General features: G+C 40.1%; 1 protein-coding gene across 2 annotated transcripts; it reads left to right on the top strand.

Moving 5' to 3' along the window:
- The first annotated feature begins 42,380 nt into the window (after positions 1–42,380).
- LOC140764189 (uncharacterized) lies at positions 42,381–48,794 on the top strand. 2 transcript variants are annotated; one of them, XM_073102615.1, is made up of 8 exons: positions 42,381–42,785; positions 43,327–43,371; positions 43,492–43,642; positions 43,863–43,926; positions 44,036–44,084; positions 45,789–45,886; positions 47,158–47,296; positions 47,393–48,488. In XM_073102615.1, exons 1-8 carry the CDS (start codon positions 42,429–42,431, stop codon positions 47,540–47,542), a joined length of 1,053 nt encoding a protein of 350 aa, XP_072958716.1. In that variant the 5' UTR covers positions 42,381–42,428; the 3' UTR covers positions 47,543–48,488. The 2 variants fall into 2 exon arrangements, with proteins under 2 accessions (XP_072958716.1, XP_072958715.1); XM_073102614.1 differs by lacking the exon at positions 47,393–48,488 and adding an exon at positions 48,530–48,794 and having other exon boundaries at positions 42,383–42,785.
- The last annotated feature ends 23,295 nt before the right edge of the window (positions 48,795–72,089 follow it).

Raw genomic sequence — 72,089 nt, 5'->3', positions numbered from 1 at the left:
ATTAATTTTAGGCATTCTAAGGACTATTTTACTCCTATTTTAGAGAAAAAAAAGAGAGCAAAAAGTCACGTATAAGAAAAGTACACAACATTTTCCTTTAATACTATCAACGGATGAGATATTGTAAATAAATGAAGGGGGTCAAATATGAAAGTGTCACACAAAATAAACAAGAGGATCTATATGAAAATAAATATAGTTCACGAGATTGGGATTATGTGCAATTAACTCAAAATTAATTTAGCAACAATTAATCTTTTAGTTCAACCATAAAATTTACTAGCCGCAATCAAAGGATGTCAAGGTACTTCGGTTGCGGAAGGTAACAGCTAAATGTCAATATAAAGAAACTATGGGCCATAGCCCATAGTTGATGCAATAAATCCAATCCTACCAAGTCTTATATCTAAATGTGGGGCAGAACTTTTTTGTGCATCATGTGGAAAGAAGTGTCCTCCATTCATTAACTTGGCTCTTCAAGTAATTACCAACTTGAAACAATTCTTGTTTAGGGACTATCACTACTAGTTTTGATTATAATGTTAATCCATTAATTTGATGCAAAAAATGTAGGTGATGATAACACACTACATTGGCAGGTCTCCTACTTGGGAGGTTTGCTTCCTTCGATCAATCTGAAAGCGATTGCCAATGAATTTTTACTTTTTTTCCATGACTCAAATGGTTGGATAAGGATTGATAAGGTCATTCTTTTCTCTTCCTTTTTATTTCCGTTCATCGGTCATTTTTTTCACTTAGTGGTCATTAGTTTAAGTCATTCTCAGGACCCAATTGGTAACACATGACCACCGCCCACAATAAAAATATTGGATCAGATTAAGGTAATTAATTATCATTTCCCCTTTTCTGATAAAATGAAGCATTAATTTGCTTATCGAAAACGAAGAATTTTTTTTTTCACAGAGATAATGATTACTTCTATCTTAACATAACTACATGGTTGTCAGGGAACAGAAAAGGTTTTGGCTAGGATAGAAGCAAACATAGTTAGGAGTTAGGATTAAGAAACTGGGGCTCTTTTTAACTGATGAGTGTACACTATGTTTTGTACCTAGCTGTTTCACAACTCTCTTTGATCAGCTTTAAAACACAAAAAAAAGAAAGGGAAACTAATTAAGGACCCTACTTTGATGAATGTTTTAATAGTTAATAACAAGACAATAATATCATATGCATCTTAATGGAGATCTTATCTCAATTTGAGGATTGCTACAGAGTTTAGTATACACAGCATGAGTTGACAATCATATCTATTAAAAAGAAATTGACTGTTCATTAAAACTAGGCTATTTCTTTTCAACACTGCCTTTCAAGTGTTGGCTATCAGCAACAGTGGCAATCATAGATGCATTTAAGGCTAGTTGGGAACCTCTTATTGGCTGCAACCATTTGAGATTATTTTTACTTGGCAACTAATTGAAACCCGACACATACACTCGACTGTTATAAAACTCTTGCAGTGTCAAAAACTTCAGAGATTCTGGTCTGGTAGAGTAGGTAGAGCATATGGCAATTTTTTTTTTTATTTCAATCCAAGAAGTCCTATATCCTCAGCGAGCATTCAAACTCATCAGGATCTACTGTAGTTGAGCATAGCTATTATTTTCATATTCTTTTCTAAGGAGCTAAGCCATCAACTAACCTCTGGACCAAGAGACCTAGCTAATTAAGGAGATATTATACTTGTCCAGAACCATATGATCTTAGGAATCTTTCACCTACCATATTGAACAGATGTTAGAACTTGGGCTCAATTCATATTAATACTTAGCCAAATGGGTCTTTAGTTAGTGGAGTTTCTAATTAGTTTGGATAAGGAAGGAAGGCCCATCTAGATGGTCCACTAAAAGTTGGTCTAAAGGCAAATCAAACATTGGTGAATTGCTGAAAGTAAGATAATTATCTATTAATAGGGAGCTAATTCTTTGATTAGTGAACAGCTAAAATCTTATAAATTTTCTCAATGATGAAAAATCCAAGGCCGCGGACTTACACTTTATCCCCTGAAGACTTAACTAATGACAACAAGGAGATCAATCCAAATTATATCTACCTTGGAGTAAACTTGATAAGCTTTCTAAGGAAGCTCTAGGCCTTGTCATTAGCCTATATACCTCAGCTCAAGTATGGAATGCTCTAAGAAGATGAGTTCCATCTTACATGTTCAGCAACTTACTTACATGAAAAAAGACATGTCAATGCCTTTGATTAATTGTTTTAGGCACTTCAAGGGCATATGCGATAACCTTGTTGCTATTAGAAAACCTCTAAGTGACAAAACTAAGATTTCTTTCTTCTGACAAATCTTGGAGTACTAAAACATGAGCTATATACTACGCCCATATTCAAACCATCAATACCGTCATATGCTAAAATTGCTCCTTTGCTTCAAAGTTATGAAATAAAATCAATAATTATGCCTATGATCCTTTTAGCAGTGGTAATTTTGTATATTTTCCGAAAGAAATAAAAAATCCAACAATGCAAACGGAAGGAAAAGTCACTCCAATTATGGTGGATAGGAGTTTTCACAAAAAAGAATAGAATTTTTAGTACCAACTAATGAACAAGAGTTGATTTGAATGCAGATCATATAGCAAATCATAAGTCAACTCCAAATAATAGCAAATTGAAAAGCCTACAAGGATGAAAAGTGTCAGATCTATTGAAGAATGGACACATTGCATTGTAATATTGGAACCGATTCAATCATTCCTATCAACCTTGTAATTTTATTTTATTGGCAATTAAGTGAACAAAATCCTATTTTATTTGTATCAATAGATTTTTGTAAAGAACATGGTACAACAGAATTATTTAAAAGTCATAGTCATAGTGTTCCCAGCTTCCGACGTTCAAACGGCCTTTGAAGGCGTTCGAATGCAATATCCTGAGAGGAGCAGTTCAACAAACGTTTGAACGGAACCAGAAGCGTTTGAACATATTTTCCCAAGAACAGTGGCATTCAACTAGCATTGGAATGGCCCTAGAAGCATTCGAACGATTTTTTCTGAGAGCAATGGCATTTAACAAGCGTTCGAATAGCGTGAGAAGCGTTCGAATAGCGTGAGAAGCGTTCGAACGCGTGTTCCCAAGAGAAGTGGGATTTAATTGGCATTCAAACACGCCTTGTGGGCATTCGAGCAGCCTTGGCATTCAAACACGCCTTGTGGGCGTTCGAACGACCTTAGCTGTTTGGACTACTTAAGCTATGTGCGATTGAATGGCTCTTCTTGTGTTCAAATGCACTTACGAGGTTGATCTATTCTAGGCCGACTTAAACTAGGTTTCTCATCTATCCTTGAAAACCTATATAAGTCTTTAAGAGCCTAGATGTTGAGAAGTTTTTGGAAAACGAGAATTGAAGCTTTGGAAAAGATTTGACTGGAAGTTCTTCATTTGTCAAGAAGCTACAGGTTTTGAGCATTCAAAGAATGTTCTTGATCATTGCAGCGTTATGCAATTTGTCTTGAGGGTTATTGGGACAAGATTCGGTTTAATCTCAAGGGTCAAAGAGATTGGAACCATCAACCACTAGAAGCAACTTATTGCGGGGTCTAGCGAACAAAATATCTTTAGCTATAGCTATGGGTTTTAGCGGATAATCTATAAACAATTCTTATACTTGCTTTTGATTAGTGGTGATTTGATCCTAGCATAAAGGATCCATGGTTTTTATCCTAGTTTGGGGTTTTCCACGTAAAATCGTGTATGTTTGCATTGCTTACTTTTTAGCTATTTTTATTCATCATCAAGTTTACTAGTTAAAGGTTTTATAGTTGAAATTAGGGTTTGCCCTAAACCTTTTTTCTTAATTGGTATCAGAGAGGGTCTTTCTTAGTTTAGAAAGAGATCTTTTGGATTATGGATTTTCCTAGGAAAGGGCAATCAACTGTTAGATCTCTTTTGCTTGATGGATCTAATTATCCATATTGGAAAGCTAGAATGCAAGCTTTTTTAAAGTCTATAGATGAACGAGTCTGGATTTCGGTTGTTCATGGTTAGACATCTCCAACTATGATCATTGATCAAAAAGAAGTTATCAAACTTGTAGACAAGTGAGATAAAATAGATTATGAATTGTGTGGTTGGAAAAGTCATTAATGCAATTTTTTAGTGGCGTTTTCAGATGAATTTCACTGAATTTGTAGTTGTGAAGTTGCTAAGGAAGCTTAGGATATTCTTGAGACTTCACATGAAAATACTCCTATTTGCAAATTATTCAAGCTTTAGAGACTTACGACTAGATTTGAAATTTTACGCATAGATGACAATGAGTCTTTTGATGAATTTTATGCCAAACTTAGTAATATCGTCAACTCTAGCTTTAATCTTAGAGAAAAGATTCTTGAAAATAGGATTGTTAGAGAGATTTTTAGATCTTTACTTGGGAGATTTTAATCCAAAGTTACAGCTATTGAAGAGAGTAAAGATGTTCATGATACTAGAGTTGAACAACTAGTTGGGAACCTTCAGACTTTTGAAACTACTCTTCATCAACCTAGAAAATCTAAAGGGGTTGCTTTGAATTTTGTGCAAAAGATTGAGGATGATAGCAATAATGATAGTGATTTTGATCTAGAGATGTTGGCTCTCTTTGTTAAGAAGTTTAAAAAATTCTTTAAAAAATCAAAGGATGTTTCTACTAAGTTTAAAAAGTCAAAATCTCATAACAAGTCTAAATGGTCTAGTGCTCCTACTTAATCTGTGAGCTTGAAACAAAAGGGCAAGCTCTCTAGTGGTGATATTCAATGTTTTGAATGTAAGGGTTTTGGACATATTGCACTAGAATGTCCAAATCGGTTGAAAAGAAAAGGAAAAGTTATTAAAGTTATTTGTGATGATTCACATGAGTCTGATGGTAGTGATTCTGAACCTGAACGAGAACAATTTCATCTAACAATTCTTGTTAGAATGTGAGCACAGGTGAAGAGGAAGATGGCAATGATGACATGGACATATAGAGGGCGTATGACGACTTATATCAAGAGATATACAAAATGAAGAAAATTTTTATCAAGACTTTTGACAAACTAAAGCACTTAGAATCTAAAAAAGATAAACTATAAGTTCAACTGAATGAAGCTTTAGAAAAATTGATAAAGTAAGAAAGACTTACTAAATAGAAAGACTTACGAAATAAGTTACTTTTTTGAAAGGAAAAACTAAGCTGGACGAGATTTTAAATGCTTAAATTACTAAAAAAAAGAAAAGTATGGTATCGGATATATTGAAAATACTAGCAAAGCTAATACTGTTTTTATTTTTGCAAGTACTCAAGAATGTCCAATAAGAAATTATATACCTATAACTTCAAGTGTACCATCATATCCTAAGGTTACGAAAGCTACACACCCTTCTTAAATATGAAAAAGGTACTTTCAAATTACAAAAATAAGGGTCAGGTAAGAAAATCTAATTTTGTACCTATTTGTCATTAATGCGGTGTTTTAGGACATATTAGATCAAATTGTTATGCTTTGAAGAATGTAATGTTTTCTAAAGTTGGTGTGAAAACTAGACAAATGTGGATTAAGAAAAATGATCTTAAGTGTTATGTTGTTCATACTGCTATCAAAACCTTGAATTCTGATATATGGTATTTAGATAGCGGTTGCTCTAAATATATGTCTGGTGATAAATTGTTACTTCAATCTCTCAAAATTTTTGAAGGTGGTAGTGTAACTTTTGGTAATAGTAGCACTACTAAGGTCATAGGACGAGGTGTTGTAATCACTCCTAGTTTACCAAAGTTAGAAAAATGTTCTTTTTGTTGAAGGTTTAAAGGCAAATCTTTTAATCATTAGTCAAATGTGTGACGATCATCATGAAATGCGTTTTTAAAAAAATCAGTGTTTGATTGTCAATCAAAACTGAAAAATTGTGATTCATAGAGTTAGGACTATGGATAATTGCTGTGGTGTTTGTTTAAATACTCTTGTGAAATGTAATTCTGCATCTTTGGATGATTCTGAATTATGGCATCAAAGGTTAGGTCATGTGAATTTTAATGATTTATCTAAGTTGACTAAGTTCGATTCTATTAGAGGTATATTGAAACTGAATGTGAAAAAGAAAGGAGTATGTGGACCTTGTCAATTAAGAAAACATATCAAGTCCTCACATAAAGAGATTTACTCTTTCACTACCAAAACACCTCTAGAGTTATTACATATGGATCTTATGGGCCCAAATAAAATTGAAAGTATAGGTGGGAAGAATTTTTTTTTTTCAATAGATGATTATTCTAAATTGACTTGGGTCGCTTTCTTAAGAGAAAAATCTGATACTTTTGATGTTTATAAATCTTAGTGCTTGCGACTTTAAAATGAATAAGATTGTTAGAGTTCGTTATCATGGAAGAGAATTTGAGAATGAATAATATACCATATTTTGTCATTCCAATGGTATTAAACATGAATTTTTTGCTCCAAAAACTCCTTAGCAAAATGGTATTATAGAAAGAAAAAATTGAGTTGTGCAAGATATGGCTCGTGTTATGATGCATGCAAAAAATATTTCTCAAAGATTTTGGGCTGACGTTGTGAATATTACTGTGTATGTGATTAATTGAGTTTATTTTAGGCATGGAACAAAACAAATTGCTTATGAAATTTGTAATAAAAAAAACCTAATGTGAAATATTTTAGAGTTTTTGGCAGTAAGTGTTATATTCTTCGAGATCATGAACACTTAACCAAGTTTGATTCAAGAAGTAGTGAGGAGATATTTTTAGGTTATTCTATTAATAGTAGAGCTTATAGAGTGTTCATTTTAGATACATCTATGGAGTCATTTAATGTTATTGTTGATGATACAAATATGGACTTGCCTAATTCCTTTTCTAATTTTGATTTTGTATGTACCGATGTGGCTGAGGTGGAGCTAAGGGATATAAGTAAAGAAGACGCCGAACCACCCAAAATTGAAGTACATCAAGATCAAATTCAATTGAAGCTATTCGCCCATGTGAAGCTCAATCATCCACCGACACAAGTAATTGGAGATGTTCGAGAACCTATGAAAACCAGGAATAAAATGTGCAATGAGGTAACTTTTTTGTATTATATTTCAACATTTGAACCAAAGACTGTTAAGGAAACTTTGCTAGATGATTCTTGGATTAATGCTATGCATGAAGAACTTGAACAATTTGTGCATAATGATGTTTGGATGCTAGTTCCTAGACCTAATGATGTGAACATAATAGGTACCAAGTGGATTTTAAAAAATAAGATTGATGAAATTGATATAATCATTAGGAACAAGGCTAGATTAGTTGCTTAGGGATATACTCAAGTAGAAGGTATAAACTTTGATGAAACTTTTGCACCAGTAGCAAGACTAGAATTTATACAAATTTATTTGCTCTTGCTTGCTATATGAAATTTAAACTGTTTCAAATTGATATCAAAAGTACCTTTTTGAATAGTACTCTAAATGAAGAAGTCTTTGTAGAACAACCTAAGGGATTTGAGGAAAAATTGAAGAAAACCTAGAGCTTGGTATAAAAAGCTAACAAAATATTAATTGATTTTGGCTTCACTTGAGGGGGAGTTGATAAAACTTTGTTTACTAAGAGGGATTTAAAAAATATTGTTGTTGCACAGATCTATGTTGATGATATTGTTTTTGGTGCTACAAGTATTGATATTGCTTAAGAGTTTGCCGCTCTAATGCAAAAGAAATTTGAAATGAGTATGATGAGAGAATTGAAGTTCTTTCTAAGACTTCAGGTTGTCCAAACTGATGATGGAATCTTTATCTCCTAATTATAATATACTCAAAATTTTGTAAAAAAATTTGAGTTGACTTCTTCAAAACATGCGAGAACACCTAGTAGAAAACTTTGCCAAGACTATTTTGGTCAAAATGTGGATCAAACCTTGTATAGAAGTATGATAGGGAGTCTCCTATACTTAACTGCTAGTAGACCAAATATATCCTTTAGTGTTGGAATTTGTGCAAGGTATTAGTCTTGTCCTAAAGAATCTTATTTGATTGCAGTTAAATGTATTATCAAATATGTGAATTGAACAATAGATTTTGGAATTTGGTACACTTCAGATTATTAGCTCTTCTATTATTGGTTATTTAGATGCAGATTAGGCCAGTTCTTCAAGTGAGTGTTTTTATATTGGAAATAATTTGGTTGCTTGTCGCAATAAAAAACATAATGCTATTTCATTATTTATTGCAAAGATTGAGTACATAGCCGCCAATAGTTGTTGTACGCAGTTTTTATGAATGAAGCAAATGGTCAAATATTACGAGATTGACCGAGAAATCATGACCTTGTTTTGTGACAACATGAGTGCAATTAATATCTCTAAGAATCCTGTCCAGCACTCTAGAACAAAATATATCGACATTAGGCATCATTTTATTCGTGAATTGGCAGAGGAGAAAATTATTACTTTTAGAATACATACAACAAAGTTATAGCTCAGTGATATTTTCATTGAACCTTTAGATGTCCAAAGATTTGAATATCTTAGGAAATCTCTAAGTGTTTGCATATTTCAGTGATTTCTGTTTGCATATTTAATTATTTTTATTTTAAAAAATTTGTATTTTTTTGATGGAACTTCCTTCATGTGGATTGCATTTTGTGTTAATTTGCGACCTTGAACAATTATTGGATTAATGTTGGGCAAGATTTCTCTTATACACTCTTCTTATCCATGATCATCTTTGCAAAACTTACTGGATACTTAGATCTACTCATATTTGTTCATTTATTTAAACATAATTGACATAAGTTATCTTGGCCAGTCATGTATTATGTACTCTCTTAATCCTCGTGTTTAGTTAAAAAAAAAATATTGTCCAGTTTGACAGTGTAGATTAATAGAAAATGCTACTTGGTGAAGAGTGTGAAAGCCATCTTGTTTATTATATGTCCAGTTTGACATTCTATTTCGAAAATAATGATGCCCTTGAGGGGGAGAGTCCCTATTTTTTCTCTATTTTTGTACAAGGGCCACCTCTCGTGCAGAGTAAAAGTTACTATTGATTACAACAAATAAATAAATAAAAAATAAAACTAATCTTACAGCTTGAGGGGTATATTTTATTTTGCCTTACCTTGATTTGACTTATGCTTGTGTTTAGATCTTTGTTTCAAATATGAATTAGGGTTGAAATCTACTTTTAAGCACAAATTATTTCTTTTAGATTAGTTTTTACTTTTGCCTTACATTAACCTTTTAAATGTTCTTTGTTTCAAATTCCTCAAAATGCAATTTAGATTGATCTATATTTAAGAAAAAAATATAAGTGAGCTTGAGTGGACGCCAACCTGTGAGGCGTTCGAACACCCTAGGGTTAAAATTAAACCCTAGGGTTATCTTTTTACTTTATCTTTTCACTTCATCTTTCCCAAAGGTTTTTCCTTTTCCTTTTTTTTCTTTCCTTAATCATTTTCTTGCCGATTTCGAAGATTTGTTTTGCGAATCCTTGGTGATTTACTACTTGAAATTCTTGAGAAGGTAACATCTCCCCTCTTTCTCTTTAAATTACATTTTATTTTGGAGGTTTTCTTCATGATTTTGATCTTACTCTTCTATACAATGATTCTTTTAAAAAATTTAATATTAAAGCATGCTTATCACATTAATTTATAACATGTTAGGTTTGTGAGTCATTGTTTTGTTGATCACGCAGGTTAGATCTTCCTCGTTTTTTTTTTGGTTTTTTTTAATTTTTTGGTACATCATTCATTGAATTTTTTTTCTTTTTTTTTTGCAGGATCATACTTAACTATTTGTATTCTTTAGTATCTTACTTTCTACCATTCATTCAATTTTTTTAGAAACATACCTAGAACAAAGATGTTAACTTCAAAACATTATGGTAAGAGTGCTCGGAATAGGTTTTCATCCAAAAGACCGAGGCTTTTCTCTCTTGAAAAGGTAGAAAGATTTCAAAAATAATTTGCAAATTGCATGGTTCTTGCTAAATGACCTGTCCAAATTTCTGAATTTTTTGAGCTGGGGCTGAATATAATTTTTAGGGGGAGAAATTGGATGAACATTTTGAAAGTTTCTAAAACTGCTTATGTTGAGATTGTTCGAAAATTTTACTCAAATGCTGTGGTGTCAGGACAAATTAAGATAGTTGTTTGTGGGATAGAGTTTGTACTTTATTCAAAAACCATTGCAAATTTTTTCTCTCACCCTATACTTTCGGGCGGGTTTTCATACGAAAATAACTCGAAACCAGACATCTAGCATGTGGTTAAGGAAATTATGGGACCAAATGCGGATTGGGATAGAAATATGATAACCCAGGCATCACTGAATGAGAACTACAGAATTCTGAATTTAATCTGTGATTTTAACATTACTCCTAAGGCTCAGAAGACTCAATTTGACAAGCAACATGCATATTTGATACATGTCATTGGTATAGGCATACCTATTGATTTGTCTCATGTGATGTATCGTTGTATTGAGGCTGCATCTGAGTCCTTGGCTCCTATGGAGGGTTTGCCTTTTGGCATTTTCATTACAGATTTGTGTATCCGGCATGGCTTGCCTTTTGATCCCTCCAAAGCTGTGGTCCATCCTTTGGGTCCATTGGACTTGCTATATTCAACAAGATCACAGTCCAGTCTACATGTCTTTCTCATGGTTTTGTGACTACTGAGGACCTCCCCACTAAGCATGAATCTGTAGAAAACCGACAGTGGTGGAACCCGAGAGGTATGCGGCACCGGTGCGCTTCGTCGATAAGGATGAGGTTGATCCCTATGGAGTTGGTGATGGACGTGCTTGAGTATTTAGAGAAGGTGATCAACATGCACAAAGGTTTAGACCTGAACCAAGGATCTTTTGCGAACCGGACAACGCTATTCAGGGGAGAACTGCATGCTTGGACTTTCCAAAATTCTGAGGTAGTGATCCAACGGATTGGGTGTTTCAAGTTAAACAATATTTTAATTATCAAGGTACAGTGGAAGATGCAAAAGTCCAGATAGCAAGCTTCCACCTCCAAGGAACGACATTGCATTGCTATGGATTGATTATTCATGGTGGTGGATTTACCGGATGGGCTGATTTTTATAGGAAGATTACACGCAGATTTGGGACAACGGCATATGGAGATTTGCTGCCATATTAAGCAAGATGGTTCAAAGGACTACCGTATTAGAGTATTAAGCTAAGTTTGAAAGAGTTAGTAGTCATTGTGAGCCACCGTGACCCGAACGTACATTAATGAGTACATTTATTTCAGGGCTGCGAGAGAAGATACAAGTAGATGTTCATGCTCTATGTCCTACTACTTTTGAGGAGGCCTTTGAGAAGGCCGTGAGGATGGAACAAAAGCATAGGGCTCTAAAGATGGTAGTGAAAACCAATTGGGGCAACTGAGATGGGCGATTTGCACCTAGAACGCCGGCTAGAAATTCTACGGTTTTAAAAACAGCGGCTGCGACTACTAGACAACGATCACCTTTGAGACCTTCTTCTGACATTAGAGGAGACACTAGACCCCCCCGTTTAAACTCTCACACCTGCCCAAGTGGAGGAGTGAAGAGCGAAAGGCCTTTGCTTTCTATGTGATGAGCATTTCACCCTTGGTCATCGATGTTCTAAACCGATTAGGAGTGTGATGCTTATCGATGGTCCTAAGGAGGATGATGAGGTAGTTGATGATGGAGAGTGTCCAAAGGAGACCCATGAGGAGACTGTTGAGAAGGGCATAGAGGAAGATATCCAAGCTGAAATATTGATGCATACTCAAATACTTTTGTACCAAGGACGTTATGAGTAGACGGACTCGTTAGAAAGCATTGTGTACACATCCTCATCGATTCGGGGAGTACACACAACTTTTTAGGTGAGCGGTTAGTGAGGAGATTGGGTTTGGATGCCAAACCGACCATGGGATTTGACATTGCTATTGGAGACGGCATGAAGCTTAGGCTAGAGAGCTTGTGTCGCCGGGTCGGTATACGGATACAAGGACCGGTATCCCATTCCGATTATTGAGGAGTTGCTGGACGAGCTTGTAGGGGCGACTATATTTAGTAAGCTTGACTTGAGGGCCGGGTATCATCAAATTAGAGTTCACCTGGCAGATGTGCATAAAACTGCATTTCAGACTCTGAACAAACATTACGAGTTCCGAGTGATGCCTTTTGGTCTCACTAATGCTCCAACCACCTTTCAAGGCCTCATAAATGATATATTTCAACCTCTCTTGCAATGATATATCTTGGTATTTTTTGACAATATTTTGGTGTATAGCAGGACTGAATTGGAGCATTGGCGGCATTTGGAGGACGTGCTAAATTTGTTGGAGCAAAACCAATTAAAGATCAAGAAGTCCAAGTGCCTATGGGGAGTACCAAAGGTGGAGTACTAAAGGTGGAGTATTTAGGCCACATCATTTTAGCGGATGGTGTAGCGACGGATCCTAAAAAGGTTGCATGTATGATCGCTTGGCATGTTCCTACTACTATCACCGGATTGAGAGGATTTTTAGGGCTGACTGGTTATTATCATCGATTCATCGCTGGATATGGCAAGATCACTGCTCCTCTCACTTCTTTGTTGAAGAAGGACCCTTTTAGATGGACGGATGAAGCTACTTTAGCCTTTGAAAAATTAAAAACAGCAATAACGATGGCACCCGTTCTAGCGCTATCAAACTTCACCAAAGAATTTATTGTGGAATGTGATGTATCGGGTGTTAGCATAGGAGCTATACTAATGCAAGAAGGACGTCCCATTGCTTATCTTAGTAAGGCTTTATCACAAAAATCTCAGCAATTATCGACTTATGAGAGAGAGAGAGAGATGTTGGCAATTCTGCATGTGGTGACAAAATGGAGGCCTTATTTGATCGGTAGGCGATTCATTATCTGAACCGATCAAAGGAGCCTTCCCTACTTTGTGGGACAGTGCATACACACTCTGGCACAATAGTGATGGGTCACAAAATTGCTAGGGTATGATTATTAAATTCAATACAAGAAGGGAACGAAAAATAGAGTGGCAGATGCACTATCGCGCCAACCCGATACTACCGAGCTTGCAGCCTATTCATCTCCTACCTTTCCCTTCCTTGACGAACTGAGGTATGCATGTACATCTGACCCATATATTTTGAGATTGTTGTAGGAGGTGATGGATGATTTGGAGTGCCATCCCGAGTTGGAGAATCGAGGCAGTTTGCTGCTGGCCCGCGGATGCATTCGAGTGCTCACAAATGACGGATTGCGGCAGAAATTGTTGGAGCACTTTCACCAAACTCTAGAGGTTGGTCATGAGGGTGTATTGAGGACTTATAGGAGGATATCTCAGAGTTGCACGTGACTAGGATTGAGACGGGATGTGAGGAGTTTTGTTTGTGCTTGCGAAATCTGTCAAAGGGCTAAAGCAACCACTTTGAAACCAGCCGGATTATTACAGCCTTTACCTATACCGGACCGTGTTTGGGAGGACATTTCTATGGACTTTATAGAGGGTCTTCCTCTGGTACGTGGTTATTCTGTTATCTTTGTGGTGGTTGACAGATTGAGCAAGTATACATACTTTTAGGCATTGTCATATCTGTTTTCAGCTAAGACGGTGGCTAAAATTTTTGTTAGAGATATTGCTCGATTATATGGCATACCACGCACGATTGTCTCGGATCGTGATCGTGTATTTATGAGTGACTTTTGGACTGAGTTTTTCAAATCGCATGGGACTCGATTAAACTTCAGTTCGATCTACCATCCATAGATGGACGGCCAAACCGAGGTGGTTAATCGAGACATTGAGCAGTATTTGAGGTGCTTTATTAGAGAGATGTCAAGACGATGGTTAGAGTTCTTACCGTGGGCTGAGTGGTCTTATAATACCGCCTACCATAGCAACATTGGCATGACTCCATTTTAGGTGGTGTATAGACGCACGGCTCCGATCTTACGTGCTTATGATCTAGTGGCATCGACAGATAGGACGGAGGTGGACTTAGCATTGATAGATAGAGATGCCACATTAAGGAGGTTGCGTGCTCATCTTAAACTTGCTCAAAACCGCATGAAGCAAATTTATGATCGTAGCCATAGGGAGCAGGAGTTCGACATCGACAGCTGGGTGTTTGTGAGGGTGCAATCGTGTCGACAGGTGACCTTACTTCCATATTGCTACTTTAGTCTGTTTCGCGTGTTGGAGCGTATTAGTCCAATTGCATATCATTTAGAGCTGTCGGAGAGATCGAGAGTGCACCCTGTCTTTCATGTTTTATTGTTGAGATCGCATTGGAGATCATGAGATTGTTAGATCGGTTCTACTAGAGACATTGGAGGAGATAGAGATCATAGAGCCAATTCGAGTACTTGCTAGACGCCGACGCTGACATGGTACCAGATTGGAGATGGAGATTCTAGTTGAGTGGCTTGGCAAGCCATCTGATGAGGTGACATGGGAGTTGGAGACTAATATCTTGGAGTGTTTCCCCGACTTTTCACCTTGAGGGCAAGGTGGGGGAAGCGTGGTGAGCTGATACACTTAGTTAGGATATTTTCTTATTGCATTAATGAAAATAAAATTCTTGTAGATCGCATATGAACGTAGGTGGAGTCACGTTCGAATGCCCTTATGAATGCCTGCATCAGATTTGCAAATACAGAGAACGCATATAGTGCGTTCGAACACAGTCGAGCAAGTTTGAACGCCCGTGTTCGAACGACTGTGTCGCGTTCGCAAATCTAGAGAAGGGGATTTTTTGAGTGCATTTGAATGCGATTGGGCGCGTTCGAACGCGATCGACGGGAATCCTCTAGAATTAGGGTTTCATATTGTTTTAGGACTTATTAGCTAGCCTCTGTAAATATGTGAATGATAGCCAACTTCAATATGCTGTTGGATTCTTAATTTTTTTTGCCTCCTATCTTCTCTCTAGACTCCTCCCTCTTCACCATCCTTCCTCTTCTACCATTGGCAAGGTTTCTCCTTGCTTCTAATCTCCCTCGTCTGTCGAGTCAACTCTCTTCTTTGGTATCTTGACCATTTCGTTCCTTTCATCTACTTCCCTTAATCACTTCCACAATCCAACTTCATCTCCATACCCATCTATGACCCTAACATCCACTCCACCTGTCACCACCGCCATCACCCACGTTATTCCGTATTTTAGTCTCTACTACATTTTGAATTTGTGAAGGATGTAAATGCAAAAGTTGTAGATCAGGAAGTTACGGATCCAACCCAATTGGTTTTGTAATTTTTTGACTACCGGTGAATATCTGAAGATCTTGAGGAAATCTTAGCGTAGCCTATCTTTGGTTCCAGATCCAGAGCATATTATTTGGTATCAGAGCATATTAGTTAATTACTATTTTATCCACACATTGTTTCACGTGGTATCTAGTGTTTTGATATGATAGGTGCAGCTTTATTGCAAATTGTTTAATTTTGAATCTTTTATATCATGCTCTATAGGCTATTGTATTTCAGACATTTGTTTTAAGATTATAGTTTTTTGTTACTAAATTACCAAAGAGGGAGATTATAACTTTATTTTATTGGCAATTAAGTGAACAAAATCCTATTTTATTTGTATCAATATATTTTTGTAAAGAGCATGATACAATAGAATTGTTTAAAAGTTACAGTCATAGTGTTCTAGCGTTCTAGTGTTCGAATGGCCTTTGGAGGCATTCTAATGCAATATCTCGAGAGGAGCAGTTCAACAGGCATTTGAACGGAACCAAAAGTGTTTGAACATGTTTTCTTGAGAGCAGTGGCATTCAACTAGCGTTTGAACGGCCTCAGAAGTGTTCAAATGATTTTTCTAGAGAGCAATGGCATTCAACTGGCATTCGAACGTCACTAGAAGCATTTGAATGGTTTTTCTCGAAAGCAGTGGCATTCAATTAGCATTCGAACGGGCCCTAAAAGTGTTCAAACAATTTTTCCCGAGAGCAGTGGAATTTAACAGGCGTTCGAATGGGGCAAGAAGCATTCTAACATGTGTGTTCCCAAGAGAAGTGGGATTTAATTAGTGTTCGAACGCATCTTGCGGGCATTTGAATGGCCTTGGCTATTTGGACTACTTATGCTATGTGCGTTCGAACACACTTACAAAGTTAATCTATTTTGGGCCGACTTAAATTAAGTTTCTTATCTATCCTTGAAAACCTATATAAGTCTTAAGAGCCTAGAAGTTAAAAAGTTTTCAGTAGGTAAGAGATCTTTAGATATAGTTGTGGGTTTCAACGGGTAATCTATAAGCAGTTCTTGTATTTGCTTTTGATTAGTGGTTGATTTGATCCTAGTATAAATAATTCGTGGTTTTTACCACAGTTTGGTGTTTTCCACATAAATCGTGCATGTTTGTGTTGCTTACGTTTTAGCTTTTTTTTATTCATCATCAAGTTTACTAGTTAAATGTTTTATAGTTGAGATTAGGGTTTGCCCTAAACCTTTTTTTTTTAACCTAATGACATTCCTCAAGCACTTGCAGTAATGATCATATAGTTCTTTAGGGGACATTGAATGGTTTGCAGATACTAGAAGTGTCTGCCTATATGAGAGGAAATTAAGGTATGTTAGATCATTTGAAAATTTATTATGGTTGAGATGGGGCGTAATGGTTGGAAATAGTGGTCAATCCTAAAAATTTCACATGTTTGAGATTCAAAATTCGAAACAAATAAAGAACAGATAATTCTACTTAAATCTCTTGAACTATTACTATTTTTTATATATACTTCTTGAACTTTTTTTATTATCCATATATATATCTTAAACTAAAAAAAATATCCACATATATGCTTTGAACTGAAAAAAATTATTATACGAACCCGTAAATTAAAAAGCTTTTTAGTTTATGGGGTGTGTGTAGTGAAAGAAAAGTTTTGGAATTGTACGTGAAAATGATGATGGTTCAAATAATTTAGGTAGAACTACCCCATAAAAAAAATACAATTAAAAAAATAATCTTGTTATATAGACGAATTTATTATTTGTAAGTAGTGAAGATTATCCAAGTAATATTGAGCTTTTTGGTGTTGATTTTTCCAGCATAATAAACTAAATAATAATGACAGGAAAAGGCATAAGATGTGCACGAGAAGGCTTTAGTATTCTATTCGATATTCATATCAACGTCTGAAAATGAGCAAAATTCCTTTTAGTTTATTCAAAATAAAATATCTGATGCTTTTGAGAAGATATAATTATTGTGATTTACGGAGATCATCGCTCATCTCTTCAATCAATAAAATCAGATTTGATGCATGTTTTCTGGATGACTATACCAGGTTTATACTAATATTTCTCTTAAAAGAGAAATCAGAGTTTAACCATTATTTTCTTCTTTTCTTATCGAGAAATAATATAGTAAAAGGCAGTTTAATGAGAGGATAAAGGTTTTCTAATGAGATGGTGACGAGGAGTTTGACAAAATTCAGCTAAAAATCTAATTTAAAGTAAATGGAATTAAACATCATATCTCTTGTCCAAAAACTCCTAAACAAAATAGAATTGTAGACATCGAGTGATAAGAGTATTAGGCTTGACTATGATGTTTCACAGTGACATACCAAAGAAACGATATTAGACAATGATGAAAACTCATTAGCAAAAAGTTCTGGACCAGAATATTTGCTTATGGATTTGGGTCATTCCAGAACCTCAGGCATATAATCATCAGCAGATCAACACTGATTTGAATTTCAAGAAGGCTCTTCTTGTGATCAACAGTCACATAAGAATTTTTCATCTCTATAGAATGTGCAAAGTTAATTCCAATCTCATTATATATGATGTCCAAAATAGTTCATCAATGCTTCATAATTATGTTTCTCCAACTTTGTCTACTTCAATATCATCACACCCTATGGTAGCATGAGCACGAGTTGGAACCTATAAGCCTAATCCCCGGTACCCTAATCTTCATGAAATTACTAAGATTCCTAACAAGCTAAATCAATGTACAAAACTATATGTGAAGAACTTGAGCATGCTAATAGTACTTGGACTCTTGTGCCAATACAATCTGATGTGCATGTCACAAGTAACAAATGAGTATTCAAGACTAAGCTATATCTCTTGAGTGACTTAATCTGCGATTAGTTGCAAAGGGTTATGATCAAGTGGGTAGCCAACATTATCTTAAAACTTTTCTTCAATTGTTGCTCAATCTTTTAATGTTTAGCACGCATATTTTTTAATGACCTCAAATCTACTAGATTAGTTTGAGAAAGTCAGTACGGAATAAGTAATGTAGGATTAATATTTAGCAGAGGGCAATACTCACAATAGATAAGCACAATTTCAGAGATGAAGATTGAGTAAAAGTGGCTACACTAATATTTGAGGATAGAAGAGAGGGGCCTCGTGTATAAAGAATGTGAGTTTGCTAGGCTTATAGGATATTTTGGAGATTTGGGAAGCTGTATTCAGTTATTTTAGGCTATCCTCAATAGTAGTAGTAGTAGTAGCTTTAGTTCTGATAATGTTACAAAACTTCATGAGAAGTGTATCATTCAGTCCTAGCAAGTAGGTGATCAATGAGGTCCTAGCACGTAGGTGATCAATGAGATCTTGCCCTAGTGAGTCACCCAGTCGGCCACCCTATTACACTCATGAGGTACATAAACTATTCTAAACTCCTTAAATTATTTTGGCTAAACTAATGCATTCATGAATCAGCTACCATATTCCTAAGGTGACGTGGGCTTAAACTCTTTTACCATCTAACAACCTCTTGGCAGTTTGATTACACTATTAGCCTTCTATTCTTTGCAACAATCTACAAGCCCAACTTTAGTGCCCAAATCTCTATTATGCATCAAGTCGCTGGACAAGGCTCTCACGCCACTTATAGTAGGGTTCCCTACTTGCTCCTCCCTTTGTCACAGACTTAATATTTTTGAGTGTTTTGGCATGTTTGTGTGGTGTTTCAACTTCTTCGCAAGATAAAGTAAGCATCGAAGTAAAGTCAGTATAGAAGTAAGAAAGGGAGAAATCTTTCACTAACACTTAGAGAGAAGCAATCTTAATGAAGTCTCACTTTTTTTTTATTAACTCAAACTTTAGATAAAATATAAGTAGTAGGTTAACACCCTTTATATAGGTAAGAAATCTTAGTTACTAAGTTATCCTAACAAATATCTATCATAGATATTTAGAAGGGAAGGAATAAGATCGGCAAAGTGTCATCCTTTGCTCTTATCCATCCAGCAGTGGATAAGTTTGAGGCTTGTCCAGCAATAGATAAGATCAAGTTGCCGATTACTTTAGTGTTCCTCAGGTTTAGCTTAGTCATTTGTATTGTTGATTTAATTAGTACTGTGGTTTTGACTAAAACTTCGATGAAGCATCATATTCTCCCCCACCTAATGCGCAGTCGTCCCAGCTGCATAATAGTTCTGAAAATCTGCGATGAGGCTTTTGTATTCCCATAACAAGTCTATCTTTTCCAACTTGCTTCACCACATGGCAATCTTTTCTAATGCACTAAGTATTCAATGGTTGGTGGGACTCCTCGATATCACATTGTTCGAGAGTCAAGGATGGCTTCAACTTCTTTGTCAAGAGTAGATGTCATCGTTGTTGGGGCACACCGCGACACTTTATGGCTTCGGTCTTCTAAGTCTTCATGGTAAGGGTTGAGGCAACCGATATGGAAGATCGGGTGGATTTTGAGATCTAGAGTTAACTCTAGTTTGTAAGCCACTTTGCACACTTTTTTGACAACTGCAAATGGCCCTTCATATCGATGAACGAGCCCCTTGTGGATCTTGCAGAAGGCCTTGATCTTATGCGATTAAAGTTTGACAAGAACTTGATTTTGGTGTCTCCCACTCAAGGATTGCTTGTATCTTTGCCTTGTCCATCCTAAAGCTGCCATCGCTGATCCAATACCCCAAGAAGTTAATTTCTCCTTAAGCAAAAGAACACTTCTCTCTCTTCACGTATAGCTGGTTCTTCTTTAAGATGCCGAAGATTGATCATAGGTGCTCAAAGTGCTCTTCGAGAGTGTGGTTGTAAATGACAATATCGTTGAGGTAGATGATGACAAAGACGTCAAGGAAGAGGTGAAAAGCCTTGTTCATCAAGGTGCAAAAGGTGGCTGGAGCATTCTATTAGTCCAAAAGGCATAATAAGAAATTCATAAGCACCATACCAAGTTACGCACATTGTCTTGGCCTCGTCGCCTTTCATAATGCACACTTGGTAGTAGCTCGATCTCAAGTCCAACTTGGTGAAGAATTTCACAACGCCAAGTTGATCGGACAAGTCTGCAATCAGTGATATTGGGTACTTGTTCTTGATCGTCACCTTGTTGAGAGCCCGATAGTCGATGCATAGTTGTAAGGTTCTGTCACTCTTCTTTTGGAACAAGACTGCTGCTCCATATGGTACCTTAGAAGGTCGGATGAAGCCTCGTCTAGCAGCTCCTTCAATTGTCTTCGTAGCTCTTTGAGTTCTGGTGGTGCCATTCGGTAAGGCGCCTTTGCTGGTGGCTTAGCATCGGGCTCCATCTTGATGGCATGGTCCACCTCTTGACTAGGCGGCAAGCCATTAGGCAATTTGGCAGGCATGACATCATTGAACTCTTCAAGGACACATGTAATTTTTGCAAGAATAGGAGCAGCAACAAATGTCTCTACGCCGTAGATCCTTAGGGTAGCAAGATACATAGTTTCGCCCCACTTTGCCCCTTTGTTCAATTGTATGGACGAGAGGGTCTTTGAACGGAGGGAGGGGCCTTCGCTGGTCCGCGCCATGCAATGCATTCCTTCTTCTAGGATGCTAAGTGCTCCTAGGTGTGGCAATGGCATTGCCTTGGCAGCGAAGAGAAACTCCATGCCAAGGATGAGTTGAAAGTCATCAATGCTCGCAACTGTGATATTAGTTTGTCCCTTCCACATGCCAAGGCTGATTTCAATGCCTATGGCTATGCCTAGGACTGAGTGAGCAATGGAATTGACGGCCTTCATGCGGCTACCATCTCTCTCAAGTTTGAGGCCAAGCCATTTGGCCTCCGCATTTGACATAAAGTTGTGGGTTGCGACGGTCTCGATCATTGCACGAGTGGCAGCCCTGTTTACCTTCACTTTGACATAAATGAGGTCCTTCTTGCCCAAAACTATACCGCAACTGTATTCACCTTTCACCACATTGACAAGTTGAAGTGCACTGATTGTTGGTCCGTTGTTGTCCTCTTTGTCAGCAAGCTGGATAGTGGTGAGATGATCAGGCCTTCTCGCATCCTCTGTATGGTTCTTTGGCATTGATCTAGTTTCTTTCGCCTTGGGCAGTCATGTGGATAAGATTGAGTTTTAGGATAAGATTGAGTTTTAGGATAAGATTGAGTTTTAGGATAAGATTGAGTTTTAGGATAAGATTGTGTTTTAGGATAAGATTGAGTTTTAGGATAAGATTGTGTTTTAGGATAAGATTGAGTTGTTGGTTAGCCCAATAATTCTCCCCGCAGACATAGCAAGAGACTTGCTTGGCTTAGGGCTGAGATGATCAGGCCTTCTCGCATCCTCTGTATGGTTCTTTGGCATTGATCTTGTAGTGATCTCCCTCACCTTTGCCATTGCCAAACTTTGATGGTTTTGGCTTGGCAAAGTGGCTACTGATCCACTCGTACTCAGGTAGCTTCTCGGTAGTGGAGATTGCGGTGTTGAGGTCATTGACACTTTAAGCCAGTAGTTCTTTGTGTGCCCATGGTTGCAACCTATCGAGGAAGTAGAATAGGTGGTCTTCCTTCGTCATGTTTGAGATTGACAACTCAATAGGGTGAACTATTTGACATAGTCTTTGAGCGTGCCACTATGCTTCAATCTTCGCAACTCCTTTCGTGCCAAGAACTTGACATTTTCAGGAAAGAATTGCAGCATGATTTCTCACTTCAATTCATCCCAAGTGTTGATATGGCAAAAACCCTTCTCGATCTCTACCGCCCGTTGATGCCACCATAACATAGCATCGTCGATGAAATACATGGTCGCTATTTGGACCTTCTCGTCTTTGCCCTCAAATCGCATGGCTTTGAAGTATCACTCCATGCTCCATAGAAAGTTCTCAACTTCCTTGGCATCTCATACATCCCTAAAATAATGAGGTTCGAGGACGCATGGCCTTGGCAAGTCCCTTGCGGGAGCACCTCCACGTGCAACCGCCTTTTCGAGGATGGTGACCTTGGTTTTGAGATAGTCGATCTCCTCAACCTTGGCCCTTAGCTCCTCCAAGTCTTGCTCAGCAACCCCTTCATTGTTTCACCGAGCAAGCTCCACTCTAAACTCACGAAACTGAGATTTGAACGCGCCCATCATAGCTTGGACGCTTTCCTCAACGGCTCGCATATTTTCTTCGAAGCCGATATTGAGATTCTCAAATAACTCCAGTCGATCATCAAGGTGTCGAAAGTGGCCCTCAAGCAAGGACAAGCGATCCTCCATAGGCACAAACTTCTTGAGGGGCTCCTTGCTCTTGTCTCACTTGAGGTGCTTCTTTGTCTCAAGCACGACGTCGATGATTACTACTTCCGAAGACAACATTGCAATCACAAATGGAAGATGGCTCTGATACCACTTGTCACAGACCTAATGTTTTTGAGTGTTTTGGCAAGTCTATGTTGTGCTTCAACTTGTTCATAAGATGAAGTAAGTCTCGAAGTAAAGTCAGTATAGAAGTAAGAAAAGAAGAAAGCTTTCACTAACACTTATGGAGAAGCAATCTTGATGAAGTCTCACTTTTTTTCATTTACTTAAACTTTAGATAAAACACAAGTAGTGGGATTAAGCCCTTTATATAGATAAGAAAACTTAGCTACTAAGTTACCATAACAAATATCTATCCTAGATATTTAGAAGGGAAGGGAGAAGATCAACGATGTGTCATCCTTTACCTTTATACATCCAATAGTGGATAAGCTTGAAGCTTGTCCAATAGTGAATAAAATCAAGTTGTTGAATTACTATAGTGTCCCTCGGGTCCAACTTAGCCATCTAGATGCCTTTGGCACTACGATTTTGACCAAAACTTCGATGAGGCGTCACACCCCGCTCCTCCTTAGTATGCACCCAATAATCAAGCACTGTCAATTGATACGATTCGAACTTCACCGATGCCGTCTCGAGCATGGATACACCTTAAGAATGTGTATTGTGCGTTGTGAATGCCTACATCGCGTTCACAATCTAGAGAAGTAAAAAATAAGCGCGTTCGATCACACGTTCAAACATCTGCATCGCGTTTGCAAATCCAGAGAAGAGCGAACTCGGTGCGTTCAAATGCGGTCGGGTGCGTTTGAATGCGATCGACAAAAATTGTATTGTTTAAGGTTAATTTTGAGTTGTTGGTTAGCCTCTAAAAGGATGTAGATGGCAATTAGAGGTCATTATTGATTATTGAATAATTGAGTTTTGCCTTGCCTCCTTCGTCTTCTTCGCTCCCGTTCCCTCAATCCCCTACGACGCCGCCTCTAACCTCCCTCTACCGGCCAATCACCCTAGACCCTTAGGAGCGACCATCTCCTCCCCCTTCTTCCAATCTATCCAACACTTGCCCTAACCTTTCCATCAACCATAACCTTTTCATCACCACTTTTCACCGGTGCCACCCCACAAACGTCGGTTCGCCTCCAACCACCATCACCTAGGATTATGTGCCTCTATCCACGGATCCTAAATAGACCACCCTGACCTTTGTCCACTAATCGAACGATATCTAGAGATCTCCATATCCGATTCGCCTGAAACTAGATTTGTTGGAAAGCTCTTTGTTGGAAAGCTCTTTTCTGACATCTTTCAGGATCTTATTTCCAAGTTCTGTGTCAGATCTAGTCCAGATCAGAGAATTGGAAGAGATCGAACCTTAGCCTAAGGAGAGATTGTATCAGACAACCAAAAAGAGGATATAGAATGAATTGAGTTTTTGCCCTATTCTTCTTCTTCTCCTCTCTCATTTCCTCATCCCCCGGTTCCACCACCTCTAAGCTCCCTCGACTAGCCACTAACCCTAGTCCCTTAGAGCGGCCCACTCCTCCCCCTTCTTCAAATCTCTCTACTCTCGCCCTAACTCTTTCCATCATCCGTAATCCTTCCACTACCACCTTACTCACCAGTACCACCCCATTACCGCCGGCCTACCACCTCCATAATCCACCTAGGAACTTGTGCCTCTCCATCCACGGATCCAAAGAATAGACTCCCTAATGTTTGCCCATTTATCTAAAGATATCTATGGATTCCATCGTCTAATTCTCCTAAAATTAGATTTGTTGGAAAGCTCCTTTCCAGGACATCGACCTATCAAAGTTTCATATTAACCTGACGGATATATCTTTAAGAATCCTTTTCTAAAGTTCCACACAAAATCCTGTCCAGATCCTAAAATGGGATAGACCAAACCTTAATCCAAAGGGAGATCGTATCAAGAGTGGTATCAGAGCCACCATTTCTCGGACACGCATTTCTTATGATGACAACCAGAGCCATGGCTGTACGGCGAAATGAGGACGATGAGATTTCCTTAATGGAGGAAGGGGAAACTATTGCGGAAACTTCCATCCGCAGATCCGCCTAACCTAATCTGAATACGGAAGAGCCTAGCATTCAAGCCATGATTGGATCTCTTTCTGAATAGATTGCCATCAATAATTATATGGTGATGGAGATGATGCGAGAAATATGGGTGACAAGAGAAGCTATGGCGATCGGAAATGCACTGACGACTCCCCGGCGTGAGTCTACCACCATGAACTTGCTGTCATTGGTTCAGAACCTTCACCAACAAGAACCCCTGCTGCCACAACCCTATGGGTAGATACCAGCAAAGATGAGTTTACCAGGCCAAGTTGCGGGTGAGCCCGTTCATCGGGCAAACCTAAATAGAGATCATCTTGGAGGTCTAGACCCTTGGGCAGAGCAAGACAAACTGGAACCGCGTCAGGTTAACATAAATCGAAGAAGGGATCATCAACCATTTATAATGCATCCTCTTCAGGTTAGACAAGGGCTTGGATATGATCTAGACCAAGACAACGGTATCCGTGGGCGAACTCTATGTCTCGACTTTTCAAAGTTCAAAGGTGGTGACCCGGTCGATTGGTTGTATAGGGCGAAATAATTTTTCTCGTACCAAGGTACGATGAAAGAGTATAAGGTGACACTTGCGAGCTTCCACCTTGAAGATGCCCCACTTCATTGGTTTTGGCCACCCAATGTGCGTTATACGATTGAAAGTTGGGTTGATTTCTGCATCGACATCATGCGGCGATTTGGAGCATTGGGATATGAAGACTTCGATGCTCTCTTCTCAAAGATTGTATGAAGGACCACGGTTGGAGCATACCAAGAAGAATTTGAGAGAATAAATAGTCGTTGCTAACCTCCTTGGACCGATCAACAACTTCACAACACTTTCATCTCGGGGCTGCGAGGAGACATACAAGACAATGTGAGGGCTTTAAGGCCTAGAACATTAAAGGAGGCCTTCAAGAATGTGATACTAATGGAAGATAAGTATCGAGCAATAAGGATGCACATCAAATAGATCTGGACAAGCCAAGATAGCCTCAACCTGGTTCGGCCTACCATAGCGGTAGGAAATGCAGCCGGCGTACAAGAGCTGCTGTTGCAATAGTGCCTCATCGGGCACCCCTGAGGCCCTCCCGTGATGTAAAGTATGCACCTAGAGGTGCGGGTCGAGCACTCACACTTGCTCAAGTGGAGGAGCGAAGAGCCAAAGGCCTTTGATTTTGTTGTGACGAGAAGTTCGTACCTTGACATCGCTACACTAAATCGATGGGATCAGTGATGCTAATAGATGGATTGGAGGAAACTGAGGATGAGGTTGCAGCTAAAGATGAGGGTGTAGCTGAATAGCAAGAAGAAGTAGCAGAGGAGCAACCCGTGGAAGACATTATGGTCAAAATCTCCCTCCACACTTATTCCGGGATAGCCACACCAAAGACCTTGTGAGTGAACGGTGTAGTCAAGAAAACCACAGTGACAATCTTGATTGACATCGGGTGCACTCACAACTTTATTGACAAGAGGTTTCTTAGAAAGATTGGGCTCGAGTCAGAACCCGCGGACGGATTTGATGTGATGATCGAAGATGGCACCATATTGCGGGCTAATTTTATTTATGAAGGTGTAGAGTTGAAGGCGCAAGGCCAAACTTTCACATTACATCTTTATCTGTTGGCCTTGCGGGGTGCTGACGTCGTCTTGAGGACTCAATGGCTTCAAAGCTTGGGGCCCATAATATTTGATTTTATAAACCTCACACTTACCTTTCAGAGGAATGGTTAGAGAGTGTTGTTGGATGGAAATCAACTACAGCAAGGGCCATCGTTGCAACCGCTGTTTGGACTTCGATGTATAGGAGACGCAAGTGAGCTCGCTTCTTTCTTAGTACCAACTTTCCCCTTCTTCTCAGATCTACAAAGAGCTAGTGCAGAGGATCATGATATGGTCTGACTTATGGAGGAGCTGAGAGAGACCCCATTGAGCCACCCCGAGCACGAGGAGCACGACGAGTTGGTACTCAAGTGCGGGTGGATCAAGGTACCTATGGACGAGAGACTACGGAGACTATTGGTGGCACACTTCCATGATACTCCTAGAGTAGGCCACGAAGGGGTCTTAAGCACCTACAAGCGGCTGGCCCAAAGTTGTACATAGATGGCGATAAAGTCAAACGTGAAAAAATATGTGCGTGAATGCCAAATCTGACAACGAGTCAAATTCGAGATGCTGATAAGCTCTGATGCCACTTTGATAGGCTCTATTACCAATTAATAGGCTCTGATACTAAATTGATAAGCTCTGATACCAGTTGTTAAGCTCTGATACCAAATTGATAAGATCTGAAACCAAAGATAGGCTACATTACGATTCCTTCAATATCTGAATGTATTATAGGAATCAGTCTGTGTGACCATGAGAAAATATTCATCAGATATTTCTCAGTAGTCAGAAAATTACAAAACAAATTGGGTACGATCCATAACTTTCTCATATTAAAGTTGGCTGCCATCTAGATATTGAAGTTAGCTACCATCCACATATTGAGAAAATAATCCAATTGCATATTGAAGTTAGCTGCCATCCACATATTTATAGAGGCTAGCCAACAAGTCCTAAAACAATATGAATACCTAATTCTAGAGGATTCCTGTTCATCGTGTTCGAACGCGCCCGATCGTGTTCGAACGCACCCAAAAACCTCTATCTCTGTCTGTGCGAACGCGATGCAGGCGTTTGAACATGGGCGTTCGAACTCACCCGACCGCGTTCGAATGAACAATATACGTTCCCTGTATTTGCGAACCTAATACAGGCGTTCGCAAGGGCGTTCGAACGCGACCCCTACTGTGTTCGAACACGATCTACAAGAATTTTATTTTTAATAAAAATAAACACCTAATGCAGTAAAAAAAAGATCATAATTAAGTGTATCAGCCCACTACGCCTTCCCCCACCTTTCTCTTAAGGTGAAAAGTCGGGGAAACGCTCCAAGATATCAGTCTCCAACTCCCATGGCGCCTTATCAAATGGCTTGCCAAGCCACTCAACTAGAATCTCCATCTTCAATCTGATACCATGTCGTCGTCGGCGTCTATCAAGTACTCGAACTGGCTCTACGATCTCTATCTCCTCCAATGGCTTCGGTAGAACTGATCCAACAATCTCATGATCTCCAATATGCTCTCTCGATAATGAAACATGAAAGACAGGGTGCACTCTCGACCCCTCTGGCAGCTCCAAACGATATGCAACCGGACCAAGGGCATTCGAACGTGACCTCTGCTGTGTTCGAACACGATCTACAAGAATTTTATTTTTAATAAAAATAAACACCTAATGCAGTAAAAAAAAAGATCATAAAGATCATAAAAAAGATCCAAGATATCAATCTCCAACTCCCATGTCGCCTCATCAGATGGCTTGCCAAGCCACTCAACTAGAATCTCCATCTCTAATTTGCTACCATGTCATCGTCGGCGTCTAGGAAGTACTTGAACTAGCTTTACGATCTTTATCTCTTCCAATGGCTCTGCTAGAATCGATGCAACAATCTCATAATCTCCAATGCGCTCTCTCAACAATAAAACATGAAAGATAGGATGCACTCTTGACCCCTCCGGTAGCTCCAAACGATATGTAACCAGATCAATACACTCCAACACCCGAAACAGACCAAAGTAGCAATGTGTTTGTACGATTCGGACTTCACCGATGTCGTCTCGAGCAGAGATACACTTTAGGAGTATCTTTGTTTCTAGTTTTATTGTTTAATTTCCAAGAAAATAAATTTTCTGTAAGTCGCGTTCAAACACGGGTGGAGTGCGTTCGAACGCGGTTGTGAACGTGGTTGTGAAAGTGTTCATTGTACGTTCGAACGCACTGTTAACGCTTGCATCGCGTTCGCAAATCCAAAGAAGTGGGAAATAGGCATGTTCAATTGCGTGTTCGAACGCCTGCATCGCATTTGCAAATCCAGAGAAGAGCGAACTCGGTGCGTTCGAACGCGGTCAGCGAAATTGTATTACTAGAGTTAATTTTGAGTTATTTGGTTAGCCTCTAAAACGGATGTGGATGGCAACCAGAGGTTATTATTGAAGAATTGAGTTTTGCCTTGCCTCCCTTGTCTTCTTCGCTCTCGTTCTCTCAATCCCCGCCGATGCCGCTTCTAACCTCCCTCGACCGGCTAATCACCCTAGACCTTTAGCGGCGGCCCTCTCCTCCTCCTTCTTCCAATCTATCCAACACTTACCCTAATCCTTTCATCAATCATAACCTTTCCATCACCACTTTTCACTGGTGCCACCCCACAAACACCAGTCCGCCTCTAACTACCATCACCTAGGATCTCGTGCCTCCATCCACGGATCCTAAATAGACCACCCTAATATTTGTCCACAAATCGGGCAATATCTCGAGATCCTCAAATCCGATTTGCTTGAAACTTAATTTATTGGAAAGCTCTTTTCAGGGGCTACAACATTTCTAAATTTCACATCGATCCAACAGCAGAATATTTTGGGATCTTATTTCAAAGTTCAATGCCAGATCAAGTCCAGATCAGAGAATTGGAAGAGATCGAACCTTAGCCTAAGGGGAGATCGTATTAAGCTTGGTATCAGAGCCACCGTTCCTCAAACACACACTTCCTATGACGACAACCAGATCCATAGTTGCACAGCGAAATGAAGAAGAGATTCTCCCAATAGAGGAGAGGGAAACGGTTGTAGGGACTTCCACCTGCGGAACCGCCCGATCTAATCAGAATACAGAAGAACCTAGTATTCAAGCTATGTTTGGGTTTCTTTCCGAACAAATGGCCATCAGCAACCAGATGATGATGGAGATGATGCTGGAATTATGGGCGACAAGGAAAGTCATGGCGAACAGGAACGCTCCATCGACCCCATGACGTGAGTCCACTTCCATGAACTCACCGTCGTCAGTTCAGAATTTGCAACCACAAGAGCCGCTGTTGCCACCACCCTATGGGCAGAGGCAAGCAAGGATGGTTCTACCAGGCCCAATTGCAGGTGAACCCATCCGACGAACAAACCACTATGGAGATCACCTTGGAGATCAAGATCCGTGGGCGGGTCAATATGATTCGGAACTACGGCGAGTTAATCAAAACCGAAGGAGGGATCATCAACCCTTCATGGTGCATCCTCCCCCGGTTAGACAAGGACTTGGACATGATCCAGAACGAGACAACGACATCTGTAGACAAGTCGTGCGTCTCAAATTCCCCAAGTTCAAAGGTGGTGACCCGATCGATTGGTTATATAGGACGAAGCAATTCTTCATATACCAAGGTACGGCGGAAGAATATATGGTGACGCTTGCGAGCTTCCACCTTGAGGATGCGGCGCTTCATTGGTTTCGAGTAGCCAATGCCATTGAGGCTATTGAAACTTGGGCTGACTTTTGCGCTGATATCACACGGCGATTTGGAGCGTCGGGGTATGAAGACTTTAATGCTCTCCTCTCAAAGATGGTGCAAAAGACCACGATTGGGGCATATCAAGAAGAATTTGAGAGGATTAGTAGCTGATGTCATTCACCATGGATGGATCAGCAATTTCGCAGCACCTTCATCTCCGGGCTGCGGGGTGACATACAAGCTGATGTGAGGGCTTTAAGGCCTAGAACCTTAAAGGAGGCCTTCGAAGATGCGGTGCTTATGGAAGACAAATATAGGGCCATGAAGCTACACCTGAAACAGAGTTGGACGAGCCAAGGGAGCCGCAATCAAGCTCAAGATGTGCCAAGAACCGCTACTGCGATGGTGCCTCCTCGAGCACCCTTGAAGCCATCCCAAGATGTGAAGTACGCACCTAGAGGTCCGGGACAAGCACTCACACCTGCTCAAGTGGAGAAACGAAGAGCCAAAAGCCTATGCTTTTATTGTGATGAGAAGTTTTTACCCGGGCATCGCTGCACTAAACTGATGGGATCGGTGATGATAACTAACGAATTGGAGGCTGAGGATAAGTTTGCAATTGAAAATACAGGTGTGGCTGGACATCAAGGAGAAGAAGCTGAGGAACAACCCGTGGAGGACATGATAGTTGAAATCTCTCTCGACGCCTATTCGGGGACAGCAGCGCCAAAGACTTTTTAGGTGAACGGTGTAGTCAAGAAAACCACAGTGAGAATCTTGATTGACACCGGGTCCACCCACAACTTCATTAACAAGATGCTCCTTAGGAAGATTGGGCTCGAGTTGGAACCCACAGAAGGGTTCGATGTGACGATTGGATATAGCACCATATTACGAGTAAATTTTATTTGTGGAGGTGTGGAATTGAAGGTGCAAGGCCAAACTTTTACATTGGATCTTTATCCGTTGGCCTTGCGAGGTGCCGACATTGTTTTGAGGACTCAATTGCTTCAAAGTTTGGGGCTCATAACATTTGATTTCTCAAACCTCACATTGACATTTCGGAGGAATGGTCGAAGGGTGCTACTAGATGGAAATTAACTATGGCAAGGGCTGACATTGCAACCATTTGTGGGCTTTCCTTGTGTAGGGGACCGAGCTCTACTATTGCAAATGACTGTTGCTGAACCAGAACATCCACTACCAAGGGAAATAGCTGTTGACATGCAAGAGCTGTTGTAGGAGTTCAAGGATCTCTTTGAGGAACCCCGAGGACTACTGTCGACCCGTCGGCACGACCATCGAATCCAGATCATTCCAGGGGCTGAACCAGCACATGTATGTGATACATTTAGTTAGGATTTTATTTAATTAGCTAAATATATTTCTACACAGTTTTGGAAAAATATTTGTAAAATATTCGACACATATTCAAATAATATCAAACTAGTTGGATAAGGTCGACAACCTCTAGATCTACAACTTTGATATTCATGACTTCTCCAGATTCGGAATATATCTATGACAAAATGAAAGCTTAATCCAAAAGGTATTCGAAGAAGATAAGGAATACTGGTTTAGTTAGTTTGTTAGGGTTTCATATTGTTTTAGGACTTGTTGGCTAGCCTCTATAAATATGTGGATGGCACCAAACTTTATATTGCTATTGGATTCTTGATTTATTGCCTCCTATCTTCTCTCTAGACTCCTCCCTCCTTCATCTTCATCATCCTTCCACCTCTACCGTTGGCAAGATTTCTCCTCACTTTTAATCTCCCTCAACTGTCGAGCCATCCCTCTTATTTGGAATCTTGACTACTTCGTTCCCTTCATCTACTTCTCTTAATCACTTTCACAATCCACCCTCATCTCCATACTCATCCATAACCCTAACATCCACTCCACCCATCACCACCACCATCACCCACGTTATTCCATATTTTTGTCCCTGCTACAGTTTGAATCTGCGAAGAGAAGAAATACGAAAGTTGTAGATTAGGAAGATACGGATCCAACACAATTAGTTTCGTAATTTTCTAACTATCGGAGAATACCTGAAGAATATTTTCTCATAGTTGCGCGGACAGCTTCCTACAATAAATTCAGATCTTAAGGAATTGTTCCATAGCCGATCTTTTAGTTTTAGATCCCATCAATTTGGTATACGAGCTTTAACAAATTGGTATCAGAGCCTAACAGTCTGGCCCTATCGGTACTCAAATGTCCAGAAAGAAGACATTAGTAAATTGGTGGTGGAAATGCTCGAGCAAGGGATTATTCAACCAAGTAGAAGTGCCTATTCATCGCCGGTGCTGCTGGTTCGGAAGAAAGACGGGAGTTGGTGGTTTTGCGTCGACTATCGAGCCTTGAATGTAATTATCGTCAAGGACCAGTATCCAATACCGATGATCAAGGAGTTGCTGGATGAACTCATAGGGTCGGCCTACTTCAGCAAACTTGACTTAAGAACAGGGTACCATCAAATCTACGTCGACCCAGAAGATGTGCACAAAACGGTGTTCCGAACTCATGATGGCCACTATGAGTTTCGAGTCATGTCGTTTGGGCTCACCAATACACCGGCCATCTTCCAAGGCCTGATGAATAACCTTTTCTGCTCACTCTTGCGTAGGTACGTGCTCGTCTTCTTTGACGATATTCTAGTGTATAGCAGGAATTGGAGCAAACACTTGCAGCATGTGCGGGAGGTATTAAATATCTTGCGACAAAACTAGTTAAAAGTCAAGATGAGCAAGTGTCTTTAGGGAGAGCCATGAGTGGAGTACTTGGGGCATATAATCTCAGCAAGAGAAGTGGAAGCTAATCCAAGCAAGATCAAGAATATGGTGAACTGGCCGATTCCTACTAATCAGCGGGAATTGAGGGGATTCCTTGGGTTGACGAGGTACTACCAGTGATTCGTTGCCAACTACGGCAAAATTGCTGACCCACTAACCTCTTTACTTAGAAAAGGTGGGTTTCAATGGATGGGCAAAGCGACGGAGGCCTTCGAAGCCTTGAAGACAGCTATGTCTACTGCTCCGATTCTAGCACTACCGGATTTTAGCAAGCCCTTTGTGGTGGAATGCGACGCTTCGGGTGAGGGCATTGGAGCAGTTTTGATGCAAGATGGCAGACCCGTGGCATATATGAGCACAGCATTATCAAACCAGTCGCGACAGCTATCCAACTACGAGCGTGAAATGCTAGCGATTCTACACGCCGTCACCAAATGGCGACCCTACTTGATTGGCCAACAATTTACTATCCACACAGACCAGCGTAGCTTACCCAACTTCATGGAGCAACGTGTGCACACCCCAGCCCAATAACGGTGGGTCATGAAACTCCTTGGGTATGACTACGAATTAGTCTACAAAAAGGGGATCGAGAATCGAGCGGCCGATGCCCTTTTGTGCCAACCGGACACTAGTGAACTTGCCTCTTTTTCAGCACCAATATTTCCTCTATTTTTAGATATGTGGGGAACCAATGCAGAAGATCATACCATGGAGGAGCTGAAGTTAGAGTTCAAAGATCGCTTCCCAAATTTCAAACCTTGAAGACAAGGTTGCGGAAGCATGGTGGATTGATACGATTCGGACTTCACGAAGGTCGTCTCGAGCAGAGATACACTTTAGGAGTGTCTTTGTTTCTAGTTCTATTATTTAATTTCCAAGAAAATAAGTTTTCTATAAGTCACGTTCAAACGCAGGTGGAGTGCATTCGAACGCGGTTGTGAATGTGGTTGTGAGAGTGTGCATTCTGCGTTCGAACACTACGTTCGAACGCACTGTGAACGCCTGCATCGCATTCGCAAATCCAGAGAAGTGGGAAACAGGTGTGTTCGATCGCGCGTTCGAATGCCTGCATCGCGTTCGCAAATCCAGAGAAGTGGGAAACAGGTGCGTTCGATCGCGCATTCGAATGCTTAAATCGCGTTCGCAAATCCAGAGAAGAGCAAACGCGGTCGGCGAAATTGTAATGTTTAGGGTTAATTTTGAGTTGTTTAGTTAGCCTCTAAAAGGGTTGTGGATGGCAACTAGAGGTCATTATTGAAGAATTGAGTTTTGCCTTGCCTCCCTCGTCTTCTTCGCTCTCATTCACTCAATCCTCGGTGACATCACTTCTAACCTCCCTCAACCGGCCAATCACCCTAGACCCTTAGAGGCGGCCCTCTCCTCCCCCTTCTTCCAATCTATCCAACATTTGCCCTAACCCTTCCATCAACCAGAACCTTTCCATCACCACTTTTCACCGGTGCCACCCCGCAAATGCCGGTCCGCCTCCAACCACCATCACCTAGGATCTCGTGCCTCCATCCATAGATCCTAAATAGACCACCCTGACGTTCGTCCATTAATCGGGAGATATCTCGAGATCCCCACATCCAATTCGTCTAAAACTTGATTTGTTGGAAAGCTCTTTTCTGGGGCTAGAACATATCCAAATTTCATGTCAATCCGATGGCGGCATCTTTCGAGATCTTATTGCAAAGTTTCGTGTGAAATCCAATCCAAATCAGAGAATTGGAAGAGATCGAACCTTAGGCTAATGGGAGATCGTATCAGCAACCTACTTAATATGGCGTCTCTATCCATCAACGCTAAGTCCACCTCTGTCCGATATGCAGATATCACTGGATCATAAGCCCGTAATGTCGGAGTTGTGCGTCCATACACCACCTCAAATGGAGTCATGTCAATACTGTTATGGTAGGTGGTGTTATAAGACCACTCCGCCCACGGTAAGAACTCCAACCATCGTCTCAGCATCTCTCCAACAAAGCACCTCAAATACTGCTCAATGCCTTGATTTACCACCTCGGTTTGGTCGTCCGTCTGTGGATGGTAGGCCGAACTGAAGTTCAATCGAGTCCCCTGCAATCTGAAAAACTCTGTCCAAAAGTCGTTCATAAATACACGATCACGATACGAGACAATCGTGCATGGCATGCCATGTAACCGAGCAACATCTCTAACAAAAATTTTAGCCACAAAAAATCCTCTCAATCCGGTGGTAGTTGTCGGAATAGGCCAAGTGGTCATACATGCAACCTTTTGAGGATTCGCCACTACACCATCCGCTGAAATAATGTGGCCTAAATACTCTACTTGTGGTATTCCCCATAGGCAGACTTTTTAATCTTCAATTAGTTTTGAATCAATAAATTCAGCATATCCTCCAAATGCCACCAATGCTCCAATTCAGTCCTGCTATACACTAAAATATCATCAAAAATAACTAAAACATACCTTCGCAATAGAGGCCGAAATATATCAATCATGAGGCTTGAAAGGTAGCTGAAGCATTAGTAAGACCAAAAGGCATCACTCGGAACTCGTAATGCCCGTCCGGAGTCTGAAATGCAGTTTTGTGCACATCCGTCGAGTGAACTCTAATTTGATGAGACCCGACCCTCAAGTCAAGCTTATTAAATATAGTCGCCCCTACAGGCTCATCCAACAACTCCTCAATAATCAGAATGGGATTTCGGCCCTTGACGGTAATAGCATTTAGTGCTCGATAGTCGACACAAAAATGCCATGTCCCGTCCTTTTTTCGCACCAAAAGCACGGGGATGAATATGAGCTATGACTTGGTTGTATGAGGCCTTGCTCCAACATCTCGGCTACCATCTTTGAGATGACTTCTTTTTGCACATGTGGATACCGATATGGCCTTACGTTCGCCAGTGCAGCCCCGGGTACAATCTCTATGCGATAGTCAGCCGCTCTCCTCGGTGGCAACTCCTGCGGCTCCTCAAACTGTCCAGAAAAGTTATCTAATAAATTAGACAATTCATTGGTAGCACCTGAACTCGTTTGAGGCTCATCTCCTACTGGTCATAACTGAAGAAGATAGGTCAAATTGTATGCACAAGGTAGGCCCATCATAGGCTACATCGCAAGAACCGGTGAAGATCGAACACCATCATGCCGCACATATTTGTTTCCTGGTTTAAATTTCATCCACATGCTCTAGAAATCAAATGTGACGGGTCCCAAACTCTAGCACCAAAGAAAATGTCTACTCCTCGCAACACCAATGGATACAAGTCCATAATGATGTCGTATCCTTGCACCCGTATACCGACCCGACGACACAAGCTCTCCGCCTTAAGTTTCATTCAGTCTCTAATAGCAACGTCAAATCCGGTGGTCAATTCAGCATCCAAACCCAATCTCCTTACTAACCGCTCGTTTAGAATGTTGTGTGTACTCCCCGAATCGATGAGGTTCTAACAAGTCCGTCTACTCGTAACGTTCTTGGCGCGGAAGTACCCAAATATGCATGCATCGATATTTCAGCTTGGATATCTTCCTCCACGCCCTCCTCAACGATCTCCTCATGGACTTCCTCTGGACACTCTCCATCATCAACAACCTCTTCATCCTCCTCAACACCGTCGATAAGCATCACACTTTCTTCGGTTTAGAACACCGATGACCGGAGGTAAAACGCTCATCACATCGAAAGCAAAGGCCCTTCGCTCTTCGCTCCTCCACCTAGCAGGTGTGAGAGTTCGAATGCCTCCTCTAACATCGGAAGAAGGTTTCAAAAGTGGTCGTGGTCTAGTACTCGCAGCCGCTGTTTTTGAAACTACAGAATTTCTAACCGGCGTTCTAGGTGCAAACCGCCCATCTCGGTTGCCCCAATTGTTTTTCGTCGCCATCTTTAAAGCCCTATGCTTTTGTTCCATCCTCACAGCCTTCTTAAAAGCCTCCTCAAGAGTAGTAGGACATAAAGCATGAACATTCGCTTGTATCTCCTCTTGTAGCTCCAAAATAAATGTGCTCATCAATGTCTGTTCAGGCCAAGGTGGCTCACAACGACTACTAACTCTTTCAAACTCAGCTTGGTACTCTGATACAGTCATCTTTTGAACCATCTTGCTTAATATGGCAACAAAATCTTCATATGTCGTTGTTTCAAATCTGTGTATAATCCTTCTACAAAAATCAACCCATCTAGTAAATCCATCACCATGAATAACCGATCTATACCAATGCAATGTCATTCCTTGGAGGTGAAAGCTTGCCATCTTCTACTGTATCTTGACAATGAAAATATTATTCAACTTGAAACATCCAATCCGTTGGATCACCGCCTTAGAAATTTTAGAAAGTCTAAGCATGTAGTTCTCCCCCAAATAGCATTGTCGAGTTCACGAAAGATCCCTCGTTCAGGTCTAAACATTTGTGCATATTGATCACCTTCTCTAAATCCTCGAGCACATCCATTACCATCTCCATAGGGATCAACCTTATTCTCATAGTGCCAATCCTCCTCATCAACGAAGCGCACCGGTGCCGCACGCCTCTCGGGTTCCACCATCGCTGATCTTGGGTTTTGTAACGGAGGTGGGGGATGATGTGAAGACATAGGTAGGAGGGGATCATTAACACTCATATGACGCACCTAGACCTGTGGGGTATCGGTTCGATGAGGTTCCACCGCTGGTCCTTCTTTAAACTCCGATCGTCGTCAAGGAGATGACGAACCCAATCGATTCACGACATATTCCTTAAATTCATCGTGATCCTTTTGCATGTTGTTAACTCTATGTAACAATGTTTGGAACATACCCCTAAGTTCATACATATTCGAACCCATGGATGTTGGTTGACTCAGTCCTACTGTAGTCACTCCAAAGGAATCGACCTCACAGTTAGGATCATCATGGATTGAGTCTTCCCTTGTCGGTGTGCTCTCCATAGGTCTCCTTGTTAATGTCATCTTCCTTATTTCAACCATTAATGGAGGTCTGAGGTTCGCCTGCTTTAATACCAATTGATAAGCTCTGATACCACTTTGGTAGGCTCTAATACCAATTGAGAGGCTCTGATACCAAATTCATAAGTTCTAATACCAGTTGTTAAGCTCTGATACCAAATTGATAAGATCTGGAACCAAAGATAGGTTATGCTATGATCCCTTCAAGATCTGAATGTATTACAAGAATCAGTCTGCGCAACCATAGAAAAATATTTGTAAGATATTATCCGATAGTCATAAAATTACGAAACCAATTGGGTTAGATCCGTAACTTCCTTATCAACAACTTTTGTATTTATGCCAAGTGGTCTTACAATATAGCTTATCACTCTAGCATCGGCATGACCCCCTTTAAGGCGGTTTATGGGCGCACTCCCCCTATCTTGCGTGCCTACGATAGACGCGCAGTGGCAGATCGGACCGAGCTTGACTTGGAACTTGTGGACTGAGATTAAACCTTAAGACGGCTCAAGATTCACCTAGTATCAGCCCAAAATCGCATGAAGCGGACTCATATAGGGGCCGACACAAGCGAGAGTTTGAGGTGGATCAATTGGTATTCATTTGAGTTTAACCGTATCGGCAATCCACATTGAGGCCGATTTTGAACCAGAAGCTAGTCACAAGTACTATGGGTCATATCGAGTACTACAATGCATCGGTCTAGTAACTTACCGGTTGGACCTACTTGAAGGAACCCAAGTCCATCCTGTCTTCCACGCGTTGGCATTGAAGCCTAGATCGGGCCTAATCATGTGGTAGGTTCGGCCATACTCGAGCCAATGGAGGAAGATAGCCCAGTTGAACTGGTCCGAGTCTTAGGCCGTAGGAGACGGCACTATAAATCCAGATTGGAGACAGAAGTGTTGATCGAGTGGCTAGGCAAGCCCATTGACGAGCCCACTTGGGAGCTCGAGTCAGATATTATGGATTGTTTCCCCAATTTGACACCTTGAGGATAAGGTTGCGGAAGCATGGTGGATTGATATGATTCGGACTTTACCGATGTCATCTCGAGCATGGATACACCTTAGGGATGTCTTTTCTTATTGTTTTAGTGTTTTATTCAGAGAAAAATAAGATTTCTGTAGGTTGCGTTCGAATGTAGGTGGGTGCGTTCGAACGCGTTTGCGAACGTCTACAGGCGTTCACAAATACAGAGAACGTATTTGGTGTGTTCAAAAGCGTTCGACCCAGTTCGAATGTGGTCAATAGGAATTCACTATTTCTAGGGTTAATAATTGTTATTTTTGAATTGTTTAGTTAGCCTCTTAAGATGTGGATGGCAACTAAAAAGGGAATATGGAATGAATTGAGTTTTTGCTCTATTCTTCTTCTTTTCCTTCTCTCTCATTTCCTCATCCCCCAGCTCCGCCGCCTCTAGCCTCCCTTGACTGGCCACTCACCCTAGTCCCTTAAGGGTGGCCCACTCCTCTTTCAAATCTCTCTACCCTCGTGATAGGATACGGAACGATTCCTTCAAGATTAAGATTTATTGCAGGAAGCAGTTTGCGCAACCAAAGGAAAATATTCACCAAATATTGTCATATTGCCAGAAAATTATAAAACCAAGTGGAATCGATCTGTAACTCCCTGGTTTACATTTTTTACTTTTACGTCCTTCATAGATTTGAATTGCAACTGGGTCGAAAACACAATATAGTGCTAATGATGGTAGTGGTGACGGGTGGAGTGGATGATAGGGTTATGGATAATAATGGAGATGAGGGTGGATGGTTGATATGGTTTAATGGATAAAGACGAAGAGAAAGAAGTGGTCGAGTGATGGGATCTTTGGTTCCAAAATGATAGGTTCTGATACCAAATTGATCTGTTATAGTACCAAAAAATAGGCTATGAAATGATTCTTTCAAGATTTTGATTTATTATAGGAATCAGTTTATGCAACTGTGAGAAAATATTTACCAAATATTCTTCTGTAGTTAGAAAATTATGAAACTAATTAGATTAGATCAGTGCCTCCCTGATCTACAATTTTTGTATTTATGCCCTTCACATATTCGAACTACAACTTGGACGAAAACATAAAAGAATGTGCGTGATAGTGGTGGTGACGAGTGGAGTGGAAGTTAGGGTTATGGATGATTATGGAGATGAAGGTAGAGAGTGAATGTGGTTAAGAGATATAAACAAAGGGGAAGAAGTGGTCGAGATTCCAAAGAAGAGGGAAGACTCGATAGACGAAGGAAATTAGAAGTTAGGAGAGACCTTGCCAACGCTAGAGGTGGAAGGTTGGTGAAGAGGGAGGAGGGAGGAGGGAGGAGGGAGGAGGGAGGAGGGAGGAGGGAGGAGGGAGGAGGGAGAGAGAATAGAGAGAAGATAGGAAGCAAAAAATTAATAATCCAATAGCATTCTAAATTTGGCTGCCATCCATACCTTTATAAAGGCTAGCCAACAAGCCCTAATATAATAACTAACCATAATCTTAGTAAAATTTCATTGATCGCGTTCGAATGCACAAAAGACGTTCTCTGTATATGCGAACGCGATGCAGTCGCTCGAACGCACTTTTCATGTCCTTTGTATTTGTGAACCTAATATAGGCATTTGCAAGGGCGTTCGAATGCAACCCCTCCTACGTTTGAACGTGACCTACAGGAATTTTATTTTAATAAAAATAAACAACTAATGTAATAAGAAAAGATCATAACTAAATGTATCAGGCCACCATGCTTCCCCCACCTTGCGTTCAAAGTGAAAAGTCAGGAAAACGCTCCAAAATATCAATCTCCAACTTCTGTGCCGCCTCATCGGATGGCTTGCCAAGCCACTCAACTAGAATCTCCATCTCTAATCTAGTATTATATCGTCGTCGACGCCTAGCAAGTACACGAACTGGCTTTATGATCTTTATCTCCTCTAATGGCTTTGGTAGAACTAATCCAACGACCTCATGATCTCCAATCAGCTCCCTCTACAATAAAACATGGAAGACAGAATGCACTCTCGATCCCTCCTATATCTCCAAACGATATGCAACTAGACCAATACGCTCTAACACCCGAAACAGACCAAAGTAGCAATGTGCTAACTTCTGGTTTCACATCAGACGTAAGGTCACCTATCGATACGGTTGTACCCTCACAAACACCCAACTGGCGATGTCAAACTCCTACTCCCTATAGCTATGATCATAAACTTACTTCATGCGGTTTTGAGCAAGTTTAAGATGGGCACACAACCTCCTCAATATGGCATCTCTATTCATCAAAGCTAAGTCCGCCTTTGTCAGATCTACATATGCCACTAGATCATAAGCACGTAATGTCAAAGCTGTGCGTCCATACACCACCTCAAATAGAGTCATGCCAATGCTGCTATGGTTGGCGGTGTTGTAAGGCTACTCCACACATAGTAAGAACTCCAACCATCATCTCGGCATCTCTCCAACAAAACACCTCAAGTACTGCTTAATGTCTCGATTGACCACTTCAGTTTGGCCATTCGTCTGTGGATGGTAGGCTGAACTGAAGTTCAATCAAGTCCCCTGTAATCTAAAAAATTTCATCCAAAAGTCGCTTATAAATATACGATCACGATCTGAGATAATCGTGTGTGGCGTGCAATGTAACCGAGCAACATCTCTAACAAAAATTTCAGTCACTGACTTGACTGAAAACAGATGTGACAATGCCGAAAAGTGCACATACTTGCTCAATCTATCGACCATCACGAAGATAATAGAATAACCTAGTACAAGCGGAAAACCCTCTATGAAATCTATAGAAATGTCTTTCCAAACACAGTCTGGTATAGGTAAAGGCTGTAGTAATCCTATCGGTTTCAATGTGGTTGTCTTAGCCTTTTGATAGACTTCGCAAGCGCGAACAAAACTCCTCATATCTCGCCTCAACCCTGGCCACGTGCAACTTTTAGATATCCTCCTATAAGTCCTTAAGACACCCTCATCACCAGCCTCTAGAGTTTGGTAGAAGTGCTCTAACAATTTTTGCCGCAATCCATCATTTGTGGGCATCCTAATGCATCCGCTGTCCAACAGCAAACCGCCTTGGTTCTCCAACTCTGGGTGGCGCTTCGGATCATTCAATACCTCCTGCAACAATTTCAAAGCATCTGAGTCAGATGTACATGCATACCTCAGCTCGTCAAGGAAGGGAAAGGTAGGAGAAGAATAGGCTATAAGCTCGGCGGTATCGAGTTTGCGCGATAGTATATCCGTTCCCTTCTTGTATTGGATTTCATAATTATACCCCCAACAATTTTGTGACCCATCTCTATTGTGCCGAAGTGTATATACGTTGTCCCATAAAGTATAGAAGACTCCTTTGATTGGTTCAGATAATGAATCGCCTACCGATCAGATAAGGCCTCCACTTTGTCATCGCATATAGAATTGCCAACATCTCTCATAAGTCGATAATTACTAAGATTTTTGTGATAAAGTCTTACTAAGAAAGGCAATGGAATGTCCTCCTTACGAGAGCTAACTAAGATATTTCCATTGAGATCTTATTGGATATAATACTTTTTAAATCTGACTCATTATGCTCAGTATGTTATATCCGGCCTGAGCCCGATATCTCGTGGAGTCGCGGGTTAGTAGACGGTAAGGGACTAATTATTCGACCGGCTTCATTAATTTGCTGAAACGAGCAAGCTAGTCTTGCCAAAACTTAGTCACGTGATAATCACGTGAATAATTTTGTTACTCTATCTAACCATTCCTTACCTCCGAGCGCTGCCCGCCCGAGCTTCCGCTCTTTCGCAATGATGGTTTGCCACCTTCTGGCCTTCCCTTGCCAATCCTCTCTCCCATACTTCTCCCAGTCCGCCGTCAAGAGGAACAAGAGGCCCCTCGCCTCCCTCGCCACATCCACCCAGAAACCCCTCTCCTCCTACCAGCTGAAGGAGGGGCAGTTCCGTCATTTCCACAGCTTGCCCTCCGGCCTTGCCATGGAGGTGATCTCCCAGAAGGGATACGCCTCGGCCGCTGAGCCGATCCCGAACCCGCCTCTGGTGTTCGTGCACGGCAGCTTCCACGCGGCCTGGTGCTGGGCCGAGCACTGGCTCCCGTTCTTTTCTCGCTTTGGATTCGATTGCTACGCACTTAGTCTCTTGGGCCAGGTCAACCCTTTTTTCTAATTTTTCTCATCTCTACTTCTTGACTTGAAAGGTATTGGACCATTTGTTCGGGTTAATCTGCTGTGGGGAAAGTAAGTAAATTTTGGTAGCAAGAAGTACTCTAATAGAAGCGGAATGTACCCTTGGATTAGGAATCGAATAAATGTAGATTGTACGGAGGTCTGATGTTAGCATGATATTGTATATTCTAACAGATCGGTACTCTTAACTGGTTTGTTTTTATCTATGGTTCTTTCTATGTATGGAAAGAATTACGGTCGCCATGTGGAATATTCCTCTATTTTCATTTATATTCATTTGTTATGTAGCTGTTTGCTTAATTTGAACGCAGTGACTAATTATGAAAGTACTAGGTTTTTTTTTTATTTTTTATTTTTGACAAAAGGCTAAGCCCTGTTTCATTGAAACAAATTAAAAGCATCCTCAACAACATCTTCAAGTACTAGAAATATTAAAAGAATAATTTGTGGGAAAGAAACCTAATGCTGTGTGCTGAGTTTTTACAACTTTGTAACTCTTCCAGGGTGAAAGTGATGTACCTACAGGAGCAGTTTCTGGCACCCTTAAGGTAATTGTTTGAGTAAAGAATTGCTTTCAGTGAAATATTTGATTTTTCATTTTATTAAGGATCTCTTTAGTGTTCGATTTCCACTATGATCTTCCCAATGAGTAGAAGTCTCTGCAGTAGACACATACAAGTGATATAGCTGACTTCATACAAAAAGAGGTCAGCTTACCGCCTGTGTTGATTGGACACTCATTTGGAGGACTGGTTGTCCAGTCTTACGTCTCAAACGTGAGGAACAAGCCTTCTTCTGATGATCAGTCATCCTCTGCTGGTTAGTAAACAAAACATGCTGAAGTATCTTTGTATTTATTGATTAATATAATATTGCTTTTGCAAGCTGTATGTCCTGTGCTCTTATCATGTATTCTAGTTTTAATGAAACCAGTAAATTAATAATTTCAAGTTAACTATTCTTAATGGCTTTCTTCTGTTACTGCCTTAATGAATCGGCAAAAAGTATACTATAAGCTGGTTCGTCATTCTGGATGCAGATAATTTTTACCCGGCACTTGCAGGTGCTGTACTTGTATGTTCCGTGCCTCCTTCAGGGAATAGGTAATAATGTGGACAGAAGCTAAATGTTTAAAGATATTTTCTTTGAGTTTCTGCATGTCATCTTCATTTTCCTTCTCAATATGAAATAATTAAATCTTTGTACATTCAGTGGGCTAGTGTGGCGGTATCTTCTGACCAAACCAGTTGCTGCTATTAAGGTACAGAAGCATGAAATAAACTCTTCTTTTTTTCCTTTCTTTTCTTGATCATGTCTTGTATCTTTGCAAGAAGTGTGCATTGCTCTAGGCTAATATGGTTTTTAAAAAACCAAAGCAACTTCATCTAGTTGAATGAACATTTTCTCATCCTTTCATCGAGTGCCTTCACATAAGCCTCCTGTAATCCTAGTGACAAATTTTAGGATATACAAATCATTTCATATTGTCTTGGTTGGATTTTGACCTTGAATGTATTAATTTGAAAATCAGAATTACAAATTGCACTTGAATGTTCACAATGCTTGTCATGATATGTTGTGCTGGAATACCTAAAATATGAATCACATACTCTAGTGCTAGTATTCCTGTGATACAATAGGCTTGGATATCTTAAATTAAAACATTTGTATCCAGATAAGGTATAACTATTGCAATTGCTTCTTTTATTCACACCACCAATTATATATGTTGTTTACAGAACAACAATTCGAGTCAAAATTTTCAATTCATGAAAGACCCATTGTTCATCATTAAGTATATAATAAAATGACTCTTGGCAACTTTTTTTTATCTCTTATTAGGAAGCATGAATACTTCTAAACTCTAGCTATGTCGCATCATATACCGTATCGGATATGATTCTCTCCAGATACTTCATTGATACATATATGACTTCATTGATACATATATGCTGCTTTGTTATATATTCTAGTTTTCAAAAATATTATATAAACTTGATCCTAAAAATTATTCCATTGGGATGATCTATGAATTGAAGGAGAATAGTATTAGGGACACTACAATTAACTCTAATTTACAGATTAAATTACTCTTCTTTGCACTCACTATGGTAATTAACAATCTGTGAAAAATGCTTAGATCTTTATGAATAAGTGGGAGATGGGCTTAGATATGTAGATAAGTAGATCTGTAAAATATTTGAATATTTCCTACTTTTTGATTAAGAGGTCTGGAGTATAAAATAATAAAACAGAAGAGCTTATTATATGCTATAATTGGATACCTAGAACAGTCCAGATCTAGATTAGTTTTATCTTGTGTTTTAGAGAGTTCGATTATGTCTAATTATCTTAAAATACAATCAGAGATTTATTTATGAATATTAGTAGGAAAAGATTTATTATGTATATGTGAATCAGTGAATGAAAAATTATTTTTGAGAAGCCTTAATTATACCTCCCTGCTTCCTGGTGTCAATGCATGGTAACCCTCCCTTTGCTTACTGCTACATCTAGGTGATGAAGAAGCAACATTTTGCAATAACAGTGGCAACCTGAAACAGTGAGTTCATGTGGTTACATAATTACATTATCAGAGAATTTCTTTGGAAAAAAAAATTCTACACTGGCAATGAAGCTACCTTAGCTTAGCCTCCTTAACCCTGCTTGGACTGATAATTATGTATGTAAGCTAGCTGCATATATACATTCTGACATAAATATTGACTAGTATAGATATGCACGTTTTTGTGCAGCAAACTATGTAGATAAGCAGATAAATGGATCTATACTTTATTGTGAATGCACATTGATGACTGGTAAAGATTTCGATAAGTTAGTTTGTGCATTTGTGCCATTAAATTACAATATGAAACCTTTGCAATTGTTGTTTTCCAGATATACATATATTTATTCAGTTTTAAGTATAATATTGATGTAGTGATACTTGCTATCTCTCTGCTAGGTGACACTCAGCTTGGCTGCAAAAGCTTTTGCAAATTCGCTGTCACTTTGTAAAGAAACATTTTTCTCCTCAGAAATGGAAGATCACATAGTTTTGAGGTATGTACTTGACTGAAAATCATTTATAAGTTCACAGTAATACTTGCAAATTGCACAGAATGTCTCGACTTCTTGATGGATGATTTCGTCAAGTAGAAAATGCCATATGAGGGAGGAAGCACCAACACTAATGGAGCATGCTTTGAAGGACTGATATAAATTTGTATTGGTGGAATACATAGCACTATAGGCCATCTCGATCCGAAACAGTGGCCCAAACCAACTTTTCCAAAAACCTACTTTCAATCCAGTATCTCTCTATTCATTCATATCAGCTCATGTGTTGGCTGATATGGGAGCTGGTATAGTAGACAATATTTTAATTGTTTTTCCAGTGCAGGCTCTATATGTTGGATAAATTGGATCCGACCTAAATCCAAATTAAGATGTCAATTGTTGAAGTCCTAGGAACTCTGTTTATATGATATATATTTCTCCCTCCCTCCCTCCATCTCTCTCTCTCTGTCTCTCTGTCTCTCTCTCTCGATTCATGGTAGATTCGACCAATCCAAGGAAGATCTAAGTGAAGCTCCAACGAGGTGGTCTCTTGTGAAGTCCCCTATCTTCTCTCTCTCTGTTTATTGTTGCTTTCTTTTTCTCCCCTTTCCCTTTTTTCTTTTTTCTTTCACCACCACTTGTGCTCACCTTTATTGCAGAGGTGGCTGTTACCTCCTTTGGTAGAGGTGGCATCTTGCCATCCTTGTCACAGAGATGATGATCACTAAGAAGACAAGATATTGTTATGAGTATTTTTTACTCTTCATATCATGTTGCTATTATCATATTGGAGTAATATAATTTTTTGTACTCTTTTGCCACTTTTTCTGACCTTCTAGAATTCTTCTACACCATGAATCATATTTTTAGAATTTAACTGAAACCGAAATGGTTCATATATCAGCCAAAATGGCTAAGATTTATTTGCTTTTGAATTTGACGTATTGCCACTCAATCTCACAAAGCAATATAGCCGATATGTGTCATTTTTTCTAATAGGCAATACCACTACCGTTGTCAATATTTAGTAGCTTGCTTCAATAGAGGTTAATTAAGGAAAAGTATCAAGGTATGTTTCTATTCCTAAGTACCTTGAAATATCAAATGCAAAGTTCTTATTGCATAAAGTACTCACGCTTATTTCTCACTTTTGCAAAAATCAAAACATGTGGATTGATTCTTTTTGGGAAATTATGTATTAACTTTTCTTGTTTTGCATTTTGCAATAAATGTAACAATTAATTGAGCTGTTGATTTGTGCTTCTTTACTCTAGGTATCAAGGGCTAATGAAAGAAAGTTCAAAGGTGCCACTGTTTGACTTAAAGAAGCTTAACGCATCGTTGCCTGTACCATCAATACCAAGGAATTCTATAAAGCTTCTAGTAATGGGTGCAAGCAATGACTTCATAGTTGTGAGTAGCAAGATATACTCTCATAGTTTTCTCACTCTTCTTTAGTGTGAAAGTTTATATATTTCTGAATTACCTAGACATTTTGTTCCACTTAAGGTGCTGGAACACAAAATGCAAATAATGCACAGAAGGATGCAAGCATACTGCCTAAGCATCATTGCACTTCTTGATAAAAGAGACTCTTGGCTATTTTCAGAGTCCAACTCTTACGCTGGTTTCTTAACCTTGTTTTGTACTCTTTATTGAGAAGTTTAAGCTAGTAGCTTTTACTTTCCTATTTTGGAATTAATTTTGTTATTGCTTGATAGCTTGCTGTGAGAGTATCAAGAGACTGTTGTCTTAATTGACAAATGCTTCATTAGTTCCTTTTAGCTTCAAAGAAAATGATATAGATCATTTCGTGGAAATCATATTTCCCTATGTAATTTGAGGTTATAATATCAGGATTCATTCATCTTTGGATGTTCACCCTTAGGCTGGTTAGATTTGAGTCCAAATTTACTTCTAACTTTGTCAGACTTCATATTTGGATTGGATATTATTCTGGATCTAATCTCATGATTCATCTTCAGTTCAGAGTTGGATCATTTCACATTGAATTCTGTTGAACTGGAATAAGACATTGCAGTAAGTTTAGATGTGATCCACCATTCCACCCTTCTTTGCATATACCTAGTATTTTATCTTATTTAGAGATGTATAATATAATTGATGGGCCTTTTTTCACTTATTTTCCATTGAAAAGGTTCCAAATATCATAATTATCCCTACATTCTTTACAAATGCTTCCCAAATAATTACAAGTTGTTGCATCCGTATATTATCAAGATAATTGAAGTATCACTGTTCCTCCTTTGAAACTTGCTTAGTTTGTCAAAATGCCACTAAAGTTGACTTCGATGATATCCTAAACACTATTAATCCAAAGCCTAGCTAAGACAAAATATTACATTCTTGGTGGGGATTCCAAACCTTATCTGGTCCATTGATGAACAATACAATTTTTAAGATCTGTCAGTCTTATCGGTTTTGGACCAGCTAATCCAGATCCCATTACTGCCTTTGTTCTTTCCCATCCTTTTTTTTTTTCGAGGATCAAGCATAGTTGGTGGTTTGTTTGCATGAGATATTTTTGTTGTAGTTTCCTTCTTTGTTTTATTCTATTTTCAATATCTTTGCTGGATGATTTGCAGATACTGTAAAAATTGTAAGTGATGTTTTCATGATTGGCAGGACACTGAAGGGCTTTGCGAAACTGCCAAATTTTATGATGTGCAGCCAGTCAATGTCGAAGGCTTAGCCCATGATATGATGCTGGATTGTTCGTGGGAAAAAGGTGCTGAAGTAATCTTGTCATGGCTGAAAAGTGCATCTAAAGCTCAGACGATTTAATTTCTCTTTCTTTTGGTTTCACATAGTTCTGTTCCTTGATCTTCATGATTGTCCAAATTCAAAAACTTATGTGATAAATAGTGGCGATTGCGCTGTTACATTTTAGAACTTAATATGTGATAATGGTTTCATGCCTATCAATTGGTATTAGAGCTTACTAATTGGCATCAAAGCAAGCAAACCTCAGAACTCCATTAATGGTTGAAACAAAGAAGATGACATCAATAAGGAGACTTATGGAGAGCACACTGATAAGAGAGGACTCAATGCACGATGATCCTAACCGTGAGGCCGATTCCTTTGGAGCGACCATGGTAAAACCGAGTCAAGCAACGTCCATGGATTTAAATATGGATAAACTAAGGGGCATGTTCTAAACATTGTTGCATAGAGTTAACAACATACAAAAGGATCATAATGAATTTAAGGAATATGTCGTGAGTCAATTGGGTTCGTCATCTCCTCGACGATAAACAGAGTTTCAAGAAGGACCAGCAGTGGGACCCTATAGAATCGATACTCCACAGGTCCAAGTGCGTCATATGAGTGTCAATGATCCCCTCCTACCTATGCCTTCACATCATCCCCCACCCACGTTACAAAACCCAAGACCGACGGTGGTGGAACCCAAGAGGCATGCGGCACCGGTGCGCTTCGTTGATGAGAAGGATTGGCACTTTGAGGATGAGGTTGATCCCTATGTAGATGGTGATGGACGTGCTCGAGGATTTAGAGAAGGTGATCAACATGCACAAAGGTTTAAACCTAAACCAAGGATCTTTCGTGAACCCGACAACGTTATTCGAGGGAGAACCACATGCTGGGACTATCCAAAATTCCAAGGCGGTGTGATCCAACGGATTGGGTATTTCAAGTTGAACAATATTTTGATTGTCAAGGTACAACGGAAGATGTAAAAGTCCAGATGGTAAGCTTTCGCCTCCAAGGAACGATATTGCATTGGTATAGATCGATGATTCATGGAGAATTATACGCAGATTTGGGACAGCGGCATATAAAGATTTTGCTACCACATTAAGCAAGATGGTTCAAATGACTACCGTATTGGAGTACCAAGCTGAGTTTGAAAGAGTTAGTAGTTATTGTGAGCTACCGTGGCCTGAACGTACATTGATGAGTACATTTATTTTAGAGTTGCGAGAGGAAATACAAGCGGATGTTCATGCTCTATGTTCTACTACTCTTGAGGAGGCCTTTGAGAAGGTCGTGAGGATGGAACAAAAGCATAGGGTTTAAATCTAGAACACAGGCTAGAAATTTTACGTTTTCAAAAACAGCGACTGCGACTACTAGACCACAACCACCTTTGCGATCTTCCTTTGACGTTAGAGGAAGCACTAGCCCCTAGTTCGAACTCTCACACCTGCCCAAGTGGAGGAGTGAAGAGCGAAGGGCCTTTGCTTTCGATGTGATGAGCGTTTCACCCCTGATCATAGGTGTTCTAAACCGATCGGGAGTGTGATGCTTATTGATGGTCCTAAGGAGGATGATGAGGTAGTTGATGATGGAGAGTGTCTAGAGGAGACCCATGAGGAGACTCATGAGGAGACTGTTGAGGAGGGCGTGGAGGAAGATATCCAAGCTGAAATATCGATACATGCATATTCGGGTACTTCCGCGCCGAAGACGTTATGGGTAGACGGACTCGTTAGAAAGCATTGTGTGCACATTCTCATCGATTTGGGGAGTACACACAACTTTCTAGACGAGAGGCAAGCTAGGAGATTGGGTTTGGATGCCGAACCGATTACGGGGTTTGATGTTGCTATTAGAGATGGCACGAAACTTATGGCGGAGTCGGTATACGAGTGCAATGACATAGCATCATTGTGGACTTGTATCCGTTGGCGCTGCGAGGAGCGGACATTGTCCTTGGTGCTCAGTGGTTATAGAGTTTGGTACCCGTCACATTTAATTTCTAGAGCATGTGGATGAAATATAAACAAGGAAACAAAGATGTGCGGTTTGATGGTGTTCGGTCTTCGCCGATTCCCGTAATATAGCCTATGGTGGGGCTGCCTTATGCGTATGATTTGGCCTATCTTCTTCAATTAGAACCAGAAGGAGATGAGTCTCAAACGATTTCAAGTATTACTATTGAATTGTCTAATTTATTAGATAACTTTTCTGGATTGTTTGAAGAGCCGTAAGAGTTGCCACCGAGGAGAGCGGTAGACCATCGCATTGAGATTATACCCGAGGATGCACCGGCGAACGTGAGGCCATCTTCTACCATTCCCTTCCTTGATGAGCTGAGGTATGCATGTACATCTGACCCAGATATTTTGAGATTATTGTAGGAGGTGATGGATGATCCGGAGTGCCATCCTGAGTTGGAGAATCGAGGCGATTTGCTGTTGGACCACGAATGCATTCGAGTGTTGGAGCGTATTAGTCCGGTTGCATATCGTTTGGAGCTGCCGGAGGGGTCAAGAGTGCACCCTATCTTTTATGTTTCATTATTGAGAGAGCGCATTGGAGATCATGAGATTATTGGATCGACTAGGCTGCAAGCTCGGCGGTATCGGGTTGGCGCGATAGTGTATTCGCCGCTCTATTTTCTGTTTTCTTCTTGTATTGAATTTCATAATCATACCCCAGCAATTTTGTGACCCATTGCTGCTGTGCCGGAGTGTGTATGCGCTGTCCCATAAAGTATGGAAGGCTCATCTGATCGGTTCGGATAATGAATCATCTACCGATCAAATAAGGCTTCCACCTTATCACGGAATGTAGAATTGCTAGCATCTCTCTCTCATAAGTCGATTATTGCTAAGATTTTTTAGGAAAAGCCTTACTAAGATAGGCAATGGGACATCCTTCTTGCATTAGTACAGCTCTTATGCCAACACCCGACGCATCACATTCAACAATGAATTCTTTAGTGAAGTCCGGTAGCACTAGAACGGGTGCCATCATCATTGATGTTTTCAATTTTTCAAAGGCTAAAGTGGCTTCATCCGTCCATCTAAAAGAGTCCTTCTTCAACAAAGAAGTGAGAGGAGCAGCGATCTTGCCATATCCGGCGATGAATCGACGATAATAACCAATCAGCCCTTTTGATGAAACTAGTTGAAATGATGTGGCGTAAATACTCCACCTTTGGTACTCCCCATAGGCACTTGGACTTCTTGATCTTCAATTGGTTTTGCTCCAACAAATTTAGCACGTCCTCCAAATGCCGCCAATGCTCCAATTCAGTTCTGCTATACACCAAAATATCGTCAAAAAATACCAAGACATATCTTTGCAAGAGAGGCTGAAATATATCATTCATAAGGCCTTGGAAGGTAGCTGGAGCATTGGTGAGACCAAAAGGCATCACTCGGAACTCATAATGCCCGTTCGAAGTCCGAAATACAGTTTTATGCACATCAGTCAGGTGAACTCTAATTTGATGATACCCGACCCATATATCAAGCTTACTAAATATAGTCGCCCTTGCAAGCTCATCCAGCAACTCCTCAATAATCAGAATAGGATACCGGTCCTTGACAATAATAGTGTTTAGTGCTCGATAGTCGACACAAAAACGCCATGTTCCGTCCTTTTTTTGCACCAATAGCACGGGGATGAGTATGAGCTATGACTTGGTCGTATGAGGCCTTGCTCTAATATCTCGGCTACCATCTTTGAGATATCTTCTTTTTGCACATGTGGATACCGATATGGCCTCACGTTAGCAGGTGCAGCCCCGGGTACAATCTCTATACGATGGTCCGCTGCTTTCCTCGGTGGCAACTCTTGCGGCTCCTCAAACAGTCCAGAAAAGTTATCTAATAAATTAGACAATTCAATTGTAGTACATGAACTCGTTTGAGGCTCATCTCCTGTTGGTCCTAACTAAAGAAGATAGACCAAATCATACGCACCAAGCAGCCCCACCATAGGCTGTATGCAGGAATCAGCGAAGTCCGTACACCATTAAGCCGCACATCACATCACATCGAAAGCAAAGGCCCTTCGCTCTTCGCTCCTCCACCTGGGTAGATGTGAGAGTTCGAACGGGGGGTCTAGTGCCTCCTCTAATATCGGAAGGTCTCAAAAGTAGTCGTGGTCTAGTAGTCGCAGCCACTGTTTTTTAAACCACAGAATTTGTAATCGGCGTTCTAGGTGCAAACCGCCCATCTCGGTTGCCCCAATTGGTTTACGTTGCCATCTTTAGTGCCCTATGTTTTTGTTCCATCCTCATAGCCTTCTCAAAGGCCTCCTCAAGAGTAGTAGGACATAGAGCACGAACATCTGCTTGTATCTCCTCTCGCAGCCTTGAAATAAATGTACTTATCAATGTACGTTCAGGCCACGGTGGCTCACAACGACTACTAACTCTTTCAAACTCAGCTTGGTACTCCAATACGGTAGTCCTTTGAACCATCTTGCTTAATGTGGCAGTAAAATCTTCATATGTCGCTGTCCCAAATCTGCGTGTAATCCTCCTACAAAAATCAGCCAATCCGGTAAATCCACCACCACGAATAATCGATCTATACCAATGCAATGCCGTTTTTTGGAGGTGAAAGCTTGTCATCTGGACTTTTGCATCTTCCGCTATACCTTGACAATTAAAATATTATTCAACTTAAAATACCCAATCCGTTGGATCATCGCTTTGGAATTTTGGAAAGTCCAAACGTACAGTTCTCTCCTTAATAGCATTGTCAGGTTCACAAAAGATCCTTGGTTCAGGTCTAAACCTTTGTGCATGTTGATCACCTTCTCTAAATCCTTGAGCACGTCCATCACCATCTCCATAGGGATCAAGTTCATCTTCATAGTGCTAATCCTCCTCATCGACAAAGCGCATCGGTGCCTCACGCCTCTCGGGTTTCACCACCACCGGTCTTGGGTTTTGTAACGAAGGTGGGGAATGATGTGAAGGCATAGGTAGGAGGGGATCATTGATGCTCATATGACACACCTGGACCTGTGGGGTATCGGTTTGATGGGGTCCCACCGCTGGTCCTTCTTGAAACTTCGTTCGTCGTCGAGGAGATGACGAACCCAATCAATTAATGATATATTCCTTGAATTCATTGTGATCCTTTTGTATGTTGTCAACTCTATACAGCAATATTTGGAACATGCCTCTTAGTTCATCCATATTCAAACCCATAGACGTTGGTTGACTTAGTCCTGCCATGGTCACTCTAAGGGAATCGGCCTCACGGTTAGGATCATCGTGTATTGAGTCATCCTTTGTCAGTGTGCTCTCCATAGGTCTCCTTGTTGATATCATCTTCCTTGTTTAAACCATTAATGGAGGTTTGAGATTCGCCTGCTCTGATACCAATTATTAGGCTTTGATATCAATTTGTTAAAGCTCGGATACCAAATTGATGGGATCTAGAACTAAAAGATTGGCTACAGAATAATTCCTTAAGATATAAATTTATTATAGGAAGTAGTCCGTGTAATTGTGGAAAAATATTCGTTGGATATTCTCCGGTAGTTAGAAAATTACGAAACTAATTGGGTTGGATCCATATCTTCCTAATCTACAACTTTACTATTTACGCCCTTCACAGATTCAAACTGTAGCATGGACGAAAATATAGAATAACGTGGGTGATGGTGGTGGTGACGAGTGGAGTGAATGTTAGGGTTATGGATGGGTATGGAGATGAGGATGGATTATGGAAATGATTAAGGGAAGTAGATGAAGGGAACGAAGTGATTGAGATCCCAAAAAAGAGAGGTGGCTCGATAGTCGAGGGATATTAGAAGCCAGGAGAAACCTTACCAACGGTAGAGGTGGAAGGATAGTAAAGAGGGAGGAGGGAGGAGTCTAGAGAGAAGATAGAGGCAAGAAATCAAGAATCCAATAGCAATATAAAGTTGGGTGCCATCCACATTTATAGAGGCTAGCCAACAAGTCCTAAAACAATATGAAACCCTAACAAACCAACTAAGCCAGTATTCTTTATCTTCTCTGAATACCTTTTGGATTAAGTTTTCGTTTTGTCATAGATATATTCTGAATCTGGAGAAGTCATGAATATCAAAGTTGTAGATCTAGAGGTTATCAACCTTATCCAACTAGTTTGATATTATTTGGATATGTGTTGAATATTCTATAAATATTTTTCTAAAACTGCGCAGAATTGGATTTAGCTAATTAGATAAAATCCTAAGTGTATCAGATTATCATGAAACATTTAGCCCAGATGGTTAAGCCATCTACTATCCTCATTGTCCTAGCACTCGCCATCTCTCAAAATTGGCACATATAACAATTGGACATGTTAAATGCATTCTTACATGGGATTTTGACTAAAGAAGTATATATGGAACAACCAAAAAAATTCATTGATGCTGTTCATCTAGACTGAATATGTAGACTTCACTGATCAATTTATGGCCTTAAACAAGCCACTAGAGCTGGGTTACATGTCTCTCCTCTACTCTTTGTGATATTTGTTTCACATGTTCATATGCGGATTCATCTCTCTTTACTTACATTTCTAATGATAGTGTTTACATCACTGTCTATGTTGATGACATTATAATCACCAGTAAGGCAGCTTTTCATTCATTTATTGATAAACTCAAGCTTGAGTTTGCAATGAAAGATCTCAATTTGCTATCGTATTTTCTTGGAGTTGAAACTAAATAGGATGCTATTAGCCGTCACTTGTCACAGACCAAATACATACATGACTTGCTAGATTGACTCGATATAGGTGGAACTAGACCTTACAATGCTCGCTATATGACTCAAAATTATCAAAGTTTGATGTTGATGTTCTTACCAATCCCAAAGCTATAAACATGCTGTTGGAGCACTTCAATATGTCACCCTCACACAACTAGGTATAGCTTATTCTGTTAATCAACTTTGTCAACATGCACCAACAACAAGTCACACTTGACATCACAACATGGTCTTCTTTCTACACCTAGTTCACTTCATTCAAGCTTTTTGTGACTAGGACTGGCCCAGGGATCTTGACGATTGACGATCCACTAGTGGCTATTTCATATCATTGCGTGATAACCTTGTTTCCTAGTCTTCAAAGTAGTAATCTATTGTCTCCAAGTCTAGCACTGAGGCTGAATATCATATTTGGCCATTACTATCTCTGAATTGTTTTGCTTGCACATGGTTCTTCGGGATCCTTATATCACTCTCATTTGCTCCAATCTTGTGGTGTGACAACGTGAGTGCTATTGCTTTAGCATCCAACCCTGTGTTTCATTCTTGAATAAAGAACATTAAAACTGATTATTACTATGTTCGTGAGAAAGTAACTATTGATGATCTTGAAGTTCAGTACATCAACGACCATACTAAGTTTCTAATGAATCATAGTAACACCAAAACCCTTATCTTGGTAGTTTTTAAAGCCATCTTTCTACTTGTTATTCATTAATCATATTTATTTTCCAAAAAACTAAACTCTTAAAAAAATGAGCATGTTTTATATTGAAGAGGAACACCTATACGAAGAATCTGCACTATTACTTTATTCCAACTGCACCCATCTCCCTAAGCCAGAGAGCAAAAGTTAATATTATCATCCTCTTGACCCCCTTTGTCATCTACGACAAAGGGAGGCCAACAAAAACTCTTTCTCATTCAAAGCTGTAACACACCAATCATGTCCCCAAACCCACATACTTCTCAAAATCATCTCCATCCCTTATAATTGTTATGAACTAAGCATCCGCTTCCTAATCTAGATCGAATGTAGGAAAGCAACTCAAACAGTCAAAGAAAAATAATCACCAAATATTCTATCGTAGACTAAAAATTACGAAACTAGGGATGGCCGATATGTAACTTCCTAGTCTACGTTTTGGTATTTACGCCCTTTATAGATTCTGACTATAACTAGGACAATACATAAAAAGTGGGGGTGATGGTGGGAGTGACGGGTGATGGTGATGATGAGGTGAGGATGATAATAGTGATGGGATGGATAGTTCGTGCTGTTAAGGGGATAAGGATGAGGGGGGAAAAGTCATTGAGATCCCAAGGAGGAGGGAGGACTCGACAAAGGAGGGGGCTTAGAGGATTACTAGCGTCGAGATTACCCACGGCTAGGGCTTGAACGAAAGGGAAGAAAGATTAGAGTAGAGAGGAAGGAAAGGAATAGAAATCAATATTCATTCATAGTAATCCTTTTGGTCGCCATCCACACTTTTAAGAGGCTAATCAAACAAGCCAAAAATGACAAATAATAATCCTAGAAATTATGAATTTTTGCCTATTGTGTTCGAAGTGGGTTGAATGCATTCCAACGCGGAATTTGCATTCTATACCGATGTGAACGTATGCAAGCGTTCGTACACAGGCGTTCGAACATATAAATTGCGTTCTCTGTCAATATGAACGCTTGCAGACGTTCGCAAGGGGCGTTCGAACGTGACATACAGAATCCTTATTTTTTTAAGGAAACAACTAAAACAACAATAAGAGTAGACTCCCATATGGTGTATCCATGCTCGAGATGACTCGGTGGGGTCCGAATCATATCATTCAACCATGCTTACGCTCACTTTGTCCTAGAAGTGCAAATTTAGGATATCGCTCCATCAAGGTTGCCTCGGGTTCCCAGGTCCGATCTAGCTTACCAACAACTCTGTGATCATTCCTCCTTCACATCTGACCCTCCTTTGTGCTAAGACATTCTCTGGAGTAGGCTCAACTACCTCTGATTCGGGCTTAGGTAGTTGTGCTGCAACTTGCTCAACCAGACTAACTCGGGCTCTCAAGTTAGATGCATGGAAAACTGAGTGAACTCTGGGTATGTCCAGCTTATATGCAACTACTCTCACCTTCTCTAAGATCTGAAACGGAGCAGAGAAGCGATGTGCCAGCTTTTGGTTCTAAATAGTTTGTACCGAGATTTGCCAGTACGATTGGAGTTGAACATAGTCCCAATCGCCAACTTCATAGCTTCTTTCCTAGTGTTTGCGATCATACACTTGCTTCATTCAGTTCTCTACCACTGTTAGATGAAGCTTGAGCCGCTTGAGTACTTCATCCTGTTCCACTAGCACCTCATCTATATCAGTACAGTCAAGTGTGCTTGGTCGGTCATATGATTGCAATGTTTGGGGCATGCGCCCGTAGACAGCCTTGAAGGGGGTCATCCCAATAGTAGTGTGATGAGTCATGTCTTATGAGTACTCCGCCCAAGGTAGGTAAGCTAGCCATCTTTTCGGTTGCTCCCCAGTGAAGCATCACAAATATTGCTCGAGGCAGTAATTAATGACTTCGAATTGTCCGCCGGTTTATAGATGATACGCTGAGTTCATTTTCAGTTCAGTACCTTGCTGTTTGAAGTACTCTTGCCAAAAATGACTCATGAAGATTGGATCACGGTCTGAACTATTGACCTTAGCATTCCATGCAATCGGGCTATTTCTATCACAAAAATTTCTACTACCTTCTTTGTAGTGTACAGGTGCACTAGAGCTGAAAAGTGTGCACTCTTTATCAACTGGTCAACCACCACCATTACCACCGTATGTCCTTTAACCTGAGGCAATCCTTCAATGATTTCCATCATCACATCTTCCCAAATTTGCTCCAGAATAGGAAGGGGTTGCAGCAGACCTGTCGATTTTGTCAAGTCTACCTTGGTGCGTTGACAGATTTCACATGCTCGAACATAGGACAACACTTTTTTCTCACCCCTGCCCATACACAATTTTGTGTCAACCTCGTATAGGTTCTAAAGGTTCCCTCATGCCCTGCCATAGGAGTATCGTAGAAGTGGCAAATCAAAGTCACATGTAGTTTGGGTTTGGCCAATACTCGTACTCACCCTCGGTCTAGTAGTAGACCATCCTTCACTTTTAACCCGAGATAGCTAGATGGTTCTTCCTCTACTTTCTTCATAAGACCCCTCATCTCTAGATCTTCCACACATGCAGCTCTAATCTTTGAAAGGAAGGGAAAAATCGAGATAGAAATCATGGCTAGGTCGGCTAGTTTGGGTTGCCGCGATAGTGCATCGACGACTAAATTTTCAGTTCCATTCTTGTACACCAATTCGTAGTCGTAACCCAACTTTGTCACCCACCGCTGATGTGCCAGAGTGTGAATCCATTGCCCAAGGAAGTAAAGATGACTTCGCTGGTCGGTACGCACCATGAATCACCGACCGATGAGATATGGTCTCTATTTGGTGACAGCATGGATAATGGCTAACATCTCTTGCTCATAGGTAGACATCATCTGGTTCTTCATTGTCTGGTTCTTCATTGATAACGCCTTGCTCATATACGCCACTGGCCTCCCATCTTGCATAAGGACAGCTCCAATTCTAGTTCTTGACGTGTCGCATTCCATCACAAAGGGTTTGATGAAATTGGATAATGCCAAAACTGGAGTGGTGGTCATTGCCTTCTTCAACTCTTCAAAGGCCTTCATTGCTGCCTCGGTCCAATGAAACTCTCCCTTCTTTAGTAATAATGTCAAGAGAGTAGCGACCTTGCCATAGTTGGCAACAAATCAATGGTAGCAACCTGTCAATCCAAGGAAGCCTCGCAATTCTTTCGGTGTCCTTGGGATATGCCATTGCACCATATTTTGCACCTTGGCAAGATTAGCTTCTACTCCCGCCACTGAAATAATTATGGCCGAGATATTCCACTCTTGGCTGGCCCCATAAACATTTGGATTTCTTCACCTTCAACTCATTGTCCTTCAAAATCTGCAATACTTCATGAAGGTGAACAAGATGCTCCCTCTATGAGCGATTGTACATAAGGATGTCATCGAAGAAGACAAACACAAACCGCCTCAATAATGCCCTAAAGACGTCATTCATCAACCCTTGGAAGGTGAAGAGGGTATTAGTGAGTCCAAAAGGCATGACCTTGAACTCATAATGCCTCTCATGTGTGCGAAATGCAGATCTTGTGCACATCATTGGGCCTCACGCTGATTTGGTGGTAGCCGGCTCGTAAGTCTAACTTGCTGAAATAAGAGGCCTCTGAGAGCTCATTCAAGAGTTCTTCAATGGCAGTATGGGATACCTATCCTTCACGATGATGGCATTGAGTGCACGGTTATCCATACAAAATCTTTATATCCTATCCTTCTTTTGCACTAGGAGCACTAGTGATGAGTATGAGCTCTAGCTCGATTGGATGATTCCGTTATCCAGCATCTCCTTAACAAGTCTTGTGATCTCCTCCTTTTGCATAGATGGATACTGATAGGGCCACACATTAGCTAGTTTCGCTCCGGAAGTAATCTTAATGCGGTGGTCTTAGGATCGAGTCGACGGCATGCCGCATGGCTCCTCGAACACCTCATCGAATTTATTTAGTAAGGCAGACAAATCAACGAGTACTTCTTCTTCCTTTGCATGGTCTATTTAACTCTGGATTAATTGCATTAAAAGTCTATGACATCTGACCTTTGGCAGTCCCATCATCGGTTGAAGTTGGGCTCCAAGCTACGGTCGAATTCCGTCTAACCGCACTCACTTGCCACTTCGATTGAAGTCCATCCACATTTCTAAGAAGTCAAAAGTCATCGGGGCTAAACTTTGCATGCATTGAGTCCCCAATACAATATCAGCCCTTCGTAAGGCTAATAGGTGAAGATCCAAGGTGAAGGAATTTCCTTGAATCTTTAAAAGAACCCCTCGGCATACGTCGTTCGCCCGGAGTGTCATGCCATCTCCCAAAGCTACATCGAACCCTGAAGTAGCGTCTGTAGTCATCCCTATCTTTTTGACCATATGCTCATCCATGATGTGTGGGTGCTCCCAGTGTCGATGAGGGTCCTCACTATTTGATTTTTCATGGTACCATCGACTCGCAACGTCCTAGTGCGTTAGCGTCGGTGTAGGCATGCATGGATATCTTGGCATGGACCTCCTCATTGCTCTCCAATGCTTCTGATATGATCTCCCCTTTTAGGCCAAGGCTCGATCTATTCCGATTTTCAGATCTGGACAAGATCTGACATAGAAATTTAGATATAGATCCCGAAAAATACTGCCGTCATATTGAGATGAGATTTTGATATGTTATAGCCCCCAAAAAGAGATTTCCAACAAATTAAGTTTCAGGCAAATCGGATGTAGGGATCTCGAGATATCATCCGATTAGTGGACGAACATCAAGGGGTCTGTCTTAGGATCCATGGATGGAGGCACGAGATCCTAGATAATGGTGGATGGTGGTGAAAGGGTTATGGGTGATGGAAGGATTAGGGCAAGTGTTTGATAGATTGGAAGAAAGGGGAGGAATAGGCCGCCCCTAAGGGACTATGGTGATTAGCCGGTCGAGGGAGGTTAGAAGCGGCGTCGCCGGGGATCAAGAGAACGGGAGCGAACAAGACAAAGGAGATAAGGTAAAAACTCAATTCATCAATAATGATTCCATGGTTGCCATCTACACCCTGAGAGGCTAACCAAACAATTCAAAAATGGTAATTATTAACCCTAATAGTATATTTTCACCGACAAGGAACATATTTCGCACTTCTCTAGATTTGCGAACACGATGCAGGCGTTCGCAGGTGCGTTCGAATGCGGTGTTCGAACGCACAATTCGCACTCTTTGGATATGCGAACCTGATGTAGGCGTTCACAAGCGCATTCGAACGCACTCCACCCATGTTCGAACGTGACATACAAAAAACTTATTTTTTTAGAATTAATCACTAAAATAAGAAACAAAGTCATCCCTAAAGTGTATCCATGCTTGAGATGACATCGGTGAAGTCCAAATCATATCAGCTTCTTGGTCTTCCACAAAATCCTCTAGTTCCTCTTCCACCAATTCCTCTTCCTCCACATCCTCAAAGAATTGCTCTGCTCAATAAACCCAATCGAGTGGGTCTCTTTCGTTGAAGGGTGGAAAGTTGAGGTGAACAGTCCCTACGCGGATGCCTCATTCTTCTTCTTTATATCGGTTGGGCCTTCTTTCCCTTGGGTTGAATCTAGCATCCCTAGTATGGTGTCATGAGGTCACTAGTTCTTCGTAATCCACCCACTCATCATCGTCATCATGGAGTGGTGGATCTAATGCTTAGTCGTGATGAATAACCGGTGGTGGTACGTCGCGGTGAAAGACCAGTGGTGGTATGTTGCGCCTTTCGGTTGGTGTGGGCAGCAAGGGCCTCCTACCATGACCACCCATGGGGTTTTCATGATTTTCCTCCCACTTGGTATAGGATAGTGGAGGCGCTGTCCCTTGGCAAAAATGTGGTTCCATTGATAGTGCAGCCCGAGCTCAAGTAAGGAACTTGGTCGCTGCCATACCTCTTGGTGTGCCTAAGAGAACTTGAGTCATGGCTTCCATTGATGCTTGTATGGCTCGTTGTGTCTCCATCATATCCGCAAACATCTTGATCAGATCTGCGTTGACCGTAGAGATCGTTGGAGACGTTCTAATTAGTGAGTTAAGGTTGGCCTTCGATCTAATAATCTCCGTGGCCTCTCCCTCAGCGGAGGTGCCTTTTCATTGGGTCTCAATGCCATTAATATGGTTGTTTGCATGGTGGCCGAGGAACGGTGGCTCTAATACCACTTGTTATGGACTGAGCGTCTACTTACTGATCTAGATTGAATGCAGTAAAACAGTCCGCGCAGTTGTAGAAAAATAATTACCAAATATTCTACCATAGATGAAAAATTATAAAACTAGGGGTGGTCGATCCATGACTTTCTTATCTATGTTTTTGGTATTTATACCCTTTTCATATTCTAACTGAAACTGGGATAAAAATACGTAAAAAATAGGGGTGATGGTGGGAGTGACGGGTGATGGTGATGATGAGGTGAGAGATGATAATGGTGAGGGGGGAGAAATGGTCGAGATTCCAAGGAGGGGGGAGGACTCGACAATCGACGAGGATTAGCTAGGGCTTGAATGAAGGGAATGGAAGATTAGGGTAGAGAGGAAAGAAAGGGATAGAACGCTTCCACACCTTAAGAGGCTAACGAAACAAGCCAAAAATGACAAATAATAACCCTAGAAATAATAAATCTCGCCAATCGCATTCAAACGGGATCGAATGCTTTCGAACGCAGAATTCGTGTTCTCTACTAATGCAAATGTATGCAAGCGTTTGCACACGGGCATTCGAACAAGGTCAAGTCCATTCGAACGCACAAATTGCATTATCTGTCGATGCGAATGCTTCCAGGCGTTCACAAGGGGCATTCGAACGTGACCCTCCTACGTTCAAATCACGTTGGAATACAATATATAGAATCCTTATTTTTTGAAGGAAACAACTAAAACAACAATAAGAGTAGACTCCCATAGGGTCTATCCATGCTCAAGACAACTCGATGGGGTTCGAATCACATCAATAATCATGATTACCAACCTCACCATATTAAAAACAACCATGATGCTTTCAAGAAGAAGAAGATAAAGAGATAGGTTGACCTTCTTAGATCTTCTCCCTCTAGTTAAAAATCCCTTTAACAAAGAAATCTGATATATCCCCTCTCCTCTTCTTGCAATCCACTCTTTGAATACTCTACATCTACCCACTCCCTCTCTTGATTTCTACATGGAGTGAAAGTAGCAAACTTGTTTTTTGACACAACTACACTATTGCTCCTAATATGAGAACCCAAATCCATCTCCAAAGCCTAAGCCAATTTTTTAAGGGTTTCAATATCTCTTCACGGGCCTTGAAGTTAGATGAAGCTCTAGGGTATTCTTGGACTTGACTAATGATGAAATTACTAACGATTAGAGGTGTAAATGAGCTAAGACTGAGTGAGTCAACTTTGGCTCAAGCTCGGCTTAAAATTAATTTTGAGCCTATTTTGGGAATTAGACTCAACTTAGCTCAACTCGAGCTGAGTCAAGCTCAAGCTTGAATCATGCCATACACTAGCCTAGTTAGACTAAGCCAGAGTCGAGCCCAAGCTTGAAACCAATCAACCACAACGAGGTGGAGGAGGCCAAGGCGGCGGCTAAACTGAGAAAGGAGGAGGCAGTGACGACTTGAGGAGGAGGATGTGGTGGAAGACGCTTGCCAATGAAGGAGGCAGTGGTGGCTTAAGGAGAAGGAGGAGGAGGTGGTGGAGGAGGCTTGCTGATAGAGGAGCAGGAGGAGGAGGAGGAGGCAAGGACTTGAGGAGGTGGTGGAGGAGACTTGTTGATGGTGCTGGAGGAGGAGGCGGCGTTGACTAACTAAAGGAGGGAGAGGGGGAGGCGAAAGCTTGTTGACAGTGGTGGAGGAAAAGGAGAAGGCTTGCTGATGATGAAGGAGGAGGAGGACAACGACGAAAAATAGGAGGAGAACATGGTGGGCTGGCAATTGAAGAGGAGAAAAGGAACGATTTGGACTTTTTAGTTGGGGTTTGTGAATGCTAAGTCATGGACCTAGTGTTTGGATTTTAGAAAATGAATTTATATTGAGCCGATCAAACTAAGCTTGAGCAAGATGGCTCCAGCTAAGTATCGACTTGGAATTCAAATGGAGCCTAAAGTTCAAGCTCCAGCTCAGACTTAGCTTGGCTCAAGCCGCGTCAAGCTGATCTCGAGACACTTGTTTATTTTGACACCCCTACTGATGGTTGACTTTACAAAGGTTTACAAGAAGCAAACAAAATCTGATTGAATTAGAAGTCAAAATTAGAATTGCAAATAGGAAATAAGTCTATACTCAACTTATAGAATATTTTAAAATATCATAATTGCCACTGAAATCTTTGTACTCTTTCAAAAATGTGATTATGTTAGTTAAATTTAAATAATCAAGATTGAAACCAAACTTAGATTGATAAAATATCTATTTTGTCTTTTTATAAAGTATTTAAAATGATTTGAAAACTTTCCAATACTTTGCTTGATATCATAGTATAAGGAAATATATTTTCTTTTATACAAGAAAAAATCATCCATAAAAATTTCATGCCCTAAACTTCAAGAAAGAAGGCTACTTTACTTAGTTATACGTGTTTGCTAACTTTAACAATATTCTGTTAGGAATATTTCATTAAAAATTAACCATAAAGGTAATTCTAAAAGAGACAAGATTTTAGTGACAATTATGATATTTTAATAAATATAATTGTATATTATATTTGAAATTTTTAGTGGCAAATATGTAAACCCCTTAAAGTTAGATATTAATTTTGATCTTAGTTTAAAATATACATTTCATATACTTTTTTTAGATAGATTTTAGTTCCAATCTCCATAAAATTGGATATGGATTATATTTTTGTAACAGTAAAGAGTCAAAGCAAAAGTAGATGAGGAACTATGAAAAAACACTCATCCCAGCGCAATCCAAAAGGCATGGTTTGAGAAGCACTTGGCCTAGCCAAGGAAGTAGTGAAGAGTAGCTCAGCCCTCTTTCAGCTCTGTCCTTCCTCGGCCACCTCTAGTGTGAGGCGAGCAAAGGAAAGCCAGAGAAAGCAGAGCCCCAACTCCACATGTCCCTCGAATAGAGACTTATCCCCACAATAGCATCAGAGTATAATAGAGAGAAGGGGAGGAGAAATAGTCATGCAACAGTGTGGAGACAAGGCCCCTCATCTCGCCTAGTTGCACCGACTAGGAGAGGGGAGAGGGGAAGGGTGTGATGACGACGCCCTAGACAACACGAAGGAGAACAAAGGGGAAAAGAAAATCATAGACTCTGCTAGGATTTGGCAAAGTTTCACTACATGCTATTCTCATAATAGATAAGTCTATTAGGATTCGATTCAAATCTAAGATCTCTATTTTAATACCATATTAACTTGTCAATTACTTTAAACGCCTAAGCTTTCTAAGAACGGTGATTTTTATATTCTATATTTTAACAACTTTTATGTCTTTTGTGATACTTCCGCAAAATGTGATGCAAAAAGACTATGATTTATGACATTGCATCAAAATGTGTAATTTTTTTTTTCGCGTCTCTATAATATAGAATGTCTCTAATGATATAGATTGCATTGATTTTGAAAGCTGACAACTAATATAGTCACGAAAGATATTATTTCTGGTAGGGACTAGTGAGCTCTCAATCCGTGAGCGTCTCTCTATTCTTCTTCCTTTGGTTATCGTGCCAACAAGTTGCTCGAATGAACAGCACCACCCGACAAGCATGACTGGACGAACATAAATCTAATAAAGAGAGAAAAAGTTGCTATCAGATATTTTGGAGCACAATTGAGTGATGATCTTGTCACTGTGACATATGCATAGAGTTTGATGAACATGGACAAGAAGTTTGTTTTTATTAATGTTGAAGGACGTCCATGTATATCATACCCATAATTGTTGATAGGAACATGTAGCTGGAGAATTTAAGAATTAGACGAGAAGACCAATCTCCTAACAAGTTAAGGTAAAATATAATCTAAGAGAATCTATACTACATATTATTTTGCAAATTTTTATCTCCAAATCTCTATACCCAATTGAAATCACATGTTTTGAAAAAAGATAGGTTTAAGAAAAAGATTATTACAATATAATGTCATAGTGTGTTACCAAATGAGTATGAGAGAAGAGTCACATTACTAATGATTTTAATTTTACTTAATAGCTAGTGAAAAAGTCAGTATTACTTTATATAAGTTTTTACTATGACAATAGTCGATTAAACAATTTTAAAAAATCTCCGACCCTAAGTAGTTTCTAGTATTGCGAAATGCCAATTGAAGAGATAATATGACATAGCTTTGATGAGTTTATGTAATTATATTGATTTATTTAATATTAGATGTTATAATAATTTAAAATTTAATTTAGTATATATTATATGTAAATACGGCAGTTATTCCATATAGTGTTTAATTCAGAGGGAGGTGTTAATGATCGACATGGATCACATCCAAGTAAATTTGGATAAGCGCACCAACTTGGACTACTATGTAGGCCACTTCTATTATACGTAAATAAATGCTCACACTGACCTTAAATGAATGTGTTCATTGTATTATTAAAGGCATGATTTACATAATTATTAAACACTAGCCATGGACTCAGTACTATTGGCAAATTGTGCAACTGGAATCATGGTTGTTAATGCGATCTTTCAATCTGCACCTACTTCTAATTCACAGGGCGCAGTTTTTGGAACCTATTCTACTAATCTCTTTATAAAACTATCCTTAATGGTGATTGCAGATATCCTGTATCTATTTTAGAACTCTCCATTTCTTTGAAAATTTGAATACTTCTTTGGCTTACCACGTCTTAGATCACTATTCATATTTCCAAACAATTCTTCATCTCTTCGGTAATAAACTTCACATCCCCACAATATTCCATCCTTCTGTGGCAAATAATTAACATCACAGTGAGGATCAAAAAGTTTTTTGATTTTCTTCTGGCAATTACTCGATAAATTATTTGGAACAACAGTACTCAGTTCAAGTTGGAAGCAAGGACTACTCCCAACCAACTCTCGGATATCTAATCTCAGATATCCTTAAAATATGTGAAAATTGGAGATTTTACTATCCTAGGAAATTGCACTTTGGTTTCTCTTCATTTATTTCTTCATGTACCTCTTAATTTCTTCCTAAGGCTATGTCCTCATTTTCTCTGAAAAAATAATGTCATCTAGCATATAACAATAGATAGCTTAATTTGATTATTGTAACATGATTATGATCTCCTGAAAGAATAATTACCTAGATATCTTTGTTAAGAGATGGGTGATTTGCACCATAAACCAAAGTAATTTATGTTTTTATCCCACGGCTTATTTTAGTTTTTCTCTATAGCTTCACCTAAAACAAAATTAACCTTGCACAAACTTTAAGGATATCTCCATACATTAAATGCAGGGAGATCTCATTTGTAAATTAGAAAAAAAAATAGTTTTTTCTCTAGTTCTCTCTTCTCTTCACTAGCAGGAAAAATAAAATATCTTGAATATTTTGTGTAATTGATCTTCTTCATATATTGCAAAGTACCAAAATCTATAACCTGTTTGTTGCCTCCAAGAGCTCTCCTTTCCTCTCCTTCGACGAGAATGCAGAGATAAAAGGTAAAAGATGCTCAAAATGTAAAAAGATAGAGCATAATGTAAAGTCTTGCAAAGATAATTCTAATGATGTAAATAATCAAGTGTTTGCTACACCATCAGCTCTAGTACCGATCACGACATTCAAATTTTTTTAGAGTTTTTTTTAGAGTTAATTCTGTTTTGTATCTATAGACCTCTATTTTGTATGTATGTATTCATGTTGTGTCAGATTTATACTTAATTAGTTCGTATTTTAATAACTTGAGTTCCATGAAATCACTTATACCATCTATAATAGAGTGTGTTTGGAATCCATTTGAACTTATTATCTCTCTAGAATTCCTAGTTAATTTTAGAAATTCAGAGTTAGTAACTTAGAATCTTTTAATTATAAAATCCATAATTAATAACTATAGACTCTATTATTATTAGTTATGAAATCCATATGTAATAATTATAAAATTCAGTGTTAGTATATATATGAGACCAGTTACTAATTACTCCATATAGAATTGAGTTCAATGAAATTTCTTATATTATCTATAATAGAGTGTATTCTGAGTTTTTATCTCTAAAATTCCTAGTCAATATTAAGAATTCATAGTTAGTAACTATATAATTCATAATTATTAATTATGAAATCCATAGATAATAGCTTTAAAATTTGATTTAGTATATATCAAATGTCACTCTAACATGGTAGAATTCTTTCATAGTTAGTTGATCAAAGAATCAACTTACTTCGATAAAAAGAGATTTTTAATACCAATATTGTATTCATCTAGGTACCCTTTCATTGATTCATAAAACTTCATCTTTATTTCTAATATGGCCAAATTATTTCTAATGTGTAAAAGATGAGTACTTTCAATGCAACACCCTAAAAACAATTCTCTCTATGAGCAAGTTGGGGCACGCATAGAGCACGTGACCCATTCTTCGCGCCCTCCTCCCACGTGATCCCATTCTTGCCACTATGCAAGCATGGTCACCTCCCCTCCTTGCACACGCAACCTGTGCAGTTCATCGACGTGGCGTGTGGGAGGGTGGTCGGCCTTGAGTTGTGCCCCCACCCTCCTTCTTATACCCCCCTTCTCCTCTCTCGCTCTCTCTCGGCCACTATAATCCCCCTCCACCGTCGACTCCGCTCTCTCCCACCTCGATTAGGTGTCATTACTACCTATCAAAACTTAGTGTCGACCACAACGAGTTTCCTAATGAGCATTCTTCCTTCCCCTCTTATTAGTTTGGTTATATAGACATTGTTTCCTCATTTTAGCTCCTCTCTCTCTGCCTTCCAAATTTGGTGTTAATGTCATCGATCAAAGCTCGGTGCCAGTCGTGACGGTGAATTCCCCGATGAGCATTCTTCCTTCCGCTCTTATTAATTTGGTTATGTAGGCCTTGTTTCCTTTTTTTTCTTTTTTTGCTCTTTGCCACCTAGGTTGGGTGGAGTAATTGGCCAACCAGTGATGGCTGACCGATGATCTTCAAGGTCAAAGAGTTAGTCGAGGGGTATGTCACAGCTTAGGCTTTGTCCTGACCATCGATGTAGCCTGAGTGAGCCTATGCATGCCAGCGAGTTTGGCATCAGTTTGGACTTTACAAGCTCTTGCTGTTGACATCCCCAGAATGTGGCGAACCCCTCATCACTTTCCCCGATTTCCTCAACCCCCGCTTGGCACTTTGCCATGGTGATTGACCCTTCCCCGGTGCCTAGGCCATTTCAGCCCCACATTTCTTCCACCTTGTTATGTCATTCATCGATCGATGCTTGTTAAAGCTCACCCTAGCTGAGACACCTTCGTGGTGGCCAAGGCTACGATTCCCCTCCTATGGCACGAAGTCCACCTTGATAATAAAGAGAAATAATACTATGAGCACAACATCCCTTATACTGATTAATTAAATAATCCTACTAATATTTGCTACAAACTTGGGTAAGTACATTTAAGAAAATAAACAAGTAGAGCTCGCAAAGTTGTACAAAGGCTTAACGCATTATTAAAAGTAATTAAAATAACTTTACCTCAAATTATCGCTCCACTAATTATTATTGATTTAAAGTAAAATAAATATACCACATTTAATTAATCAGCTTCATTAAAAAACAAGCTGCTTAATATTATTTCCCAACATTGATCTATATTAATTCTTCGCTAGGAGCAATTAAGACAAATACACTCAGACTACTAACTCAATTGTTAAAAATTGATTTAAAACAATTAATGTATCTAACAAAGCTTTCCTCTAAAATGATTAATTCTGGCTCAAGTTGATATGGTTAACTAAGTAAAAAGATTGAAGTAAATTAAAATAGTTTAAAGAGCAATTAATCCATTTGGGTTAGCCCAAGGCTTAGAGCAAAGTGCTGGCATACAACCAACGCAAAAGTTATAATAAAACTCACTAAGGTTGGGCTCAAAGCCTAAACTATCCAATATAGTCACTTGAGTTTGGTTATAGCCCAACCTACCTCAATCTTGGGTTGGGCTGCCTTCAACCCAATCACACCATCACTTGGGCTGGGTTGCACCCAATCCAAGCCTAAGCTAGGCTAGCTCGTACCCAACCCAAACACTCTAGCCCTTCCTTCTTCCTCACCTCGATCAAAAAGAGGAAGGAAGAAAGGACAGATGGTTGTCGGCGGTCACTGTGGTCGATAGAAGAGGCTATCATGCCAACGAACGCCCCGCCAATGGAGAAAGGCTCACACAGTGCCAACTCAGCTGGTTGGGAAGCTAACGACCACCCACAGACAATCAAAAGCACTGTAAATTGTAGGGGAAGGGAGGAAGCTACCGACAATTCTGACTATTAGTAGTCTCGATCGACTCCACTAGCACCCTCCCCTCAGGCAAGCTGAAGCTAGTCGAGAGGGAGCCCAATTGCTAGAGGCGGCCGATGGCGAGAACCACCCTCGCTAAGGCTGATGGCCAAGGTGAGGGATCTCTCGACAACTCCAGCCTCAAGGGCCCAATGCCAGCACCTCATAAACTCCTTGCAAAGATAAAGCTAACCAACCTGTCAAGTAGCAAAACCAATGACGATAGGAGTTAGAAGATAGTTCAAAACTTGACAAGAGGAGGCTACCATGTGTAGCCTCCACTAGGGGACAAAAAGGCTCACTAAGGGCATCACCGACAATAGGGTGACACGGGGAATCATTTGGGATCGGCGCGGGGAGGCACAAGAGAGCTAGCTAGCCTAATTCTCAACAAGATCCAGATTGGAAGACATGATGGAGAACAATAAATACTTAATTAAAATAAAATTAACTTTGTAAGGTTGTAGAGGTCTCACCGGTGGTGCAGGCCATGGGGTTGATGAGCTTGAGGGAGCACCTCCCGCGGAGAGAAAGGGGAAATGAGCTGATGGGGGCAAGGAGAAGGACGAAAGAAAAGAGAAAAAACAAAGAGAGAGGAAGAGAAAAGGAAGGGAGGTAGTAGAGAGAGAGGGAAGGGGTGCACATGCCTTGCACGTGTGCACCTTAACAGTGAAAGTGTAGGTTATGTGTGCACCAAATATTTTCTTTCAAGATGTTACACCAATTATGGAATGCGTGAGGGAGGGAACGGAATGACCCCCTATTCTTGATGAGCCTAAGTTTGATTAGGGTAAACAGGGGTGCAGGCTGAGTTATTGATCCCAAATCTATTGCGGGCTCAACTGGGCTAGCTCAACCGAACCCCATTTCTTGGTTGTCTAGCTTGGCCCAACTCGAGCCCATGAGATTGGGCTAGCTTAGCTAGGCTTGGCAGCTCCTTGTGGACCTTTTTTATTCTTTTATTGTTAAGTATTAGATTGTGGGTTTTTGACTTAGTATTTTTGTCGCAAAGCTCGTCGAAACCAATGCCCACCCTAGAGTAAGTGGATAGGAATTAGTGTAGAACAAATTGTCACTAGAGAAATTTAGTCTGTCTAGCCAAGTGGACTTTCAATCCTTGTTATTATTGCTTGATGTTATGTGTTAACTTGTAGTCTAAAATAATTATCTATGAGATAATAGCCTGAATATTATAGTTGCACATGTTAATTTAATCTACTGATTGATATGATTACTTTATAATGATTGCTATGCATACTTATCAGCATGCTTATGTATGATAGTACATACTACTCCATGATACTTATGTTTTTTCTGTTATGCTTACTTGTGCTATATAATATCATACTACTAGCACGTGTGCACTACTATGAAAGAAGAATTATATTATTATTATTATTATTATTATTATTATTATTATTATTATTATATAGTAGGGCATATGTTTGGGCTCTCAATCTATGGATCTAAATAATCAAACATGTCATTCATCAGGCAATGGGCAATATATTATCAATTAATGAGAGTCAAACACTTTCGGATATTTATGTAAAAAATCGAAGGGTAAGACATAAATCTAGTGGTGCCCAATGATATAAGGTGAGTGTGTCCTTAAGCGATAGCTCATAATTTTCGCATGGGTG

This window comes from Typha angustifolia, chromosome 8 (assembly GCF_048772165.1).
Source record: "Typha angustifolia cultivar Huaian chromosome 8, ASM4877216v1, whole genome shotgun sequence".
NCBI classification, from domain to species: domain Eukaryota; kingdom Viridiplantae; phylum Streptophyta; class Magnoliopsida; order Poales; family Typhaceae; genus Typha; species Typha angustifolia.
Note: the sequence above shows the minus strand (reverse complement) of the source record. Positions and strands in the feature narration are given on the sequence as shown.

Excerpts from the sequence above, each read along its gene's own strand:
- LOC140764189 (XM_073102614.1), top strand. The coding sequence starts at position 42,429 with ATGATGGTTTGCCACCTTCTGGCCTTCCCTTGCCAATCCTCTCTCCCA. Across the intron at positions 42,786-43,326 it reads CACTTAGTCTCTTGGGCCAG|GGTGAAAGTGATGTACCTAC; the intron begins GTCAACCCTTTT and ends TAACTCTTCCAG. Across the intron at positions 43,372-43,491 it reads CAGTTTCTGGCACCCTTAAG|ACACATACAAGTGATATAGC; the intron begins GTAATTGTTTGA and ends TCTCTGCAGTAG.